Here is a 72089-nt window from a genome sequence, read left to right on the forward strand (position 1 = left end):
AAAGATTACTCCTTCTATTTAGTTCTACTGATCTAATTCTATGGGGAGATGGAAAAGTTAGGAAATAAGATCTTGAGTGATCTTAATATCCCCTCTATCCATTTTGAAAGCCAGTTTTACAGAATCCCATAATTGAAGAACTAATTTGCTTTTTTATGGTTCTACAAAATTTGATGTAACTTTGTAGAATTTTTTTTAGACCCCTATCCTTCATCTAGTTGGCCACTTTAACTATGCACCTAGGTAGCTCATTATGATGAATCCCTATGAGGGCTTCATCCACAACTTATCCATAGTTTTGTACCCTAAGATATAATATTTATGCTTATATCTTCATGGTACTTCCTTAAACGGTTTAAATTTACTATTGTAGTATCATCCCTGTTTAAGGTGTGCACTTTAGCTGTTCTTCGAGCTAATATCTTAGACAAAATAAATAGATTATTCCATTTTCTCTTGAATTTATTTCTAAGAGTATCTATTTTACCTTGATACCAAAAACCTTATATCTTGGTCTAAGCTCATAAAAAGTTTTCAATTGTTTATTATGCCTAGCTTTTTTGGCATTTTAAATTGCATTCAGGGTCTAAATTGCTCTAAGCTTAAGCTTATCCAAGTTTTCTATTTTAGCAAGTCTTTGTTGAAGAGCTTCTTTTTCGTCTAAGCCATTTTTAATAGCAATATACAAAGAGGGAATTATAAATTCTATAGGCATTAAAACTTTATGGCCATAGGTAAGACAAAATGGTGCCATGTAGGTGGATACTTTATATGTAGTCATATAAGCCCATAAAGCATTTAAGATTTTCTCATCCCAATCTTTTTGATTGTCCTTTACAATCTTTTTCAATATATTTTAAGCACTTTGTTAGTAGATTCAACCTAACCATTCTCTTATGGGTAATATGGCATGAACTTTTTGTGTGTAAGGATGAATTCTTGTATAAAAATTTCTATTATTTCATTGATGAAATGGGTGCCTTGTGACGATCTCCTTAGGCAAACCGATGTTTTCATAGAGGAATTTAGTAATGTTAATGGCTGAGGCTTATTTCATAAGCATAACTTATGCCTATTTAGTCACATAATCAGTAGCAACTAAAATGTATTTGTTCCTCTTACTGCTTGTCACCTTCTTTATTGTTTTTTTTAAATTTTATATGGCTTGATCTTCAAAGCTACCAAGTAGCATTGCATGTCCCACAACCAGAGCAAAATCACCATCACAAGGGGGTCTATAACCAGCCTCAGCCTACTTTTGTCATATTATAGCAATAGATCATGGTGGTTCAATAGATCATAGTTCCCAGCAATCTCCTAATGTTTTTAATTGCTATAAAGTCTATTAGTGGGTTCTGTTAAAGCTAGAAAATATAGAGCAAGGACTTAAATCCATTGGCTATAAATAAATTATTGCCTTCTTGTATAATATTCCAGCTCTAGACAATTTGATATCTTAAAAATTGGAAATAAAAAAATAAAAAGAACTATATCAAGAACCTGAAGCTTCCATTTTCTGTTGCTACTGCTTCATACTTCCTTGGAGATTAGTTGCCTTCCTTGTGTAATTTCCTATGCTCTACTCTAACAACTAAGAAGACCTCCCTAGCAAGCACATGTTTCCTTCGGAAGCTTGTTTTTCTTACTGCCAGTCTTACCAAAAGGACAAGAAGAGGCTCATAGAAAAAAATAAAATAAATAAAAACTAGGAAGCCAGATGAGCGATGAGGCTGTGGTTGTGAAGTGGAGGTTCTGTGGAAGTGGAAGATTGCTTCAAGGCTGCAAAACTTAAGCCTCTAGTTGGAGACGCAAAGTTACTGTTGCTGCTGTGGCAATCAACACCTCTGAACCAAACCTAATCACAGCAATGGCAGCTGAGAAGCAGCACCATGGTGGAGTAATGGCTTCCATGGAGAGAGTGCCACCCAAGAGAGATCTTGCTAGGAGAGAAGGAGAGATGGTGCTGCTGACCTAGCCTAGAAGGGAGAGCTAGAGAATATAATTACAAACTGTATTACAAATTGCATAACACTAATGACAAACATAAATTTCACAAGTTCCTTTTATGTATTTGGAAATCACTACTGGATTCACACATAATGCTGACTATTATAAGTGTAGTTTCAATTCGAAAAAATAAATAAAAACTATTCTCTCTATCTTTAGTATAATGGTTAAACTTCAACTACAGCAAAGTTGTCTCATAACAAAGAGATTTCATAAAAGTCATATGAAATCAAGTTTGTTTAAAAATATAAATGGATCATCAGTATTTTACAAGTTATTTTATCTTTAGATTTTATGATTATAATTTTTAAGGTTTATCATTATCAAATAATCTCAATATTGAGAAATCATAAATATATATAACTCTAAATCATAATTTTATAACTACTAATAATATAATAATAAAGTAGATATCAAACTCTTGTATTTTAATATTTTAGAGAATATAATAATAATTATAGAAAAGCTTAGATTTAAATCTTGCTCTTACACACATTGTCTCTTAGAAGGAATTATAACAAAGAGACCCATAAAATCAAAAAATCTTTAAGAATGCAGAATTTCCAATAACTCTATATTCCATTACCACATCCATAACAATATTATATACTATTATATTGATTATATTTTAATTTAAATATATTTATCTTTATTGTTAGCATATTATATTCTTTATTTAAGCTATAACCAGTTTGTAAATCCACACATAATACATTTGTCATTGTTGAAAGCCACTATTCACTCAAGTAATCATCATCGAATGCCACATCTAAAGATAAAACCATTATAGAATACTATAATAAAAGCCTCTTTACCATTACACATCTAGAAAAGCCATCATGTTAAATGGCTTTTATTGTGAAAAACTACATAAATTCCAAAAGCCACAATCTTTGGCTCATTATGATTCTGGTGATGTGCATATGAAATTTGTAAGATGCTTAGGTTAGGGTTGAGAAGTTTGTCAATGAGCATTGTTAGTGCAGGGAATATCAACTGGGATATATCATTTTTGTGTGAGTGGTCTTTTTGTCAAGTGAGTGTTAAAACATCTTAGTGCCTTTAGAAAGTGGGAAGAGTGACAAACTTTCTCACTGATATGTTGATTTATATAAAGTGTTGGAGCACATTGATAATGCAACTTATTAGGTCAGTGTGAAGATTCATCCAATATTTTATGTAAGCAAGTTGAAAGGTGTGCTATCTTGGAGTGAAGAGCCCAGTGACTCTTTGATGCATAAGGCTCTGGATGACGGACTAGGAGTTTGAGTAAAGTTCCCTAAAAAAGGTGATCACCAATTCAACTCATCCTTGGGATAAGGACTTTATTCAAAGGGATGAATTGTTAAGTGCCAAATTTAACCACATCATTAATGTTCAACTAAAGGGTATATTAATGCTTGAACTTAGGGTTAAGGATACCTAACCTACCACATTAGGAGCGGTGGCATGGTGGAGCTTTTGAGGTAGCTTGGAGTGGTTGGGTGGTGAGGAACCAGAAAGAGATGTAATATAGTCCAGGCAAACCTAAACCTCTTTTTCTTTGTTATTTACTACTGGATTATGATATCTATGTTCTTATTCCACCATTGCCAGAACTCTCATTTGACTATGCTATTCTCAGACTTTCTCTTTTGTGTTGCATGGTTACTGTTCCAGGTTCATATAGGATGGAGATCAGCATCTTCTTGCTTGGATTGCTGAACTTCATATAAAATCAGGAAGACAAAGCCATGTCCTGCATGCAGCATGCAGAATCTTGACCTCCTGTGGAGAACACCTTGTTTAGTGTGGGATGCAAGCTGAGAGAGTAAAATCCAAGTAGAAAAGAGACATTGTAGTGACATCCCTGCATGGATTGGCAGACTGTAAGTAGCTTTGAAAGAATTAAGATGTAGACACCTGCTTCTTTCTTTTTTTCTAAAACACAACTGAGAACAAGTAGAAAGAGGTAGAGTTTAATTAGTTGCAAAGCTTGCAGCTGAACTAATAGTTTTGTGAAACACAAGTTCAGTTTGGAAGATGGCCTGATGAAGATTACAAGGTAACTCTGTTATGTATGGTTTGTATTTTCATAGCTATTATGTTCTAGAGAAATGGCAGAAATTTTAATATCGGCACACAAAGACAATGAAGAAGGGAATGATGGACACCACATCAATCAGCAGGTAATTCTATATTCTTTCTCATTCGACAGCGTTTTTTGCTTAGATCAGGACGAGCTATCTGGTCTAACTCATTCTCAAGGCAACCTCTAGAAACTTCATTGTTTCTACACAACCCTCGTCCTGATAGAGATGTTGCTGAAGATAATTCGTAATGAGTTAAGTTCAAGCATAAAGACTCTTGGATAATTCTCTGCATTCTTCATTTTTTCTTTGTGTGTGCCTACAGCTTAGCGTTTCAAACATGACCACACTAGCCATTTGGAAGCTGTTCTCTCCTTTACAGCTGTTGTGTTGTTTGTTGCCCGAGAAAGTCTCTTTTGCCATATTTTCTCACCAGTGGCTCGGTGATGACACCCACTATAATCGTACTTCCCAAGCATGGCAGAGATCATGGCTCTTTGTCTCTTTATGTTCTCAGGTGTTGGATTTCAAGTCATGAAAAGGACGGAGTTTGCATTGGGCCTGACTTCAGGATCTTTGTAAATTCGTTCATCACAGTTTTTCAGCTTTGCATTGTTCTCATAAGTTGGCACAGCTTGAACTCTTATGTCTTACAGGTTACAATGACTGATGATCAATGTCTTACATTATGTTCGAACATGATCATTTTTGGGCTGGTGACTGAGAACTTGATCATCACTCCAAATCTCGAGGATCACAGGGTCCTATGGTTCAAGAAACATTCGACAAGCAGGAAATGTATGAAGCTGTGGTTGGAGTAATATCTTCACGAGCTGTATCCTTTTTCTCTGGTTGCTGATGTTCTGTTGCAATGAAGATAAGCGTCTTACCTCAGGAGAGAAAGACTGCACAATTAGTGCTAATCAGGTATTGCTGGTTCTGTTTTTCTCGCAAAATTTAATTTTTTCCATCAGGTGTCCGAGGCTGGCGACTTTAAGCAATCATATTGGCGGCAAAGTTTTGGAGGTTGATTTAACAAAAAAGTGGCTGTGTACAGGTAATATCTTTAATATTCACGGATAATTAACCACTAATGGCTCACCATGCAGGAAGAGATTTTTCATGCTTGTCAAAATATAGTATGAAGGGTAAACTCATTGGATTTCCATTCCAGGTGCTTATGTCTTATGCTTTCAGTTATGGACAATCTGCCAGCTAGGGACGAGGTGAGAGGGTCAGTCAGGCTCACTGGCGGGGCCACCGGAGTAACCTGGCTCAGCGAAAAAGCTTCGTTCTTGCTGGCGACCATAGACGAAAGGCTGAGTGCACAGCTGTACTGATCGTGGCCAGTTTTGTCTCGTGAGTTCTACAGTTTTTCTTTTTCTTTTTCTTTTGCAGTGAGCCTTCTGTGGGTTTCTGGACCAAAATGGAGGTGAAGATGTTGGCTTAGCAACTGGTCATTGGGAATGGGTCATTTTTGTGGTGATCTAGAGCTCAAGAGTTTAATTCGATGGTTGGATGCTTCTTAGGTAAGAGTTTCAGGTAATCAAATCTTGGAGATAGATCTTCTGTGATATTTTATTAATTCTGCAGCGTCGAATGCTTGAAGCTCAACATGAGGTAAATTTGAGATTTACTTCAAAGATGAAGCGATCTTTAGCAAACTTCTAGATCGTCAGGCATTTATTACCGTTAGTGCCGTCTCCTTTAGCAAAATCTGAAGTTGGGTCATGTTGGCCTCCCATTGATGTCAAACTTGGGAGAGCTTTCTGCTTGCTATGTTGAGAAAGACCTCTCTTTTCAATCCAAAACACTTATCGATGTCTTCTCTTGAGTTCACTATAAAGCTCCAGGCCTTGCATTGTACTCTAGAAACTTCAAAAAGATGGATACCAGATTTTGCAAAGAGTTGACTGTGTAAGCATAGAGTGCATTCACGAACTTCATTCTTGGTGGTAAGCATGTACTTCCTGGGTGGAAATGGTGAAAGGTGGAGAGGACTCTCATCAGGCCTCACAAGTCTTCTCTCTCAAGCATAAAGTTGGAAAGTTCTTGGAAGTTCTTTGAGTCTGTCACTGATATTTTAAAGCCATTGTGACGCCTGATATCTTTAGCGCAATTGCGGTTCCCAGAGGTTTATCAGGCCTTCCGGGTCACGTCTCAAAGAGTCCAATCAAATATAATTCTCTCCAGCTCCAGTGAATGAATGAGACCAGAAAACAAAAACTCCGAGCTATGGTTGTATATGTGTACGAACGAATCACGAGTAATCTAGCCGTCTTCTCTGAATTTTTAGTGTTTTGGGCGATTGATGGTGTTTTCGATAGCCATGGCAGGGAAAAACGTAATTTACTTTCCCAGAACAGCTGGGAGCTCAGATAGTTTCATTTTGAACAACAATGACTCTTCACGGGGTGACTTGGCACTCTCTTTTAATTACAGGAATCGAGGTTGTCATTAGGGCTATCGCCGTCTTCGTATCTGCAGTTCAGGATTCGAATCACTAACAATTCCTAGGTTACAATCGGCGTGAACAGCAAGTCAAATGGCAACTTCTTTAAGACGACGAGCCACGGTGACTATGCCCGTTTTTGCGGGGTCTATGGGAGACTCAATTATACAATCATTTACCACGTAAATATTTCCAGATTCTTGTTTTTTACTTGAAAACCCTTTTCAGCTATGAAGATTATCTGGACAGCCAAATATCTGCAACCGACCTGTTTTACCTCGAGGACATAGATCTAGCAAGAAAGCTAATCGAGCTTGGGTAGGAAGATCTTTCTGCCCCTAAGATTCTCAATCATGTAATAATTTTAATCAGCTATCGAAGCAACGCAGAAATTATGACTAGAAATCAGTTTGTTGCTCAGAAGGAAGCCGCGGAGCAAGCACGGTTACTGGTACACATATGTATTTTTAGCTTTCCTTAATGATTTTAGATGCTGTCTTTGTGTAGGCCTTAAAAAAGGTTCCCAAGAAAATCTTTTCATCTGGGAAGGATCTCTCAGGCTTCCCGGTGCTTCAAGCTTTGGCAGAGAGAGAGATTCCAATTAGAAACGGAACATTATCGGTACCAAAAGATCCTTTTTCCTGTGTGTTTTGCTAGAATTGTGACTTTCAAACTACACAGACAATTGTCTACATTCGAGACTTCAATGCGAAGGGCCATGAAGTAAGTCAACATAAGTTTGTTTATTCTCGTTTCCAAGTGAAAATATTCTGGGCAAGAAGATTTCAGGATATGTTGATTACGGGGAAAGAATACGAACTGAAGATTTGGAGCCAGTGTTCGAACTCAAAAAGCGATTTCTTCCCGCACTATTTGACCTGTCATATTATAATTGGTATAAGATATTTTAGTATGAAACCGTACCTTACTAAAACTATTTTACAGGACTACGCTGCAAACATTTCAAAACTCGTCATTGAATTTTCAGGCAAGATGAGGATAAACTTCTATTACTAAGTTATGGTATTTATTGACCATAGGTCGTTGCAGAAGGCGATGCTGGTGTAATGTTTAAAAGCAAAAAGGACCGAAAGATGTTGAATGTAAGAAATTCCTTACATTTTACTTCTTTAGGATCACTGGGAGAATGTATTTGTGTAGGTCCATGCTGCTATGGATCCAGGGGATAACTCTACGAGGACTGAAGTATGTCCATCTCTGAATTTCATGTAGCTTGATAGTTCCTTGCAGATTCCAACACACGAGTATAAACAAGCTGTGCTTTTTGACCATGTTACGCGAAAGAAAGGCTTGTAGAAACGCCTACTTGTCTCAATTCAAAATGTTGAGACATTTTGATGATGTATCATCGTATGATGATACATGCTTGTATCATGTATCATGTATCATCATACTTAAAAAATGGTTTCTTGGAGCCTGGCATATTAGTTGCCTCGATCTGGATCCAAAAATAACGAAACACTTCACCTCATGCAGGCAACGTCCACTAGTGACAACCTCAGTGGTTCTCACAGAAATTCTTCGTCTCAATTCAATCGTCTGATATGGTGCCTCGTACTGCATTTGATCAGGGCTTCTTAATCATGCTTGTACATGGGAGTGTCGCAATGTTGACCTTGCAAATAAATTAAAACATCTTGCTACTAACGGTTTACTTGTCAAATAGATTAAACAAGTATTATGTTTTGAAGTTTGGTACTTGTGCCATCGGAACCCTGGAAACAGTTGAAGATGTGCTTTGTTGACATTGAAATGGGCTAAGGTCACGCCGTTAGGACTAAGTGCTGATGTGACAAAGTGGTTCATGCTTAGAGGACAGAGAAGATGAGCAGTGGGTGCTGAGTGTGAGTGTTCTTGAGCCTCAGGGTGACAATCACTCTTGCTTCTTAATGAGAGCTTGTCCCAGTTATGGTGTGAGGTGACACAGGAGCCACTGCTTCTAGCATTGTGCTGAAAGCATTGATGTCATGAGCATGACTACTCTTATCATGCTCCCAACAGGTCACTGATTTCTTTCTCTAACATGGTCCATCAATGAAGGACAGGCATTGCTAGCATCAGTGTCTCAAATGTGATGCAATAAATTGGGGCAAAGGTTTGCTTTTTGAGGCATAATAGCCTGCTTCTCTGTTTGAACATCCCATGCGTGAGATGAAGCTTACTGTGGCTGAAGCAGGCTAGCAATTTCTTCTAGGAAAATGGCAAGTACTAAGGCAAATGAAGCTTAGGATATAATGAGGAGTCAGGCATGTACTCTTGGTATGAGAGCTATACAATTCTTGAGCAGTGTTTTAGACCAAGGTCTTGAGATTTAGTTCCTAACACAGAGTTCCCAGCTTAGAGACGCTGCACATGTGACCATCACCGTCATTTTCTGTGTGGTGACAGTGATAAAATGACGGTGGCACTGTACATGTAATCATCATCCACGTCAGATTATTCTAGAATATTCTAAAATCAAGTTACTGTTGAGTTAGTGCTGATTTGTCATTGATTAATGCCACATCATTAGGGTTCATGTGGATGAACAGAGCAATGGCTATGGTTTCTGTGGTTGCTGCGGCTGCTGCTGCAGTTGATCAGTTGGTTGTTGGTTATAGAAGATCTAAAAGGCATCTCAGAGAAGATCTTGAGGATGAGAGGTTTGAAGCTGCTCTTTAACAACAATCAGTGCTGGTGTATCATCAATGTGCTTGGTAGTAGTTGGGAGTTGGTTGCAACTGAACTTCTTTCAGGAGGGTGATTTCTATATCAGACCAAGGTCTCTTCATTGGTTTCCTCATTGGGTGGACAAGGTTGGAATGCAAAATCCAACAAGGTGGAGAGAGTTCTTCAGAGTTTTTGAGGAGCAGTTCATGACAATCTGCAAACTTGTTGCTCCGTCAATGCAGAAAAACATTCCATCTAGATATGTTCCTGTTGGTAAGCAAGTTGTCATTGCTTTATGGAGATTAGCTTCAGGTGATTCTTTTGCTAGTTTGGCAGAGCATTTTGGTGTTTCTAAAACAACTGTCTGGAAGTATTGTCAGAAGTTCTCCAACACAACATTCCAGCATCTAGGACAATTTCTTGCGTGGCCAGCAAATTTGTCAGCAGTAAAAACAGGTTTCAAGAGTCTTTGTGGCTTCCCAAATTGCTGTGGTGCAATTGACTGCACGCATTTCGAAGTTGAGCTTCCTGGAAATGCTTTTGCAAGTGATTATTACAACAAGGACAAGGATTACTCAATTGTCATGCAAGCAATCGTGGATAGTGAAGCAAGGTTCCTGGAAATTTGAGCCTGGGAGTTGCAACGACAACCGTTTTGAGGAAGAGTTCATTCTATAGAAGAGCTCAATCAGGTGAGATTGTTAACAGACCAGTAGTCTCAAGAGGCCAATACCAGTTTCGGGAGTACATCATCGGAGACTATGAGCTTCCGTGGTTGGTTATACCGTTTCTAGGTGCAAATGGAACTGAATTGAGGGAAGCATTCAACTTTTACTTGTTGTCTTCGAGGATGGTATGTGAGAGAAGTTTCAAATTGCTTAAAGGTTGTTGGAGAATGTTTAGGAAGCTGGTTGAAGTTGAGACCATCACTCAGCTAACAGTTGCCATAAAAACAGCTTGCATTCTGCATAACTTCATTATTGGTACAGGTGACATAGGGGAAATAGACATTGAGCCTGAGCCAGTGACTAATTGACCACAAGGCTGGCAACCGGAGCCTCATGTTGCTGCTACAGAGCTTAGAAACATTCTCACTACTTATGAAAAAGACTTAAACAAATCCACTTGAAGCTCACGAATTTGTTTATTTTAGTGTGCTCTATTTAACACACAAACTCAAGTTTTATTTTTCAGGGTTTTGACTGCGACACCCACATTTCCAGCCTGTGCAGCTTCATGCCGCTCGAGGCACTGCATGACGAGCTGCGCAGTCACCTTGCAACACTCAAGAACGAGCTCATCGAGCTCATCAACAAGGATTACAAAGATTTCATGAGCCTCAGCACGCAGCTTGTGGATGTGGATGGTGCCGTGCTCTGGATGTGCACGCCATTGCAAGAGCTGCGAGGTAAGCTTGTCACCATGCGCAATGGTGTCGATGGAGTGCTGCTCGTGCTCCAGGACGCACTCAAGCAGAGATCCAAGGCCTTTGCATCGCAGGAGATTCTCAAGTTGCTGCTCGACACCTCTCATGTGGTTTCCAAGGTAAGATCGAGTGGAGTGAGTCCTTTTATTTCAATTCCTAGCTTGCTTGCAGATCGAGAAGCTCTTGCTGGAGCTCAAGGAAAATAGAATTTCCAATGGAAATCTAGTGAGTGGCAGTGAAGGATCTCTGGATCTGGTCGACAACAACAGTGGTGATGACCTGTGGAGTCGATTGTTGGAGCGAATTATGAGTGAGATGAATCATCTAAAGTTCTATGTTGCCCGCATCCAGGTGAAGTGACAAGAAGGTTCTCTACCATTGTCTACGTGCTTATGTGGCTATTGACAACACTGCTGGAGCTGAAGAGGCTTTTCATATCATAATTGTGGCACCTTTTGTCTCCAGGCTTTTTCCTGGGAATTCTTCCAAAGACTTGGTGGGTGGAGGAGCCGCGGACAAGCTGGAGGAAGAATATAAACAGGTCGAGGTGCATATTACTCAAGATTGTAAGTTCATGCTGGATATCGTAGCTTCTGGTAAGCTTTCCAAATGCCTTTTTCTTTTTTCGCTCTTTTTTGCTTCTTTTCTTTTTAGAAAACTCTGGACTTGATGTGTTTGATGTTCTTGGAAACTCCATTCTTAAAGAAGTGCACTCAGCAATAGTGGCAGGCAAGCCTGGCGCACTTTCACCTGGGAAACCAGCAGAGTTTTTGGCAAATTACAAGTCAAGCCTGAAGTTTCTATCGGTAGTAGAAGGTATGTAGCTTGGGTATTGCTAAGAAAGACCAACTCAAGCATATCAATTTCAGGATACTGTCAGTCACAATCGGCGGTTCTTGCTCTTTGTCTCAAGCAAGTGATGCTGAATTCGTGAAGCTTTGGAACTTGCCAGCTTATTTTACCCTGCAGTGGTAGGCTGGGTGGTAGAAGGCCTGGACGTTGTCCGGAAGATTGTGAGTACCAGGGTGGTCAAAGATAACACAAGCAATCTTTACTTCTGGTATGTATTTTCTTCTCTTTGTTCCTTGGGAAAAATCTCATCTCGGACCCCATAGCACTGCCAAGCTTATAGGCGATACCTGAGCAGTGGTCACTGAGAGGGGATTCAATCAAACATAGGCAAAGATTGTCATTTTGCAGTGGGTACTTACTCTTGTAAAGTTCTTTCTTTCCTTTCAATCTAGCTCTGATCCATATTGCCAGACGACTGATACAAACAGCTTTACGCAAACGCTCATGTCCTTCCAACAAGAATGCTCTTTCTAAATCGATGGAATTGATCCAAGGATACTGGCAGCAGCAACACAAGGTGGGAATGCTGAGCCTAGAATTGTCGATCAGGTAAATCATCACATCTTCATCAGTTCATCATCTCTTTCGTTGCTTCGGAGATAGTAATCAGCAACGCTGTAAACTACAAAAGTGAAGTTCCTGAATAAGAAAATGAATTGACTTACCAAAGAATCAGCAATTGCAAACAAGGCTTGAGCTACTTGATTCACACTCTTCACCATCTGGCTATCCACAGCCAGAGTACACTCCATGAATTCTTCCTTCTTCAGATTATGACGACAAATTTCCTTCTGGCTATCTTCCATTGTATCAATGAGCCTCACATTGTTGTCGTGCAACGCTCCTGCAAGTTGTTTTGCAAGTTGTGTGCGGGACTTCTTCCTTAGCCAGCCTGAACTGTCATTGCCAGAAATGATTATGAACAAAAACTACAAAACATACTTTCAGGCTTTGATTCTCCATATGGAGGTGATGGTGATTGTTGTCGTGAAGCTCCTGGTGTTGGTAATGGTGATCATTGGGATGTAGGTGGTGAAGACATTGATTTCTGAGTCTGTCTCTGTGAATTCACATTCGACGGTCCTGAAGCCACTCGTCCATCAGTGTGTAGAGTTGATCATTGAACTTTGGTAAATGCTTTACGACGTTGCTCTGTCATGTTCTAGTAACTGCTTCTGCCAGTAGGAACATGATATTCATATGATTTGATTTTGTTGAACTCTTTGTAGATATACTCCCAACAAGATTGACATTGCCCAAGCAAACAGTTGACACCATGTGTCAAATAGTAGCTCCAAACTTATTGAACAACTGGACCAAAACTTACTTGGAGACTTGCTGCCAACGAACGCTTGCAGTCTTATGCCTCTTTTGAATGCTGCCTCACTTCTGTAAGAAGAAATCATGCCTCTTTGCTTCAATCAAAACCAACAATTCATTCAAAGACCAATGCCCCCGATTTCCAGCTGGTTTTAGAGGCTTCGGTGGAGTGGAAGCAGTAAAATTCCCCTTGCTGAATTAAGAACCATCATACACAACCTCTTGCTAACATTGAGTGGAGAACATAATCTCCAAGTCATTCAGTTGCTACTCTCCCATTCTGCTCAAGATCCTAAAACCAAGAATTGACACATCAGCAATAGTGGCAGGAGGAAATAACTATCACATCAGCATTTTAACATGCTATTGCAGGTTTGACGGTGGTCAACTGGCTCCAGTTTTGAAAAACATTCAAATTGATTTCACCTTCACAATGCCACCGTTAAAAAAGTGACAATGACAGTGACATGTACTAGGGCAATGTCACTTCAAATTGCTGATGTGACTGTCACAATTTAACTGTGATGGTCACATGTGCAGCATCTATTAGGGCAGGGTTTGATGTGTCCACTACACCCCTAAAATTTTAAGGTTACATATGACAACCACATCATTAATATAGTTTTTGCCAACACAATTAAATCTTTTGTCTTTTATAAATATTGATTGCCAGTTTAGATATGAAATAGTTTTCTTAGTTTATTCTACCAGGTCCACCTGGAAACTTCTCCCTTTCCAGAAAAAAAACCTCCCGCCCTCATAAATTTTATGGTTACATGTAAACCCCCCTTAAAATTGCCACGTCACAAATATAATTATTGCTAAGTCAGTTAAATTATTTTTGTCTTTTATAAGTATTGATTGCTATTTTATACATAGCATCATTTTATTAGTTTGTTCTACTAGGGGTTCTAGGCAGCAGGAGAATTTTTAGGGGGATACCTCCCTTCCCCCAATTTCAATGGCGGGGGGTTAAAAGTTGCCCCCCCTGAAAAACTTCCTCTAAGGGATGCATGGAACCCTGCTTTTGAGATTATTCTGAGGCCTCAGAATATTCCCTCATCCTTGTGTAGAGTTCCCAACTATTTGTTTGGCACTTGAGCTCTTCTATGTGTCTTGAGTGTGAGCATATGAGAGGGAGTGTGGATCTATCATTAGGGCTTTAGAATGCCCCAAAATTTGGTGAATCTAGCAATTTCAGTCTAGTCTAGCCTTCTTATGAGGATTTGTGCATTTCATAAGAGATGAAGTTGATTTTACCTCATTAGAAAGAGGAAGCCATGGCCTTCTGATTGGCAATGGAAATGCAACTCTTCTTTATTTGGGTTAGCAATTTGAAGGCCTTGGCTTCCTCAATAACAGGCCAATTGAAATTGCCTTTCTTTCCATTTCTTTGTCTAGTTTTCATGAGTGTCATGGCTCTTCATGTTGGTCTTCTTCTCTTTATCTAAGTCTAAACTTTCCAATATGTCTATTTATGTCCAATTTTGTAGCCAGAGTTAAGAGATATTTGTTAAAACATATTTGCCAAAGGTATTTGTGAAGGTTTAATCCATTTCTTTTGGTTTTTTCACTTCATCTCCACATTCTTCATCTGATTTGTATGTGTATATATTTTTTGAGATACCCACAAAAGTTTTAGTACTTTCTTTAGCTAGATTCTCATTTCTTTGTGAGGAATTAGCATTTGTGGGACATACAGTTATCTTTGTTGGAGATTTCTTCTTTGGGACACTCTTTTTTTTGGAGGCATTGATAAAGATGGTGAAGAGGGAAAATTAAAAATTCTGAGAATTATCTAGAAAACTTAAATCTTATAGTTTGTTCAATGGTTAAAGAGCACTCATAGCTGCATGACCTGAATAAAGAAATATAGAAATAAAGGTGAGAAAAATAGAGAAAAAATGAGAAAAAAATGATAAATAAAAAGAAAAAATAAGAAAGAGCTCCCAATACCAGAATGGCTTAAGGAGCATATTCTATCTCATTCCTAAAAGGGCACTATTGCCTCTATTAACAAAAGTGTGCACAAATCACCTCTATTGCCTTCATTATTATGATAGAAAGAAATCTCAGCACTAGTTGGTGAATGACCCAATCCTGGAGCTGAGAATGACAAGAAGAAGGTTCTGCTCAATATTGAGACAGCAAGAAAATGGTTACTTCTCAAAATCACCACTTTGTAACATGTTTGCTTTTGGCAGCCCAAAACTCATATGTAACACATCCACTATCTTGAGTAGTGGGTGAAGAAGAGGAGTCACCATGAAGATTTAATTGAAAAAGCATTGGTAGAAAAAGTTTTGTAAGAGAAAACTTGTCTACTACATCAAATGCCCACAAGCCAAGTGCATAAGATCCATGGTTTTCAACTTGCTTCAAAGGTGGTTAAAAATCCTCTTCAAGCCTAATATCTCCTTACTGTGGAAGTGGAAACATAGCTGGATCAACCATGGCAACCATCATCATGCTTCTTTGCCAATAACTTGTAAATGTCTAAGCTCTTGACTGGACTCTAAGAAAAAAAAAATTTGCATACCTCACACAAAACAAGAGATAGAATTCTGATTGTCAAAAGTTCTAGATCAATCAAATCTAGGATTCATGAAAGATAAAAAGCCAAAAGCCTGATCCAATTCAACAATAATAGGAATTGAAAAGAAATAAAAATATCTAGATCAAATAAAAGACTAAAGTGGAAATACTTAGCTTGAAATTGATATAGATCCTTTTATTTTTGTTCTAGAAATTAATACTCCAAATGATGCCTTCGCTAAAAAGTGAGCCATGCCACTGTGGTCACCATCTGTTGCAAGGGAATCCTGAAAAATGCCACTGAAAAATGTGTCATATTATCAATCTCAATAATGAACCTAATGGATTAATCTCTAAGTACATCTGGGAATATTCCCAGAATCATACCCACAATCTAACACCACATCCTTGGGTATAGCTTCAAATCTAGCTACCAGACCAGCTCTAAGCTTTCAAAGTGGGATCTTCCAGCCATCCTCCACACTCTCTCAGGTCCTGGAGGACATTCTCACTCAAATTTCTGGCACTTTATCTAGATCATGCTCAGTGAGCTTAATTGGCAAGATTTTAAGAAGCATTCCTGGTTTTAACACTCAAAAAACTCATGATCTCATTCTTTGTAGTAACATTCAGATAAGACACTCTTCCTCAAAGGCATAAGCAATGCTCAGCTCTCATTTTCAAAGCAACATCATCTCTCTTGTTGGCATACTCCAGTGGCTTGGAAGTGGCTGGCAACATGGTTGTCATTCTCAAACGATTTACTAATTATACTGTGATTCTGGCTTGCATTTGTAAGAGTGTTAAGATCTTCACCGATGGCATGGGTTTGACATTTGACTTCCTTATAAGGGACTACCACCATCATCTCAGAGTCTATCTTGGGATGGATATTTGAGTTGTATAATGCAGTATGACTGACATCTTCTATATGGATTGGACTACTCCATATTGGACTTTTCTAGCATCACCATACATATTCCAAAGTTCCTTGGCCTAAAAAAGAACTGGAGAATCAGCCATGATATCTTTGCAACCACAGAGTCAAGAATCAAGGTAGAAATTTTTCTAGCCACTTTTCTGACTCTAGCACCACATAAGGAGTCACTTAGGACCCTTACTAAGGATATCTCACAACATTCACACAGGGTTTAGGGCCTTTTATGAACATTATAGTTTCATAGGGCTTTATAAAAGCCTCTACCCCAGCTGTACCTACACCTAACTATGCTGCTGTGAGTCTGTGGTGGTGTTGATGCTAGAGATGCTGTTAGAGCTCTATTGGACATTCCTTCTTCAAACACTCTATTGGTGTGTCTATCCTTTATGTGTCTGCTTTGGGTCTAAGCCGAAACTCTATATAGTTGGTGGAGTATCCATATACTCATATTAGGCCTCTAGTATGTTGAAATAACACTAGACTTTGTTTGTCTCTATTATTAAAGTTGAGATTAAATATTTTATAGATTCACTAAGGAAGTTTGATTTTCCATCTATGGTGATTCAGATAGTTGGTGGTCAATTGAACCTCATTGGGATATTTTGTTTCATAATCTTGATGATTATGATATTGATGATTTGGCTATACCTTTGTATTGTTAGTATTTGCACATTTGCCAGTTAGCAATTGTATTAGTGTTTAAACAAGTTGAGTGATGAGTTAAGTTAGTTTTGTTTTAGAATAGATTGTTTAGTAAAGATTTGGCTTTGGCTTTTCTTTGAAAATGATTTAGTCATGGATTATGTTAACTTTGAAAAACTAAGAGTTAGTGATCAATATTAGAGTTGTTGGATCCTTGTTAGATATAAGTTGATTTTATATTGATTATTGATGAATCCTTTTGTGCTTGTTATAAAGTGAGTTGTATCTTATAGTGGAAGATAAATTCATATAGGATCAGATTGATGATCACTTATTAAGTTTGGCTTTATCATATTTGGTTTTTAGATTGATGCAAGTATGCTTCTTATTAACTTTTGCATCACAAAATTTTGGCTAATAGATGTGTTAGAAGGATATTGTGCATAATATATTCCTAATGCATATAGTTACCATAATTTCTTCTTTAACATTGAAGTTAGTCAATATGAGACTTATAATCATTATTATATAGGATTTGGTTATAAACTTTATTAAGTTTTTTGGTTTTTGAGTTCTCATACTCATTATTCCATTTGTTTGGAATTGCCAGAGAAGGTATTTTAGTTGACTAGCTTTAGTGTATGAGTTGGTTTCCACATCAACTATTAGTGATGATTAATTATCATCAAGAATATTTAATTATCTTTGTTAGAGGTCTTGCTTGATCATTGTTGATTATTATTCTTTAGGATGATGAATTATTTTTTAACAGTGATTATGCACCTCTATTGATAGAATGATTGATGATCTTTTGTGATGGTTAGTTTTTTTTGTGGCTTTTTATTTTTTGCATTATCATATATTCTTTGTTATTCTTCTTAGATTGGTTTATTGGGTTTAAAATATCAGTAAGATATTTGTGACACTTGCTTGAACAACTTTAGTTTCTTAGTGTTATTGATTTATTTGATTGACTAATGTTATAATTAATATGAATGAATATTTCTTGGCTTTTATAGCATTCATCCTGATATATTGGTTGTTACTAAATTTAGTTATGATAGATTGGGATATTATTTCCTTTGAGTGATATATTTATGACCATTGAGTGATAATACTATATATCCTTTGAGCTAGTTTTTGTAGGTTCCTTAGAATGCTATCTATGATTTTTGATAGCTAAATTATATCATTAATTTTTTTATAATATCCTTATCATTAAATTTTGCTAGGTGGTTAATATTATATTTTTAAACTAATAATCTTAGTGATTCCTGTACTATACTAGTTTATTGGATGATAAATTTGGCATTCTAATCTAATTTATTCACTGATACTTTGATATCCCTACAATATCTTTATCTATACCTTTGATATTATCCATCACATTAATCTTGAAATTTAGGCCAGTATTGGCAAACTAGCTTTGGCACTTTATATGTATAATAAAATCTTTTGTCATAGGATAGCTACTGTAAATTGGTCAATAACCTACCTCTTTCTCAATGTTCCTAATTTTTGTTAAAAAGGGCATAATTATATAAACAAGTCTAACTACTTGTTTACAATAGTGTATTTAAACATTATTGATGGCCTTTATCTCCTCTCTTTATTTCACATATAGGTAGAGGCATATCTTCTATAAGTTGAATGACATCTAGAGTAGCAAAGGGGTTGACTTTATTAAACATTTTCTTATTGGTGATAGCTAGATGGTGCATGAGTGTTAGTGCATTTTACATAGACAGAGAGATAGTCTTATAACTCATTTAAATTGGTGCACTTTTCAGAAAACTTTATTTGAAATTTCTTTCTTAGTGGTGGTCTAGACTAGAGTATGAATCAACGAAGACATTGACTTTCTTAAGGGGGGGAGCATATCATGAATGTGATTATGGGTACTAAAAGTTATTTGTTAGTAAGTCCTTTCAAATATTTTTTTTTTACTTCTAATAAGAGGTCAGTATTGCTAAATCCTTTATCACTTTCTTTTGTACTTTATCACAAATGTGACTTTGGGTATCAAAAGATACTTGTCAGCCAGTCTTTATGAACACTCTCTCGTTACTACCACAATAGTAAAAGGTTAGTATTATTAGTTCCTTTTATCAGCCCCTTTTGTCCAAGTGTTAGTAAACTAGATTTAGCATTTGTACTTGGCTGGATGAGTATAAGGAAGGAATTTCCAAGTGTCTATTTAGCCAAGCATATTTGGCTCAATTTATTAGTTTTCTTTTACTAGTAAGAACTCCTACAATATTGAGACTAGTTCTTCAATATTGTTATATGGTAGCTTACTGTATTTGTTAGACACCTTTGCTATTATGCTCCACATGTTGGTTCTATTTTGGATTCATATGCTATTTATAGTAAGTGTCTAGATCCACTCAAGAGGCATATCTATAAAATGTAGAGAGTGTCTTGAACCCTATGATGTTGTTCCTGCACCTTAATTCACAATTTAATGTCATTTTATATTTACTAAGTTTCATGCTTGTCCCAGAGACTAACTTCTAATACTAAGGGTGAAAGTTTAAAGCATGCGTTCCTCAAGGGGGGGGGGGTGAATGTATAGTAGGGATAGTGGTTGGAATGCATAGCTAACCACCTGAGACATTAGTTTGGCTTCTGCTAGGCTATATTGCTCCTTATTTTGCATATGACTTGGGTTTAAACCCAAGTTCTATACAGCTCTAGTTGATAGGGTACCCTCCTCTTCAAGCCACTAATATATCAAAATTGTCCTAGATACTATTTTGTATATCGATGTTAGATACAGGGAGCTAGTGCTCAGGATTGAGAGTGTACCAAACCTTCATTTTATAGTGCAATGGTTTTAAAGTTCAACTCCAAATTTAAGTGTGCTATATACTAGTAGAGTTAATTAAGAATGTTAAAACAAGAAATCATAGTATGACCCATAATATCCTTCTTAACACATCCAGAAACAAAACTTTATCAGGTAAGCGTTAATGGAGAGCATATTCATATCAATTCAAAACACAATATAAAGTTATGTTCAATATATGATTACTAAATTGATCCTCCAAAAATCCATCTTCTATAGTAAGACATAACTCACTTCATAATAAGCATATGAAGAATCATCACTAATATATATAATCCCAACTCAAATCCAACAAGAAACTAACAACACCAATATCAATCATTAACACTTCTTCTTACAAAGTTAGTATAGTGATTAAATTACTTTTCAAGGAAAAGCTAAAGCTCAATCTTTACTAAATAATTTGATTTAACACGTAGCTAGGCTCACTTGCCACTTAGTTCATTTTAATGCCAATCTAAATGCTAACTAGCAAATGTATGAATGTTATTGACACAAAGGTATGGCCAAACTATCAATACCATCTTCATTGAGACTAGTGAAATAAAATGTTAGTCTCCAATGAGGCTTAATCACTGACCATTTAAGTCACCACAAATGGATAATCTAACTTCCCCAACATGCCAAAGAAGAAACATCTCCTATCACTCCAATCTCAACTCCAACAATATCGATATCAAGACATCACTTTAACATCATTAGCACTAAAACAAAATTAAAAAAAAGTTATAGCAAATAACCACCCAAAACTCTTTAGCATCAAAGTTAACCAAGGTTAAAGATACTTTATTTAATATTCAAACCAATCCTTCATGAATACTTAGCTATAGATAATATATCATTAAAGACTGAATCACTATATTCAAGACTCAATACAATCTAATACCACAAACTAAACATAGCCAGATAATACTAAAAGAGGTAGAATTGATATACTAACATGGAAAAACTATATAAGCCAAACAACATAATCATTTGCAATACCATCCAGTAAACAAGCCTATCACTACCAATCATCATCAAGCTAAGTGAAGTATCAACAATCCTTGACAAAGTCTACAAGCAATTAGTAGTTGCAAAACAACCAACAATCACTTTACAACTTGCCTTTATAAAATTTAACACTAAAATCATATAATTGAGTTATATACTTATCCAATGGAAAGGTATAAGGAACTAACTCCCCAAAATGTCATAGGCTAAAGGATCTCTGAAACCAAGATTAGAATGATATAGAGTTTATTGGATGAGATCGAGTCTGTGATCAAGTCTAACACCGACTCCAAGATTGAGTTCGAAATTGAGTCTGAGATCAAGTTCGAGACTAACTCCGAGACCAAGTTCGGGACTGAGTGTAAGACCAAGTTTGAAACTAAGTCTGAGACCAAGTCCAAGGTCGGGTTTGAGATCGAGTATAAGATTGAGTCTAAGACCAAGTCCAAAGTTGAGTTTGAGATCGAGTTTGAGATCAAATCCGAAATTAAGTCCGAATACTAATACAAGTTATGGGGTGAAAGCCCAAAGCGATTGTTTCCTGGGGGGTGGGGGGCACTTGTAAAGGGTTCCAAAAATATAATACGGATAGTGAGGTCCAAGAACCAATCTTGAAGGAACTTTTCAATGGTGCTTGCAAACCAATTTGAGGTTGGGACTAGGGGTAAGGGGCCTTGGGTGGGAGTGAGCATGGACTTGGTGGTGTAAGAAAGGCCACCCAAGGAAGTGCTCAAGAGTAGCTCCCACTCCCGAAAGGGAAATTGCTTATAGTGGTTCCGGCTCATGTGGAATTGTGCCCGACTTATTGGTCCTCGCTCTTTCCTAGGGGCTTGGGCCTTCCCTTCAGGATGGAAGTAAGGGAGTAGGGGTACCCATACTGGGTTGTTAAGCCACAGTCTTTCCCCTCAGGGCCTCGGAATAAGAGATGCACCCAAGGCTTAGGATTTAAAAGGTCTTATGAGCAAATTTTGTTGTCCCAAGGGATGTTAAGAATTTGGAGGCTTTCTTGGCTGCTTGTGCATATGGGGAGTGTAGCTAAATTTTAAATTCAATCGAACCTAGGAAGGAAGATTATGAGAAAATTTGGGAATTTATAGATGGATGGCTAATACTCTGTTGCTTGTGTAGTGAGTAAGTAAAACCAAGTAGGATCAAGTAGTAGCTGATGCAATAGGCAAGAACCTTAGCAAGGGAACTCAACTAAGGTTAAGGCAAGTGGTGGTTAGATGAACGAGGTAAGTTGGCAAATAGGAAAAATAAAATTTATGGCTTACAAAAGGTAACACTCTAGATAGAACATAAAGAATCATAGACAAGTGTTGATAAAATGACTACTTAAATCCAATTGTACAATAATAAGCCTACCAACATGTCTAACCAATAGTTATGGGCATTGTGAAAGAACTTATGGACTAGTTATGAATGATTAACACTCAGCTAAAATTAAAGTGAAGACTATGAGATGGATTTATATATGTACATAACCTCTTAATAGATAAGGATACAGTATGGCTACTAACATTTCAACCACAAACAATAAAGCTAGATATCACCATCCTCAACTAAAGTGCAAAGTCACCAAGACTAAGTCATGATTTTTTTGCCCAAATTGTCAGTCAACTTAGTCAATTTTGGTCAATGGGATGGTCTATGGGGTAGTCAATGTGATGACCAGCTCACCAATGTCCTTTTGTGAAGGGGTCAAAGAATGCTAAGGTGAATGTGGTGAATCCATCATGGATATGGCTTAAATATCTGTTTGTAAGCAACTAAAATTTTCATTTTACTTTAATCACTTAATCACACCTTTGATCATTTAGAGGAGTCTTATTCACCACCTCTATAAGTCTCATTTCTAACTTGGGGACATACTAGCCCCAAGAATGGCACCTACACCTCTCAGCCTTTGCACTTGGTTTAAGTGCTTCATGTGTTTGATCCTATAATAAACACCCCAAAGGTATTACCAACATATCAGCCCATGATATTAAGGCCATATGGTAGTCCTAAACCACTTGTGTGCCATAGTCCCATCTCTCAAAGACTAGACCATCTATCAATGAGTGGTCATTTCAGACCACACCTTAACATCCTTAGGATGCCTGAAGATAGGGGGAGCACCCTTCCCTAATATCCTTACTTCAATCTCCACCAAGTCCCTCTTCATCTATGGCCGTGCTTGCCAACACCACTATTGGGTCAAGGCCTGAAGGCCTAACCACTAAGTCCCATTAACCTTTGGGACTTCCTCACTATGTGACCACATCCTTGGTCACACTATACAAGAGGATTGCTCCTCTTCCTTTCTAAAGTCTGGGATTTTGGGACAATATTTCAAAACATTGTGGTCTTACGCAAATCTCATGGGTACTCTCCCCACTTTCCACCCTTGGATGCCCTAGCCATGTGGCTAGAGTGAGGTTTCAATGAGCCATGCCAAGTATCCAAGTAGGTAGTGCCACCCACACTTGGATTGAGAGCATTGACTATTTAATCTCCTAGGGGAGCTAAAGGTAGTTTTTGAACACTTCACCAAGTTACCCCACTTGCCCATCTATGTTCACTTTAACCTTGGACTCCTCAGTGGTTATATCATCAACCACGTGGGTATACCCTTCCTTGGTCACACTAGCCTTTCCTGGCTAAACTAGCTCCACTAGAGTCCTTTGTAAGTGACTAATTTTTCCATTTTACTTTAGTCACTTAACCGCACCTCTGACCACTTGAAGGAGTCTCACTCACAACCTCCGTAAGTCCTATTTTGGACTTGGGCTTACTAGCCCTGAGAATGGCATCCCCGCCACTCAACCTCACTTGGTCTAAGTGCTCCACATGCCTGATCCCATGACCAACACCCCAAGGTACCACTGACATATCAGCCCGTTACGCTAAGGCCATGCCCTTTTACCTTGGTCACACCGGTGGTCTAACACCACCTGCATCATAGTCCCATCTCTCAGGGATTGGGCCATTTGTCTATGAGTGATCATTCCAAATCCACTCCTTAGCATCCTTAGGAAAGCTCTATTTCGTTAAAGTGGGATTTATTCAGTAAAATGGGACTAGGTACAAATTTTCAAGTATTTGAAAATGACGTGAAATTATATGTTTTTTGTCCAGGGGCTAGACATATCTGGGGCATGGTGACTAGCGCGGTGACTTTATGTCCAGACTGTGTCCATCTGGTTGTATAATAAATCTCATTGTCAAGGTGAACAAGCCGAATCTGAAGCTAAAGAAGAGCGATGGCATGCGCGCACACACTATTTGTTTGTTCATTGAGCGTGTGGTGAGCTTTCCAAGATGAACGTCATTCCTATTAGCCAGACATATAACTTAATGGTGAGAACATTTAGATATTATTCAATGTTATCTTTTTCTAACGAATCTAATTGTGAAGGTGTAGCAAGAGGCATTGCTAGTCTGGAGAAGTCATTTAACTCATTTGACCCTTAGTGTATTTTCATGAAACTAAATAACATTCATATTATTAAGGAATTTCTCTAGTACCTTTTTTTTATGACATAGAGGCTTGCATTTCTTTCAAAGGTGATTTAGTAAAAGACCTGAGGGCACATGCCATTCTATTTCTCAGACCGGTATTAAGATATACTAGTGCAAAGGGAAAAAGGTATTTGGTGATCAAGTAAATGGCATGAGGGCACACGCCATTATAAGCCTAAGCGCTAGTGGACACCTCCTTTTTGGTACTCTCAGCGGTACTATCATCCTTCTCCGGGTCAGTTGTTTTGCTTTGGATTGTTATCTCTGACGTTACTGGGGCGTTCTCGATAGTTGTTAATGTTGCCGTTTGTTCAGAAAAATGATCACCTGGAGTATAGTACGGGGAGTTTGGAAGATTTATATATTCTACATCTTCACCTATCTCCTTCTCCATCTCCTTTTCTGCCTCACTTACAGATTTTGTGCTTGCCATGAGAACGCTCTTCACCCTAAAATATGGAGTTCGTTGTGTTATAAAAGGAAACCAACACACACGCTGCAAGGGAATGATGGTACATAAAGCACGTAAGCCCACAATATGGGTTTATGTGCCATTAATATGGGCCACACGCCATATTATTAGATTTATGCACGTGTGATTGGTAAATGCATATGTCACATCATCTTTGTTTTACCTCACACACTATATTAGGCCTAATGAACCATATCACATGTGCGCACATGCTATATATATGGAGAAGTATTATGCAAGGATAGAAATTCAATGCATGATTGTGGAGAGCAATGGCATGAAGCCACATGCTAAATAACATTTTAGAGAAAGAATTAAAATAAAAACATGCAAATAGTACTAAGTGGACCAAGACTTAGAAGTGCACAATTGAATGAGGTATTTCTAATAAATACTTCACTCACCTCATATAGGAATGGCTACCACTCTCAAATGGCGTATCGCCTCATGCCATCACCTCGCAATTTGTTATAGCAATCCGATGAATTCATATTCGGCTTGTTCACCTTGAACTTTAAGTAAGATTTGCTAGAACAACTAAGAATTTATACTTGTTATTTGTATCATCTCACCTAGGAATGGCGTAAGGCCACATGCCATCACGCCTCCTCTGATTCAGATTCGGATTGTTCACCTTGAAATAAAATACATTAGAAACTTAGTAAAGGAATATTCATGAATCTCACCTTGAACCCAGGTTATGAATGCTCTTGCTGCATCTCTTGCATGGTCTAGCAAGGTGATGGTGGCACTCTGCTTCCGCATCCAACCATACACAACATTATCCACCGATATGCTCATGCTGGGATCCCTTGGATTCAGCACCCATCTCTTTTCTAGGCAATCCTTCGTATATCCGGAACTTGGCTTGAACCACTCCACAGTTACATTGAAGGAGTTAGTTTCCGCGTCCTCCTCTGCATCAGTGATGCAGCGCCCCACCCATATCATTTGTTTTTTATTACTGGGTCTGACAAGCACGACCATTCCTTTGCAGACCTATACTGGATTGAATGCTGAATCCGGCTTCTTGTTCCTTGGCCCACAATAGTGATCCTCAACATCGTTATCTGTCACTGCATTTCTAGAGGACATTGTTCCGCTACTATCTGGTGCTCTGGGTTCTGGCCAAAAGGACTCTTCCAATTCTTCATATACAACCGGCCCATTTTGGATAGCAGATATAATCTTCTCTCAGTATTTGAGCAAAGGCTTGCACCTCTGAAAATAGGATTCTCCACCAAACACCAACCCCCTATTCCAGAAGGCAATATGCTGTCTAATCCCGGCCACTATACTTTCCTGGTCTTTGAGTCCATCCGGGTGCATCGGCCGTGGGGAACCCTGAGGAATCATAGGTTCCCCAGTTATGGGATCTCTCTTGAAGAGTTCAATGCCGTCCACTGGCAGCCACACTGTGTCCCATTCTCTCATCTTGTACCTCATCACTGGAGCACTGTCACACATACTGAAATGAAACTGAAGAGGCTTGGAGTGGCCAATCAGCGTTTCAGATCCGTCCCTGATGTAGCCTCTTACAAACCCCTTAAAGTCTGGAACCTCTGTCAGAAGTGCAGCTTCAATAGTGCCTTTGATGCAATTTTGGAATTCATCGTAGAGTTGTGGGAGGGTGAGGACATTGGATCGCCGGAGGGACTCTGCCAGGTGACTGAACATGGCATCAACGTCTTCATGAGTGTGCCCAACCATGAGAAAGCCAAGTGTAACCGTTTCAAATATGCCTTTGGCAACAAGCATCGCCAAGTACGCGAAGACGTACATGTTTTTGTTCTCACTGCCAGCATTGTCTGTTTGGAGCAGAAGATGGGGTGGAAGGCCACATCGGCCGCAAGAACTTCCTTGAGATTCTGCTTCGTTTGGATGAGGCTGTGCATTCACCGGGCGACCAGCCTCATCGGAATGGCATGAGGCCTCACATGATAACCCTACAATCTGATGGCCAACATATTCACTGGGATGGCATGGGGCCCCACGCGATACTGCAAGCCTTTGCTCCTCCTCCAGCTGAACCCTGTATGGGGTTCGATCGACAAGGGCCTTATGCAAGGGTTGGCCGTTCAGCTCAGTCTGCGCACTTTGCAGAGACCTTAAGTGTTTTGCTAGGGACGCAATCATCATGTTTGCACCCCCGCCACCCCATAGAGGTACAAAGAAGTTCCCATAGTTCTGGGCACCATGCCCATGAGCGATTATGCCAAACAGAGACACAGGCAGCTGCATGGATGAAGAGATTGCCTTGGGGGCAGGATTGAGTCGAGGTAAGCACGTCTTTTTCTGGTCCATTTTGTCGTGGATGATGCAGAGGTAAGAGTCAGGTCTCTCCATGGAGAGAATCCTGTTATGATAATATGCAGTCCTGCAGCTTCTCTGCTCGATGTTGTGGTCGAGCCGCCTTCTAACCAACGTCTCTCGCTCTTGAGCGCTGCAAGAATTCTTCGACAAAGCCATTTTGATAGCAGTGCACTCGTCACACTTTGAAAAGCTGGAGTACTTTCCTATACTCACATCCCTGAACCTGTTGCTCCACAATCTACTAAATCTAGATTGGCTCAACTTCCTGTAGCCATTACTCTGGAGTTCCCGATTCACATCTTCCAATATGGCCCCCTTGGTATACATGGAAGGGAGAACTCATTGGGTGTCTCGTGTTCCATCTTCCAAGATGCGGGTTTTATGTGGTTGCTGCTCACTACATGTCTTGACAAACCTCTTGAAGATTGCCTCTCCATATACAACATGACCCCTGGTTTTGTGCGTACCGTCGTTCCCATGGACTGCCTGTTGAACCCTTTGTTCCTCGAACTCAGTTTTGATTCTGTAGAATGTGGTTCGAGGGACTCCATAAATGATTCTCCATGCCTTCATGCAGACCAAACCCCTCTGGAAGACCATGCCCCCCACCTGATGTTCTGAAGCATCAACAGATAACCGTAATGCCTCATACACAAAATTGCGAGCTGCCTTCCAGGACAATGTCTTGTATCTTGCTCTCTCCTCTTCAATAGCATCCCAATCAGCATGTTGACAGCACCTCCTCTTGCAACAAGCAACTGTTGAGACCATTCGAACCTCCATCGCCATTTTCTACCTTTTCGGTTCGTTGCTCAGATCCTTTTGGCTGCGCTTTAGGAAGGTGTACTTTCTTTTCCCATGAAGAGATGTTCTGTCATCAGTTGTAGTGGTATTTGATTGTGAATCCTTCACATTCTCAAACACTAAGTGCCTCAATTTCCACCGCACAATGCTTCCAATAGTCAGACTGTTTTCTTTTGTGTCAACAACCTCTAAAATCGCAACTCCAATATCATCCCAGCCCAATTCTTGATTAGCAACCACATCTCTTGGATCGACAACTGTGGCTAAGCCCTCAGCTACCACCTCCCCCTCGGGGTTGTTTAGAAACACCTTCGCCTGAATCCATGTAGCATGGTTCTTAAGATCCACGGAGGGAACATGTGTCGCACTTGCGCTGTCCCCAACATCTGCTTTCTTCTAAAGATTTTTCAAGGCAACAACAACATTTACCCCGACAACCATCTCTCCTCGTTCAATAGCGATCACATTCCCATCGAAGACAGTCTCTACTGATACAGCAGCATTGCCTTCCCCAAGCCTTTGACAGTGTATAACAAAGTTCCGATCCATAGACACAAGGGTCCCTTTTGCAACTCTCTTCCCACCATTCAAAATGTAAACCTTTTCCCCAACCCTGAAGGCCATTCTGAAAGTGCAGAAAAGAAGTTAAGACCATACAAAAAATGATTGGAGAATGGCCTAAATTATAACATACCAAACAACCTCAATAGCATGAGGCCACATGCCATTATTCAAACATGCTATTGACACCCACGTGAAATTTCGCATTCACAAAATTGGCATGAGGCCTCATGCCATCTTGATATACACACAGCTGGAGGCAAGTAAAAACATACATGACAATACGCTAGCCATGAAATTGCAAGGGCCCAAGATGGCATGAGGCCTCATGCCATTTCTAAATGTGGTCCTAAGCCATTCCATGGTGAACATACCAGGAAGCACAAGTGCCGAATATCAAGAGGAAGCGGTAGCCACACCAAAGACAGTGCCGCTCGCAACACCGCAACTACTCGTAGCGCCGCTCGCAACACCGCAACTGCTCGTAGTGCCGCTCGCACAAACTGCCACTCGCATAAACTGCCGCTCGCAATGGTGCTCGCAATGCCGCAACCGCTCGTAGACGCATAAATCACAGCCCACAACGCCGCTTACACAAGCAGCGCTCACTGCGCTCAGCGGAACCAAGAACACGGCGCACAAAAATGATAGACCTAGGAATGAGTTCGAGAATTCAAAAATAACACACGCTTGAACGTCACATCAAATCCTCTGACAAACCAGATCTTATGATTCCTCTGACAAATTTCAAACTGAGTAGTGTCTAGACTTTGCTGTCAGAGGTTGAACTTTGTCACATCATGTCCTTGCCTCGATCCAGCTGTGCCATGTCAGTGATTCGAACTTTGCCATGCCATGTCAGCGATCCGCGCCAAGATTATTCGCCGTGTAAAGGAATAATTATGCTGTGTGTGTACGTCCATTTATGGCAATATAAGGCCACACGCCATTTAAAGAATAATGCTAGTCGAGCATTTTTTGGTGCATTTTTGGGTTCAAAATTGCATGAGCCCACACGCTATAAAGTTTACCTATACCAAAAATAGAAACAGCTTTATTTACTTGGGAATTTAAGTGGTTGAGGCATTTTTAAACTTACAAACACATGCCCTACTTACATTCCTTTGGTTGCTTAAAATTCAAAAATATTATAAACCTTTCTTTTTGCATTTTCAATGTTTTCAATTATGGTTTTTGATTTTCGCAGGACCAGCCTAGTAATCTATTTGCATCCCGTCATGTTTATAGCTAGCTTTCGTTTGTCCTCTTCGCTAGCCTGAGATACATCTGCTCGGCATCTGCCTCTTACAGCATTTGCCCAGAAAGGGCATCTTTCTTCACGCAGCATTTGCCACATGCTTAGGGTTTAGGGTTTAGGGTTTAGCAATTCAGTAGCTTGATAAACATGCAAATACAGAACTTGATGCAAAATCCTTTGATATGTCACAATGCCCCTAGGACCATAAACACATTTCAATAGAGAGGGTCCTTTCATTTCATAACTCCTTACGTAGATCTTGGTGAAACTAGAGTTAGTGAAGTTAGTTTCTTGTGATCCCGTATCTGATTGTGATGTCCATTTGCAGTGTCGATGGAAAGATCAATGCACACCAAACTGTAAAATCTTGGAGCAAAATAACGGTCGGATCTATGGCAAATGCCCCTGAAACATTGTAAGGCTCGTGTGGTCTCATGTGGTGTTTGATCGAGATGCTTCTTTGCAGGGTCATCAAGAAAGACATTGTATACCATTCTGTAAAATTTAGTTGCGATCTAACGGTTGGATCTCCAGAAAACTCAAAAAAATCTCGCGCGTGTCAGAATATTCTAGGAATATACTCCTATGTGCCCCTGAAAATGGCATGTGGCCCCACGCCATTCAAGAGATAACGCCAGATGACGCCGAGAATTTTTTGTAGCATTTTTTGGGTTCAAAATTGCATGAGCCCACACGCTATAAAGTTTATCTTTGCCAAATAGAGAAAAGTTTATCTGTGTCATGTGAGGTAGTTACAGTCCTTTGTGCTCGGCATCTGCCTCTTGCAGCATTTGCACTGAAAGGGAATTTTTCTCCATTCAGCATTTGGCCCTGAAAATGGCATGCGCCCACACGCCATTCAAGGAATAACGCCACAGGACGTCTGGATTTTTGGGTTTAAAATGTTTAGTGTTTTTTGGGTTTTTTCAAAATATTTTGGGTCCAACGTTTTTTGGGTTTCTTTGGTTCAAAATTGCATGAGCCCACACGCTATAATATTGATTTGAGAGAAAAATAGAAACAGATAGAATTTCTTTATTTAGCTGAACATCTGCCATTTTTGGAAATACAAGATGCTTTGGAATATCCAATCATGCATGGTATAAATATAGCGAGGGTATTAAATGATATCCCAATCATGATCTTTCTTTTGGATTTCGCGTGCATGCAGTCCGAGGAATGATGACGTTGCGGATTTCTTTTGGATTTTGCGTGCTTGCATGCGTGCGGCAATCCAGAAATTAATGGTGGCGCCCAAGTCCGAGGAATGATGACGTGGCGGGATTACCAACCGTTGTGACATTTCGTGCGTGTGAGGTTAGGTTTTGCATTATGCTTCGTACTCGCGCTCGCACACTCGCGCTCCCGCTCGCATCGCGCTCCCACTCGCGATCATGCTCACTTCTCTACAGGTTTCTCGTGTGCATCGGCGTCCACTCGCGCTTGCATCACACTCGCGCTCGCATCGCGCTCGTGTGCATCGGCGTCCACTCGCGCTTGCATCACACTCGCGCTCGCATCGCGCTCGTGTGCATCGGCGTCCACTTCAAGACACACCCAGTTTGTAACTTCGCTGCCAACTCCGCCGCCCACTCCGCCACCCACACGCAGCCCACTTGGCGTCCCGGGAGATTTCAGCGCCACTCTCCAACTGTAAGTGGCAGAGTAGCCTTGCTGCTACGATCCGCTGCACACACAGTGCACATTCACCAGCGAGTCCGGCCTCGATTGTCACGCCTCCATTCAGCTTGAAATGGTAAGTCTTTTAGGCCAAGTAGAAAATGGCATGAGGCCACATGCTATTCAGTAGCAACATTGGCATGCACCGATTGGGCTCTCGAGTGCAGTCCGGTTACAGATGGCGTGTAGCCTCACGCCATCTTAGGATGCAGCCTCAAGACATCTGATGCAGTGGTGAATGGCGTGTGGCCTCACGTTATTTCCAGCTGCTAGCTTTTCATCTGTCAGCTCTAATTGTTGTGCATTTCTGAACAGGCGAGGAATTGCATTCTTCTTCCAGCCACTGTCAATGTGGATGTAGAGAAGGGGGAGGAGCTCACCAGTTGGACTTTCGGGATGGAAGGCGAGGATCTGATGCTGTACAACACAGATGGTGGGAGAAAAGAATGCATGGGGATCCTCATCCAAGTGACAGACACTCCATGTAGTTCCATGCAAGAATATGGACTGGCACTTGTGGTAGAGACAGCGTCCGCCTTCAAGATCCACCTTGCACATCCTAGTGGCTTCCCGGAGGGGGGCAGCGGCTATGAGGAATTCCTAGAGGGAGCTAGGGAGAGGTTGTCCAGGAGGCCCACAATTTCAAAGACGCTGCGGGTCTATGAAGATCACATGGAATCCACGGACCTCACCTACGGCGATGTTCAAAAACTATATTCCAACATTGAGCCGTTGAGAGTGCCTCCAGTTCGCGAAGTGAAGGGGAAGGGGGTCGATCTGGAAACTACCCCGAAGCAAAAAAGGGTGGTCAAGCTCAAGCCGACGTCCGACTCTGCTGCTTCAAAAAAGAAGCTACTCAGTGATGCCATTGCCTCGGGTTCGAACACTACACCCACCAAAAAGAAGAGCCGCAAAGAGCAGAAAGAGCAAGAAGAGGCAGCAAAAATCGTCGCAGATAATAGTACTTGTTACTATTCCAACAAAGTATATACAATCGACGTGAGGCGTATCGACATCCAAAGCAAATACAACCACAGGCTAGTATCTGATGAGTGGGTGGAGAAACTGAAGCAGAAGATGCTGGCAAGTCCAGTAACACCCGACATCGCAGACGTGATCCCCTACTACCGAACAATGAAGGGCGAGACGAGGTTTCCAGACTTGATCAATAGGAAGGTGTTGGACGATCAGAACATCCGGTTCTATGCCGTCTCCGGGCAGCATTCTAGCTTGGCGATGCAACAGATAGTTGTGGATATTATGGTGGGCGAGGAGGTGAAGAAAGTCTTCAAGACAAGAGTTGTCCGCCTGATAAAAGGCAACTCGCTCCTCCGATCTATCATATACATCTCCCACGCGCAGAATGTTAAGCAAGAAATGTGCTACAAATCGGGTCTGCACGAGACATTGGCACGAACACGGAAGCTCTGGGTTCAACTGAAGAAGCCACAAAAACCAGGACAAGGACGTGCACTAGCAACTAGCGCCTGGCAGGTAAGCCTTGTTGCATGTGGCATAGCATGTGGCCTCACGCCATTTCCATTGCAGGAATTCTCGAGTCTTCTCTCGAAAACACTGGGGGTCAATGACACACTCAGCATCCATAACATTCTACTCGCGACAAAAGTTGTTTTTGACAAATGGGTAGATGTGCTGAGGAGGTACCATGACGGGGAGTTGCTAAACTCAATGGGTGTGGAGGACGGCCGGAAGCCCAATGATTTGAAGCTCAATGCCTTGTGTTTCTCGCGGTCTCTAGACGACGACGACCTTCTGACAGTGGCTAATGCTCTTCTACGTGGTGAGGTAGTCTTCAACAAGACCAGAATGACTCCCGGCCATATTGTGACATACGAGGACTTGCGCATGACTCTGAGAGCTCGTGCGCTATTGAAGGATTGGATCTTCGAGCAAGTGGCCGTGGAGAGGGTGAGCATCGACACCACGCAAGAGATGATGGAAGAGCTGGAGTTGTCAAATGAAGACATCGACGAGTACGTGAAGGGGGCCCCCAAGTTTATCGATCTGCTGCGGGATGCCACGAAAAGTAAAGCTGAGAAGTTGGATCAGTATCCAAATTTCATTAAGAGGGATGTCGACCACCGGCTTCAGAAACAGCTCGACCCCGCAGCAGAGGCCTATCGAGAACCTTACCGGGTATACGTGAATTCGGATGAGGATCAAAGGTGGAGGAGCATCGTTTCCCGCGGAGATGAGCAGGTCAAGAACATCTTTTGTGTGATGGACTTCACAAACGAGGAGATCACTCATGCAGACGAAGTCAGCTCCATCATTGACTTAATGGTGGGACTTGCGGAGGTGGAATCTTCAGTCCACTATATGATCTACGACTCCGAATCCTATCACAAGTTCTGGAAGGCCTTGAACGAGGTGAAGGCTCGGTTGAAAGGCAAGGAGATGCGGGAGATCCATGGGATAATGGCTAAGAAGAAGATACCGACGAATGTCCGCATCTTCACACTCGCCCTTGTTATTGGTCCTGCAGCAGAGTGGGACTGGAGTGACTTCCCAGCTTCGTTCAACAAGGCCGATCGAATTGATCTGAGGGAGGTCAATTTACCTGTGCCTGAGGAACTGAAGACGGCTATGGAGCTTTCGAATCCAAAGAAAGCTCCAGGTGCAGCATGGGAAATGCTCAGCTGGGTCTTCAACGCAATAGCGGGTGACTCCAAGGGCAAATGCGTTGTCGAGTACAACTGTGGCGGACTATTCTTTTGAGCCGCACTACTCAAGGGTGTCCCGTGTGTTGCGGTGACAAACTCCATTGAAGAGGTGACTTCAATGGAGCATATAATTACAGTTGCCAAAGAAAAACAGTATCTTCTCTGCGAACCTGGTGAGTACGCACTTTAAGTTTAAATGTTATCTCACAAGCTCTGTATGCAGGAGCGTGGCCACCCCCAGATGCTGAAACGGCGTTAACAACTACTGATGTTAGGCCGAGCTCACAACCTGCACAAGGTAAGGTCACGTGAGGCCTCACGCCATTTTGATTATAGATCATTGTGAATATTCAGACACGAGGACTGAAAAGCGCACTGGTGGCGCGTCGAAGAAGGACAAATAGACAAGCAATAGGACAAAAGGAGGTACAAATTATATTTGCAATGGCGTGTGGTCTCATGCCATTCCTTGTAGGAGACACTTCTTCAAAGGCAAAACAGGCAAGCACCAGCCAAGCTCAAACTGACAGTGGTCATAAAAAGTGAAAGCACGTTGGACAGTCGTCAGGATCAGAGGCGTTTGATTCGAAAAGGAAGAAGGGCAACGAAAAGATGATAGGTAATGCCTCGCGATTATGGCGTGTGTGCTCATGCCATTCATTGCAGATCAAGGGCTGAGTGAAAGGAGCCAGTCACCACCTCCTGACTCAGATTCCTATGGCGAACTCCCCTTCCCCAATCTCAATGGAGAGGTACAATGGATGAGGGATGCTTTTCAAGTCAGGGCCACGTTTTTCTCATCTTGTCGTCTTCGAAGGGTGCAAGAACGTGCAGAAACCATGTTAAGACAGTCGGGTGAGGATACGGTCCTAGGTCAAGCACTAAAACAGGCTATGGATGTCTTGTATTTTGAGATGGAGACTCGGCCAGATGATTTTCCCAAGATGGTCCTCGAAGAACAAGCCATCCAGCCTGAGCAGCCTATGGAAGAAATGCAGGAGGGGGATGAGGAGCCAGAGAAAGATAATGAGCAGGAAGAGCAGAAGGACGAAGAGGAGGACAAAGAAGAGGAGGACGAAGAAGAGGAGGACGAAGAGGACTTGGATGGTCCTCACAATGGTGACGATCACAATAACGACGATGACGATGATGACGACAATGGCCAACCTGAGGTGGCCAAAGAGCAGCGGAGGAAGGTCATACAAGACAAACCATCAGGTAAATAATAGTACATCCATTCCTAACCTTTTACCATTTCTAACATTGTCCATGTAGGTCGTAGAAGAAATGGTAAGTAGAGATTATTCAGTTGAATTAAGATACAAACTCTAGCCTTTAGTGTCGAGGAAGGATAGTGCCAAGCAAGGGTCGAAACGTATGTCCAATCCTTCAGAATCAGCAGTGCGCCCAAGTGATATCGGTCCTAGTTCCTCAATAGCAGTTGATGGTAAATACAGTATAGTCGATTCAATGTGCTAATGAGTTTGTTTTTAGTAGCCAGTAGGGAGGATACCATCTCAATCGAAGGGAGATATTTGGACATGCATATGGATCCGCCAGTGGACTCTACTTGCCTGCAAGAGTCATTAGAGCTGGTGGAGGCTACTATCCATATCAACGCCAAGCAAGCTGACCACGCTCCACTTGATGCTGCCCATACCACTGAGTCAATCTTGTCCACGTATCCAACTGACGGTGACCAGGCGCCATTGGACCCGCATGAGGCCGCCCCAGCCGCTGAGCCGGTCGTATCCTCATTTCCAACGTGTGCCCAATCGTCTGACTACGCGCCATTGGAACCTCCCTACACCGCCCCTGCTGCCTGTTCGGTCATGTCCACTTTGCCAACGGAGGCACCAGCTGAAATGGCGTGTGATCACACGGCATCGGAACCACCCCATGCCACTGTTGAGCCAGTTGTACCAGAGTCTACAGCTGAAATGGCATGTGCCCACACGCCATCGGATGCGATTGACCCCACATTGCAGAGGAGAGTATTTCCGCCCTTCACGTTTCCTCGACCAAAACCCTCTCAACGACCATCGGGAGCACCATTCGCTAATATTGTAGATGGTAAAATTGACTTGTACCATTTTTTATGCTGACGCATTTCATTTCAGAGTCACGGCGAAGGTACTGTATCGTTTTTGATCTGAACGGTGTCCTTTTCTCCCATGAGCGTGGCTTGTCCTCGAATGTCACTGCACCCTCCAAAGCCTGCGGTCGCAAGTTGGTCAAAAGAGACAGATTCACATTAATCACACGGGAGAAACTGCGGGATCTAATAATACTATACTTTTGGAACCCCCCGCATCCCCCCCCCCCCCCCCCCCTGGGGGACGATCGCTTTGGGCTTTCACCCAACTGCCTGTATTAGTATTCGGACTCGGACTCAGGCTCGAACTCGGACTCGGACTCGGTCTCGGTCCCGGTTTCAGACTCGGACTCGGTCTCGGTCTCAATCTCGGCCTCGGTCTCGGTCTCGGTCTCGGTTCCATCTCGGACTCCATCTCGGACTCCATCTCGGACTCCATCTCGGGTCCATCTCGGGTCCATCTCAGACTCCATCTCGGGTCCATCTCAAACTCCATCTCAGACTCCATCTCAGACTCCATCTCGAACTCCATCTCAGGTCCATCTTGGACTCCATCTCAGACTCCATCTCGGGTCCATCTCGGACTCCACTTCGGGTCCATCTCGGACTCCATCTGGGACTCCACTTCGGGTCCATCTCGGACTCCATCTTGGACTCCACTTCGGGTCCATCTCGGACTCCGTCTCGGACTCCACTTTGGGTCCATCTCGGACACTTCCTCGTGTCATGTGTTGGTCCTTTTTGGGTCCCTTTTTGGAGCCTTGCTTATTGGTTGCCTTGTGCTCGCTCCTCGAGCACTTTGTTGGGGGTTCCACTCCCGCTCTCGACCTTCCAAGTCGGAGCTTTTAGTCCAAATGTGTTATGCTCGTTTGGCTTTCGCTTCTGCCACTACCATGTGGCGCCCTTTCCGACTCCACTTTGGGGCCTAGGGATTTTGTGTCTCACAACTCCACCACCCATAGACGAAGTTCGATGTCCTCATCAAACAGTAAACCCTTTTATAAAGTAACACCCACATGTATTACCGTTTCCATCCTTGGCCCCCGGCCAATATTTGTCATGGTTTGACACCAAAGGCTCACCATGCCTTGTCCATCCTCTAAGGAGCATAGTCTCTCTAACTTAGAGACTCATTCGGCCACTTAGGGTGGTTTGCTCCCTTTTATTGGTTCAATTCTTGTTAAACCCATTAAAGACATCGTCTCTAACTCAATTCCACTACTCATTCTCTAGTAGTCTCAGATTCTATCGACATAACCTTTGCACTTTGGAACGTTTACTTTTGACTTCTTGAAGTCAATTTCCTAGGTGTCTCCGACACCTTGCATTGCACATATCATGCAAGTCCACTTCCCTATCTTAGGAAGTCCTCTACTTGAGGGCACCATCATCCTCTTTTCTATTTTGTGCCACCCTTGGCACTATGTTCCAATTATCATCGTTTGTGCCAGGGCTGTCCACAGCCCTATCCTTTGGCTACTTTGCCGCTCCTCACTTGAAGCATTTACTTTGCCAAATTGGAGCACTTGGGAATCTAACCTTGGAAGTTCACTTCCTTTCGCGCAATCTGTTAGCATCAAACACATTAGTGTTCCTTGGCTAACCTTGCCATTTGGATTCCTCCCATTAAATTCCATGGCCCAAACTTCGCTACTAGTCTTTTGCTCCTATCCATTGATTGTTGCATCAAGCACCAAAGGATCACTACCTCCCTCCTTGAGGTATTCTTTTGGTTCCATGGCAAAGCTCCACTTCGCCAAGTCCAGAGGGTGCTCATCCCTAGTAGGTCTCTTTAGCAACTTCTGTTATGGGCCCCTTCCACGGCCTAACATTGTGACCCTCTCATAGGTCCTTTCTAGAGACTACTTTCTTGAACTCACAATACCATTGTATTGTCGTAGTTCATTTCCCTTAGGTGTCCTTCCCACTTGGTCACCCACTTCCCACTTGGTTTGCCAATAGGTACTAGGTCTCCCAGACCTTTAACTTGTTGACCATGACCCCGGGGGCATCCCCCACACTTGGCGGTGTGCCCAAGCCCAAGGGTCCATAGCAATTGAGACTGGGTGTCCCCATCTCATTCACCACGTCCTTGGTGCCACTCGCACCAAAGTGTTCAAGTTAGATATGCCGAGCCACACTAAGCAATCTAACCATGTATCACGACTCCGGAGCATCCCCCGCTTGGCGGTGTGCCCAAGCCAGTCTCCTCACTGAGAGTCCATGACCACCGAAATATGAGTGTCCTCATATTCCAAACCATCACCACGCCCTAATGATTTGGGACTCGAACCCAAGCACTAGAGGGTCAGGACTCAAACCCAACCTTCGTATATGCATCTACGGACGGCATCACCCAGGATGCCTGGCGTGACTCATCACGCCGGTGCACCAACTTATACTTAAAGCGTGCTATAGATCACAGCTTAAGAACCTAGTTCCTCCGCACTGCCAAGTCCTCTCACTTGACAAGTCTGTGATCCTGCATGGACTCCTCCATGCTTGGCCCCATAGCCCACCCTTTTTTAAGTTATCACCTTCAACTAAAGTATTTGTTCCCCCGACTTGCCAATCTCGTTTGGCAAGTCCTCCGGCCACTGTAACATGGTTCTTGCATAAGCGTGAAAGTCCTTGACCATCGACCTTCGTTCAAAGCCCTCTCTTTGAACACTCGGGAATTACTTCCCTAACCTTGATAGCCTTGCCTCATGGCAAGCTTCAAGACCATGCTTTTGCTGTGCCACTTTGATTTCGCGCGTTCCATGAACCATTTACACTTGGCCTTTCTAGGTACTAAGCTACCTAGAATCGTCTTTGGGAACCTTGAAGCAACTCTGTCCCTTAGCTTGCTAAGGCCTCCCTTTTCGCAAGCTTTATAGTTGCCATATAGTCTAACATGGACAATTCCATATTTTAGACTCTCCATGGCATCACGGTTGCTAGCAACAACATCCTCGAGCACCCTCTTGATTCTCCACTCTCAACTTGCATAACCACCGTTGGATATGCCCTTCGATTTCTATGATTCAGTTCCATCATAATACTACTTGCCTTTTGGTCCCATATGTTTCCTTTGGTTATTCTCCTCCAGACTAGGAGGATAGCTTTGCACATTTTACTATGCCTTAGCAAGTATTCTTAGGGATGAACTTACCCGATAGCCTAGGGAGTGGTTCCTCAATCTTGGGCATGCTCACGTTATAATCCAACACATGGGGATTAACATTATTGCTTATGGGCCTTTACATGCCCATCACTAGCCTTGCCAAAATTCCATTTTTGGCACTGTCCAATTCGGGTAGACAGTCTTCTCCTGTCTTCACAACCTTGGACATTTGGATAACACCTACTATCCATCATTTGCTAGGGACTTAGTCCCTTGGGCCTTATCTATTGCCCTTGCGACACGAAATACCACTTCTTGGTGTTCTAGAGTGTTTGGGTGTCCCAATAATGGCCTTCTGACAATGAGCATTCCTGTTTACGACATTAACTTACTACATTGCAACATAAGCAATTTATCCCCCGTAAGGGTATATCTAACTTCTTTATGCCATTAAGAAGTCTTAAGAAGCACATTAGCAACTTAAGGTTACAATTTGAGTTGGCAGGATTAATATTAGCCTATTGGTGGTTCCATGAGTTGTTCTATGTACTGTGGGTGAAAGTAAACCTTCCCTGGGTTTGCTAAGAGTGGTAAATATGCTGGTTCGTAGTTGTTTAGCATGGCACTAGTGGATCCTTCCTAGGCATGATAATAAATGGATCAATCAAGATTATAGGGATTAGTCTATTGGTTTAAGTAGTCATTATCATGTTCTCTCATAAACTTTTCTTGGATTGGACAGAAGGCAATGCTAATGCAAGCTGAAGGCTTGGTCAAAGTTAAGACCGAAAAGAAAGTTAACTAAGACGAAGGATTAAACACGTAAATTATTTTCTCTTCTTGGAGAGATGAATTGCAACAAGGTGTGACTTATTGCTCATGTTCACATCATATAATCAAGAGTTCCTACTTTGATGTATGTTGGAAATGATGGTCTTACCAGTGGTGAGTTGTGGGATGGATAGCGGTAAAGTGTTAAACCATTTTATCTAGGCTTACTATTGAAGACTTGGGTTACAATGCTTAATTCTTTTCTAGGGAATCTTGCTATTGCTCCTTGAGTAGCTTGGTGTTAGATTATTTTTGAGTTTGAGTGGTATGAACTTGTCCATATTGTCAATGGGGCTTTTCATATTTATCCTCTTGAAAACCATAGAGGTCCAGTTTTGACATGCTCGAAACTGGCAAAGAGCATATGGGGGGGGTTGTGATGAGGGGAGGATCCCTAGAACTAGAGTTCGGTTCGGTTCTGTGCAGGTCAGATCAAGGAACTAGAGTCCGGTTCTGTGCTGCCCAAATCCGTGCCACTCACTCCGCAAATGCATGCTCCCTATCCGCACTGGTGGTGAACTTCGCGCCTTATCCATGGTCCCCAGCCTCATCTCTCCCATGTGGTTGCATCTACCGATGTGAAGGACTTGAGTCGATCGTGAGATCAGTGAAGGTACACCACCCTTGCTTGATCTCCATCTGTATGACGCCTACAGTTTCCAAGAGATATAAGAAGCCCCTGGAGATGTACTGTCCTGGATCCCACAGTGCGGTGAACTGAGGAGGAGTGTGCCGTCTCCGGTAATGGTGATGCTGCTGCTGCCTGGAAGTCCTCTCCTCGCTGCTGTGTGACTGATCCCCTCCAACTGGGATTGCTGTTTCCAGCCTCCCATCAGGCCGTGCAAGTGTAGTGCTGCCACGCCAGTCCCACGGCCTCATACCAGTGTAGCCGTACCCTTGGCGCTATCCATCTGGAATCACGACCAAAGGCGAGCCGCTCCTTTCGGATCCGGGTTAACTTGTCCATATTGTGAAAAAACATTAGTGGTGTTGGGTGTTGTGAATCTTTATTATTAGGGTGTAGCATTTATATTGCATTTTGTCGAATCGAGTTTGCATTTGGTACTCGCGTAAAATTTGTAGTAGTGACATAGACATTTCTCGTGGTGTTGCTTGATTGATGATCAAGTCATTATGATTCTTATATTATATCTATGTGATAGTAATGTGTTTATGAAGTTGCTTAGTTAAACAATGATCAACCCCAAAGTGGTTGATAGTGAAGCTAGTCTACTTACACATAATAACATTGAAGTAGCTTTGACTAAATTCTCAATAATGATCCATTATGCTAAGTGTAAGTTGGTTCTTTGTCCTTGAAAGTTTGCCCATTAGGTGTTGGAAAGGGTTATAGCATTCACTTGCTATGGCTTGTTGGTTTATCTGTTAGCACTTATAGAGTAGATTGTTAGATGGAAAAGATGTGTAGTTGAAACATTGATATTACTAGCACTTGTGTTAATGGAAGTGACATTTTATTTTGAGTGATAAGGAATTTTCTTTAGAACTTGATTTTCCATATCATTTTTCTTATTAGTGTTTTGGTTACACGTTGGATCTTAAATGTGGTTGAAGAAGAGTGTTAGTGCAATGTGGATATCTGAAGATATGATCTTCATGATCAAGTCTTGGATATTTATTTTACATTTTATAAATGTCAATTTTAAATTTGGAATTATGGGCATGATGTTCGATGCTTAAATATGCTGTTGGGTCATGAGAATTTATGTTGAGGTGAACTTATATAAAGGTTTAGGTAGGAGGAAGTTGGTTGAGTCTTAAAAGTTTATATTCTTAAACTATGAGTTATTTTTTCTTTAGAATGGAAACTTTCCACAAATTTTCTTAGATTTTTCCAATGGCTAATCTATTGATCATTTTGCTCAAGAATCATTCCATTTTCATAAGCTAGTGCAAACTAGTGAAAGGGTTAGAGTTGACTTCAATTGGCTTAAACTTTAGTAAGTAGTTTGTATGATATGGCCCAAAAAAGATGTTAAATTTTGAGGCTAAAGCAATTGAGTTGAATAGAGTCTAAAGTTAGTGTAGAAAAGTGGTCATTGCACTTTTTTACAAAGATGACCCTTGTGTTTTTCTTCTGTAGCGTTATGTTTGGTGGCAGGTTGCACCTTGCATTTTATTATATTCTATGAGAGTAGTGAACTCTTACTAATCTTGACTTGGTTTTGGTAGCTTTGCACCTTGGCTAAGGATAATGATGTCCAACTTAGTTGTTTGAAGTTGAGATGTTATTACCTGTATTATAGTTTTGTCTATTAGGAGGTTGTGTACCAATATAAGGCCATCTTATAATCTTCACTTAATTTTTGGCTGAGTGTTAATCATGCATAGCTAGCCTCTTCAAAGCATGCTCAGAGCTATTAGTTAAACGTATTAGTGAGTTTATTGCAGTTGAGTTGGATTCAAGTAGTCATTTAGTTCGTGTTTGTCCATATTCCTATATCTCATATATGGGGTATTACATTTATGTTAAACAAATATATAACTTGATGACATGAGTTTAATATTTAGGTTTTGTGAAGGCAAGTTGAAAAGTGATTGTTGGTTGCTTTGCAACTAATGATTGCTTATAGACTTCGTCGAGGACTGTAACACTTGCTTCACTCAATGATGATTTAGTAGTGATGGGCTTGCTTTACCAGATGGTATTGCAGAGGATCATATCATGGCTTGCATAGTTTTTCCATGTTGGCATTTCAATTCCTTTGTCAATATCATTTAGTTACATTTAGTCTGTGGTGTTGCATTTCATAGAGTCTTGGATGTGGTTGTGAGACACAAAATCCCTAGGCCCCAAAGTGGAGCCGGAAGGGCGCCACATGGTAGTGGCCGAAGCGAGAGCCAAACGAGCGTAACACGTTTGGACCAAAAGCTTCCACTTGAAAAGTCAAGAGCGGGAGTGGAACTCCCAACTTCGTGCTCGAGGAACGAGCACGAAGCGAGCAAAAGGCGAGGCTCCAAAAAGGGAACCAAAAGGGCCAACACATGACACGTGGGAGTGTCCGAGATGGACTCGAGTTGGAGTCCGAAGTGGAGTCCGAGATGGACCCGAGTTGGAGTCCGAAGTGGAGTCCGAGATGGACCCGAGATGGAGTCCGAGATGGAGTCCGAAGTGGAGTCCGAGGTGGACCCGAGATGGACTCGAGTTGGAGTCCGAAGTGGAGTCCGAGATGGACCCGAGATGGAGTCCGAGATGGAGTCCGAGATGGAGTCCGAGGTGGACCCGAGATGGACCCGAAATGGAGTCCGAGATGGACCCGAGATAGAGTCCGAGATGGAGTCCGGGATGGACCCGAGATGGACCCAAGATGGAGTCCGAGATGGAGTCCGAGATGGAGTCCAAGATGGAGTCCGAGATGGAGTCCGAGATGGAGTCCGAAGTCGAGACCGAGACCGAGACCGAGACCGAGCTCGAGACCGAGCCCGAGCCCAAGTCCGAGTCCGAGTCCGAATCCGAATCCGAGTCCGAGTCCGAGTCCGAGTCCGAGTCCGGAGCCTGAGAGGGTGAAAGCCCAAAGCGTTCGTCTCCCAGACCCTGGGGGGTTTGGTGAGCTCCAAAAGTATAGTAGGGGGAGGACTGCAGTGGAGCCAGTTTGGCCAGGAAAGGCCAGTTTGGCCAGGAAAGGCCAGTTTGGCCCAGGAAGGCCGGACCCAGTGTTGGGTGATGAGCTGCCCACTGGGAAGTCTAAGACTAGAGTGAACACGGACCGACAAGCGGGGTAGCTTGGTGAAGTGTTCAAGAGCCGGCTTTAGTTCCCCCGGGAGATCGACTGGCCGATGCTCCCAGTCCAAGTGTGGGTGGCACTACCTACTTGGATACCTGGTGTGGCTCAACGGAACCTCGCTCTAAGCCCATGGCTAGAGCACCTAAAGACGAAAGGCGGGGAGAGTACCCATGAGGCTTGCGTAAGGCCACGGTGTTCCGAAATGGTGTCCCAAAGTCCCAGATTGTGGAAAGGAAGAGGGGTAGCCCTCCGGTGTGGTGACCAAGGACACAGTCACACAGTGAGGAAGTCCTAGAGGATAGTGGGACTTAGTGGTCGGGCCATGTAAGTTAAACCCATGTAGAAAACCCATGTAAGTCAAATGACACGATCCTCCGCAACACCATCTGGTAAAGTAAATCCATCACTGCTAAATTTTCATCAAGCGAAGCAAGTGTCCAAAGCCCTTGACAAAGTCTACAAGCAATCACTAGTTGCAAAGCAACCAACAATCACTTGTCTTGCCTTTCACAAGACCCAAACACTAACTCATGCCATTGAGTTACACACTTGTCCAACATGAACGTAATACCCCAAATATGAGATAAAGGTTCATGGACAAGCACAAACTAAATGACCACTCGAATCCAACTCAACCGCGATAAGCTCACCAATGCATTTAGCCACTAGCTCTGAGCATGCCTTGAAGAGGCTAGCTATGCATGACCAACACTTAACCGAAACTAAAGCGAAGACCATGAGATGGACTCATATCGGTACACAACCTCCTCATAGACAAAGCTACAGTATGGGTACCAACATCTCAAACTCAAACAACTAAGTTGAACATCACCATCCTTAGCCAAGGCGCAGGGCCACCAAGACCAAGTGAAGATCAGTGAGAGCTCACTACTCTCATAGAGTCTAACAAAATGCAAAGTGCAACCTGCCACCAAGCATAACGCTACAAAAGAAAGGCACAAGGGTCACCTTTCTAGAAAAGTGCAACGGCCACTTTTCTACACTAACTCTAGACTCTATCCAACTCAATTGCCTTAGCCCCAAAAGTCAGCATCCCTTTCAGGCCGCATTATACAAACTACATACTAAGGTTTAAGCCAACCGAAGTCAACTCCAACCCCTTCACTAGTTTGTACTGGCTTACGAAAACGGAATGGTTTTCGGACAAAGTGATAACAGATCAGCTATTGGAAAAGTCTAAGAAAATTTGTGGAAAATTTCCATCCTAGAAAAAGAATGACTCTCAGTCCAGGAATACAAACTTTCAAGACTCAACCAACTTCCTCCTACTAACAACTTCACATAGGTTCACCTCAACACAAATTCTCATGACCCATAGTATGCTTAAGCCTCGAACATCTTTTTGCCCATTCTTTCGACATCCAACACTGATATCCGTAAAAATGCAAATGGAATATCCAAGGCTTGATCACGAAGACCACATCTTCGGATATCCACATTGCACTAACACTGTTCTTCAATCACCTTCAAGATCCAATGTGAAGCTAAAACACTAACAAGAAAAAATGACATGGAAAATCAAGCTCTAAGGAAAATTCCTCATTACCCGAAGTAACAATGCCACTTCCACTAACACAAGTGCTAGTGATGTCAATGCCCCAACTACACACCTTCTCCATCCAACAATCTACTCCAAGTGCTAACGGATCAACTAATGAGCTATAGCAAATGCTACAACCTTTTCCAACACCACAATGGGCAAACTCAAAAACTAAGGAACCAACTTAAGCTTAGCATAATGGACCACCATTAAGAATCCAGTCAAAGCTACTACAATGCTACTTCGTGCAAGTAGAGTTAGCTTCACCATCAACAACTTTGGGGTTGATCATCGTTTAACCAAGCAACTTCGTAAACACATTGCTCATTATCACATGGATATGATATAAGTATCACAATAACTTGATCATCAATTGAGCAACACCACGAACAATGCCAATGTCATTACTTCAAGGGTTTACATGAATATCAAGTGCCAACTCAACTTGACAGAATGCAACATAAATGCCACACTCTACCGATAGAGATTTACAACACCCAACACCACTAACTTTTGTTCACAACACAGACAAGTTCATGCCACTCACTATCCGATCAAACTCAAAACTTAACCCAATACCAAGCTACTCAAGGAGCAATAGCTAGGTTCCCCGGAAAAGAATTGAGCATTGCAACCCAAGTCTTTCAATAGCAAGCCTAGACAAAATGGTATAGCGCTTCACTGCTATCCATCCCATAACTCACCATTTGTAAGACCATCATCTCCAACATGCATCAAGATAGGGACTCTTGATTGCATGATGTGAACACGAGCAATGAGTCACCCCTCGTTGCAAACCATCTCTCCAAAAGAGAAGATGATTTACGTGTTTGATCCTTCGTCCCCGACGACTCTCTTTTCGGTCTCATCTTTGACTACACTTCAAGCTTGCGTTCGCACTGCCTTCAGTCCAATCCAAGAAAAGTTTATAAGAGAGCACGGCAATGATTATTTGAACCAATAGACTAATCCCTACAGTCTTGATTGATCCACTTGTAATCATGCCTAGGAAGGATCTACTAGTGCCGTGCTAAATAGCTACGGACCAGCTTATTTGCCACTCGTAGCAAACTCAGGGAAGGTTTGCTCTTACCCACGGTACATGGAACAACTCATGGAACCACTAGAACAACTCATGGAACCACTGAGAGGCTAACATTAATCCTGCCAACTCAAAATGTAACCTTAAGTTGCTAATGTGCCTTACTCACGAGCCCAAGCGTAAACTCGTGTAACCGGAACAACTCAATCCCTTTTGTGAGCCCAAGCTCAAGCTCACAGAATATGGTACAAAAGGTAACCAAAACCATACCCAAGGAACGAATGTGAACCCTTTGCACCAAACGTGTACCCACTCGGATCATCGTCTTCATCTCTGCGTATGCAACGAGACTAGTTGCCCAATCTCATTGAATAGTACTCGCTGAGACTCATACCTCTGATACCAAATGTAGCGCACGTGGTTTAACCCTTTATCCTATGGTGATTTACCATAGGATAACACCACGAAGCGGAACCTAAACCCTCTTTGTGCCACGTGACAGATGCCACGTGTCACATGCCACGTGTCCATGCCACGTGTCCATAGGAACCCGAAGTTCAGGGCCTTGGGCCACTGAACGAAGGAACGGTGCCAAACTCCCAAGCACGAAGCCAAGGAGTGATGGAACCGAACCACGGAACAACTCCCGAGCATAAAGCCCAAGGAGCGAAGGGACAGGAGCCCGGCGCGACTTGGAACAGTTCTGGAGCAACCAGCATCCCAAAGCCAGGACCAGCACACAAAACGGAGCCAAACAGAGTCTGGCGCTATTTCGGCATACCGGTGGCCTAACGTGAGGACATGGGTACTCCACCAACTAGCATGGAATGGAACTTGGGCTTAGACCCAAGCCGGACGCAGAACAAGGACAGGCACGCAAGCGGGAGCTAGACTATGCCTCAGGTTGGTCGGCCATGCCCGACCTACCCACTATCCCTACTATACATTTGGAACCCCCCACAGCCCCCCCCCTTTGAGGGACACACGCTTTGGGCTTTCACCCCAAGCCTCCCTTAGTACCAGGAGTTAGTCTCTGGGACAAGTCCGAAACTTACTAAATATGGAATGTCCTTAGATTGCGAATTTGGACACAGGACGAACACCATTGTGTTCAGGCCGATCTCTACATTCCGTAGATATGTCAAATGAGCTAACCTAGACACTTTCCATAAATAGCATTTGGGACCGAAATGAGACCAACACAAAGGGTATGATAGCGAGGGTGTTTGGCAGACACGGTAAGCTATCATCTAGCGAATATTGAGGGACTAGTCTCAATATCGTGGGGGTTCCCAACACTAGCAAGTGCAAGTCAACGAATGAGTTTCTCTAACCAGGTCAAGTATGCTTGACAAATAGCACGTAGGAATTCCGTCCTTATGCCCATCTGGTCAAGTGCACACGTGAAGACCAGTTTCTCAACTAGCTTAGGCGGAGACTAATAACGGGCCCAGCAATACCGACCTCCTGCCATCGTGGCAGTAAGGTAAGAGTGTCTGTAAGGACTGGTCGACAGGTAACTTTCGATACCCGAAGTCACATGCGTGACACTTATATTATTGGGATTTGTACAATTGCTAGTTAGCAATTGTGTTGATGTTAAAATGAATTGAATGGGAAGTTGAGTTAGTTATATTCTGGACAAGAATGTTTAATAGGGGTTGAGTTTTAGCTTTTCCTTGAAAAATTATTCAGTCATAGACTATGCTAATGTAAGTGACTAATTTTTCCATTCTACTTTAGTCACTTAACCACACCTTCGACCACTTAGAGGAGTCTCACTCACAACCTCTATAAGTCCTATTCCAGACTTAGGCTTACTAACCCCAAGAATGGCATCCCTACCACTTAAACTTTACATTTGGCCCAAGTGCTCCATGTGTCCGATCCCATGACCGACACCCTAAGGTACCACTGACATATCAGCCCATTACACTAAGGCCATGCCCCTTCACTTTGGTCACAGCGATAGTCTAACGCCACTTGCATCACAGTCCCGTCTCTCAAAGATTGGGCCATCCATCCATGAGTGATCATCCCAGATTCACTCCTTAGCATCCTTAGGATGCCTGTAGGCATGGGGAATAGCCTTCCCCAATATCCCTTTTTGTTCACAGCTGTGTTTGCCAACATTGCCACTAAATCAAGGCCCATAGGCCCGACCACTAAGTCCCATGGTCCTTTGGGACTTCCTCCTCCCATGACCGTATCCTTGGTCTCTACACCAAAGGACTGCTCCTCTTCCTTTTCACAATCTGGGACTTTGGGACAACATTTCGGAACACCATGGCCCTGCACGAGCCTCATGGGTACTCTCCCCGCCTTCCACCTTTGGGTGCTCTAGCCATGGGCTTAGAGCGAGGTTCCGTTGAGCTACACTAGGTATCCAAGTAGGTAGTGCCACCCACATTTAGACTGGGAGCATCGACCATTCGATCTCCTGGGGGAACTAAAGCCGACTTTTGAACACTTCACCAAGCTACCCTGCTTGTCGGTCCTTATTCACTCTAGCCTTAGACTTCCTAATGGTCATCCCATCACCCAACAGCTGGGTATGGCCTTCCTAGGCCAAACTAGCCTTTCCTGGCCAAACTGGCTCCACGGGGCTCCAACCCCCACACTCTCCCTACTATACTTTTGGAACCCCCCGCAGCCCCCCCCCCCCCCTCCTCGGGGGACGATCGCTTTGGGCTTTCACCCAACAGCCTGTATTAGTATGTATTAGTATTCGGACTCGGACTTGGACTCAGTCTCGGTCTTGGACTCGGACTCGGTCCTAGTCTTAGTCTCAGTCTTAGTCTCAATCTCGGTTCCATCTCGAACTCCATCTCAGACTTCATCCTGGGTCCATCTCGGACTCCATCTCGAGTCCATCTTGGACTCCATCTCAGGTCCATCTTAGACTCCCTCTTTGGTCTATCTCGAACTCCTCCAGATGTCATGTCTTGGAACTCTTGTGTCCCTTTTCTAGAGACTCACTTATTGCTCACTTCGTACTTGTTCCTCTTTGAGGTATTCTTTTGGTTCCATGGCAAAAGTTCCACTTTATTAAGTCTAGAGGGTGCTCACCCCTAGTAAGTCTTTTTAGCATTCTTTGGTAAGGGCTCTATCCATAGCCCAACTTGCGACCCTTTCATGGGTCTTTCCTAGAGACAACTTTCTTTTGACTCACTATGCCATCATATTGACACAATTCATTTCCCTTTTGGTATCTTTCCTACTTGTTCACTTTGACCAAGTTATGCCATTACCAATAGTTCAAATCATCATTTTGAACTAGGAATTTTATTCCTTAACCAAACAAGGACGTTGTCCTTATTTAGCCACAAGATCACCTAGTGATCTCACCTTGGTCACCTTGACAGGTTTGTCAATAGGTACTAGGTCTTCCAGACCTTTAAATTGTTTGACCATGACCTTGGGGGCATCCCCCACACTTGGTGGTGCACCCAAGTTAGCCCTTCTGGCCAAGGGTCTATAGCAACTGAGACTGAGTGTCCCCATATCCTTCACCACGTGCTTGGTGGCACACTAAAGTGTTCAAGTTAGGTATGCCAAGCCACACTAAGCAATCTAACCGTGTATCACGACTCCGGGGCATCGCCGCTTGGCAGTGTGCCCAAGCCAGTCTCCTTACTGAGAGTCCATGACCACTAAAAAATGAGTGTCCTTATATTCCAAACCATCACCGTGCTGTAGTGAGTTGGGACTCAAACCCAAGCACTAGTGGGACCGACTCCACCGGCCCGCACCATTGTGATGGCTTTGACGCTGGGTTTTTGCGTGAGTGGGCAACATTCGTAGCTCGGTTCGCAATGGGACTTGAACCATTGGAAAGATTGCGTGAATCCACCCGTTTCCATAGAAATGGATCCAAATTTCATTGCTCCACCGTCCCACACCATTGAGATGGGTTTTGTGCCGTTCCCGTTGCCATATCTCGTGGGCCATGCACCCCCTTTCGCTCTTGAGCACATGGGAGCAACCGGGGCGGTGCGTGCAACTGGCCATGTTGCCAAGTAAATTTTTCCATGTCCTGAATGCCTGCTTTTGCGGTTTTTCCCATGGGAGAAGATGCATCCCACGTGGCAATCCGTGTGCCCACTTGCGCTCTAGCAGCAATGGGGCCAGCCGGCGTGATGCCCCGATCGCAGCTGTGCCAACGGATTGCGGGCCCCATGCGTGGGCTGCTGTCGGGAGCGCATCTCACTCTTGAGGAAAACACTGCACTAGCGCTTGGGCCTACACTGAAATGCGACCCCAGGAGTGCCGTTGCAAAGCCCGTGTCAAGGGCCTCGATCTGAATTGGCTGGCCCCCCCATGCCGTGCTGGCACCATGTGTGCCTTGTCGAAAACGGCATCCGGCAGAGGAGTCTCCCAGATAGAGCAGTCCCAGGGGTTGGATAGTGAGAAGTATGAGGCACAAGCGATAGAGGATCTCACAGAGGAAATACAGAGAGGAACAAAGGAGACGATGGCCCGGGTAGAAGAAACTCTTAAGTTCCTCAAGGGGATGGAAGTGGCCAACATGCCCAAGATAAGGGAGCCACGAGCAGTAGTCGGAGGTGCCCCAGTCAGCTCAGTTCGATCAGTGTGTAAATACAAGATTAACCAAGTTGGAGTAGACAAAGGTTCAGGCTCGAGCGGGGCCAGGGAGGACTCGCAATCCACTAAAGACACTTGTTGGGCGGAAACATAGAAGGACAAGGTCAAGGGAAGGTTGAGCCCCAAATGGACAAGGAGCCTAGGGAGGCTGGCAAAGAAGGTATGGGCAAAGGAGGAGGATGTGAGAAGTCCCTTAAGGCTGGGTGTATTGGAGCAGAATGCGGGGCTAAGCCTCGTAATTCCAGTGGAGAAAGAACCAGTGGAACAACACCAGCTGCTGGGAAATGCAACTCTAAGGACTCACTTGGGAGCCCTAGATGTAGGGGAAATGGCAACACCGAATCGGGAGATGAAAGGTGGCGAAGGCTCTTGGACAACAACACCACGTAAGCAAGGGAGAGTCACGCACGAGCGAAGTGAGACAAGCCGAGCAAGGGCAAAAGCAGGAAAAGAGGACAAGCAGGGGAGTGTGGTGTCCCCCACCACATAGCTTAGGGTGGAATGAGGGCCCTATCCAACACCACATACCCTGAGACGGGAGACAAGGGACAACCTTGAAATGTAGAAGAGCTCGAACAAGCAGGAAGGGAGAGAAAACACCCTAGGTGACAACGTCCTGCCACTAGATTAGGCGAACATTAGAGACAGGAGCATTGTGGTATCACTCAGCCACAAGTTTGCCCACAGATATCTCTCAGACCTCAGAAACAGACTGAAGGAGCCGGAGATGTAGTCAACCGCAAAATTGGTGGGATGTCAACCAAAGACCAAGTCTCATACGAGGACAGTCGATGTACAGGGGTGCATGCCATGCTTGTCCAACGTAGGAGAGCTGCGTTGGTGTCCGAGGGACTTCAAGCTGAAGCTTAGTAGGTACTCCACAGAGGATCTCATCCTCCACCAGGACATCCTCATGGCAGAAATCTGGCACCAAGAGACGAATGTACTCGGGGAGGACCTAGTGCTGGGCCCAGCATATGGGGAAGCCTTCCACCTAGTCGTGGACGAGATGGAGAACATGAAGAATCTGGACAAGGCAAAACTGCTAATCCCGGAAGCAAGGGTGGCCACCCGAGACGGACAAGGGAAAGATACCCAAGAAGAGCAACAAAAGTGTAGAGACATAGATAAGCCTCTCGCAGAGCTGCTTGAGTACCAGGAGAGGGAAATGCAACAAATGAGAGAAGAGGCCCAAAATGAGTGCAAGAAGAACAAAAAAGAAAAGAAAAAGGAACGCAAGGTGGCGAGGAGAAAGTTGAAGGTGTGGAGCAAGGAGCAAGAAAGGACAGAGTGGACAGAAGCAGTGGAAGAGATCCTACAACTAGAGGATTCACCAGCTCATAAGAAGAAGCAAGTTTCCAGGAAGGGTGGCAAGGTGATCAAGAAGAAAACAGGAGACCTGTCTGAAAGGGAGGAAGTTGAGTGCCCCAAACTATAGTCAGAAAGGAAAGGAGAAAACATAGGGAGAGATGACCAGTCTAAGGACCCTGAGAGATCCAAGGACCAAGACACTGATGCAAGACAGAACAAGAAGGAGGGTATGCATGGAAGTGGAGACGGCCTAGAGACAAAGATTAAATGTGCAGGTCCCCAGCAATGGAAGGGTAATGTAGAACAGCATAACTAAATCAGTGCAGCTGCAGGATCACTAGCAGCAAGTAGTGACGGCCAAGGAAGCAGAGCTGAAACTAAAAGCAACTATCGCAGTCTTCCGAGGCAGCTTCCCAACAAGGCGCCTAGCCATTGACTAGCTCAACGCATCGCTGGAGAAAGGGATCATGGTCTAGAAGCTACTCCTTCATGGTAAAGGGTGCTACACAGTTGTGTTTGAGGATGAGGAGGCGAGAAGACAAGCGGAGGAGCTACATGGAGTGATTGACAGCCATTGGGCTGTGTCTTTCCACCCCTGGGTCCCAAGGTTCACAGCAGAAGAACAAGCACAACTGAAAGGAGGGAGATTTCCACTCAATATTGCACTCTGGGACGTCCTGATGGAGATGAGAACGCAAGAAGTGGTGAAAGAGTTGGTGGAAAGCAGCATTGGGAATATTGCTTCAGGGCTGGAAACCGTGGAAGCTGGAGGAGTGTTAGGGCCGATCAGACTTAAAGTTTTTGTAGACTCTCCGGCAGAGACCCCAATGGAGCTGGCTGTCTTAGGACAATACATCAGGGTCCAAACAGAAGTCATAGAAAGAAGATGCAGGATCTGCCATTAGCTGGGCCACCAAGAGGCGGCATGCACAGCGAGGATGGGGAAACTGGCCTTGGAACGACCGTTTGAACTTCCAGTGGAGGAAGAAAAGGTGCTGCTACAACGAGAACCAACTTGCGCCCCACACTTCAGGTTCTCGATGGCCCCACCTGTAGCAGGATCTGGCTCCAAGCGCAAGCTCTTTGAAGGTCCCCCAGGTGAAACCAGCGTGGAAGGCTTCCAGACAGTACTCCCTAAAATAGTGAACTTGGCGATTTGATGGATTCCCCCAAAGAGAGAGCTAGCAATGATAGAGGCAGGAGACTGGCTGGTCCAGCGAGGGAATGTGACATTCCCAGAAATAGTAGCTCCCGGGGACTATGGAGCGAGCAATAACAAAATGGATAGGATTTGCAAAATACATGGTGCGGGGATTCTCTTGGGCTAGACACCGAGGGAAGCCAACAGCAGTGTGGACCATATCCACAGAGTGGAGGGTGCAGCCAAGCACCAACAGGTTCTCCTGAAAGTATGTTGCACCATGACGACCCTGACATTCTTGACTTGGAACTGCACGGACAACAGGACTGTTCCACGGACAACAGGCTCCACAAAAAAATCCAACTCAAGTCGCATGTAAGGGAGTTGGGACTGGAAGGCGGGATAGACTTCCTATGTATCCAGGAACACAAGATGGATGCCGAACCGGACTACAACTTTGGCATGAGAGGGAAAACATGGTGGAACACAGCGGTAACAGCTCGGTCCAGGCCAGGGGGTGGCACAGCCATCGTGGTCTCCACCAGATGGTCAGCGCAAGCAAGGGATCATGAAGTGTTGGTGCCGGGGAGGGTGCAGCTCCTGGTGCAAAGCCTGCACTTTTGACGAGTGGGGATCCTAAACATCTACGCCCATGCTCGGACCCTCTTCTAGTAAGAACTTTGAGTGAAAGCAAGAGGTCGGGCAGAGCATTGGCTGGTCCTAGGGGATTTCGACATGGTGGAAAATGCAAAAGATAGGAGGGGAGGCCAAGAGACCATCCATGGCTGGGAACAATTGCAATGGCTGGCATTGGCAGGGCAGTTGGACCTCGTGGACCTTCAGCACGTGGAAGGATTTGCCCCCCATGCACACCCTTATACCCGTCGGGAGTCAACAAGCTGTCAGTCACGACTGAACAAGGTTTACACTTTCCCTAGAGTGAGACAAGACGGTGGGAGTCTTAAGACATGGCCATGTTTCCCCTCATTTTTGGACCATGACCCAATCCGGTGCACAATCAAGCTCCAGAAAGACAAAGGTAAAGCAGTGTAGTGAGCCATCTCGACCTATATCCTGGAGGATGCAAAGGCAGCGGCACAAGTTAGCCGGATTTTGGAGGGAAGTGAATTGGTGCTCACCACAGTACCGCTGAGAGAGAGACAGCGGGCGATAAAGGGTGAAGTAATGAAGGAGCTGCGATTAGCAAGGAAGAAGGTGGCGGCAGCCCAGAGGATGGTGCTGACGGCCAAGGACGCAAGAAGGTGGCAAGCGGCCCTGGAATAGAGGGAGGCAGAGCTATAGGAGAGAGAATTCACGGCCTGGAGCTCCAGGGTTCGTACTCAGGAGGACTCATGGGCTGTAAACAAGCGGCTGCTGAACAAGGCATTCTATAGAGGCATTCGCCCAGTCTCAAACTCACCACCCATTCTTGGTCTTAAGGCAAAGGACGGAAAGTTGGTAGAGGACCAACAAGGCATGCAGGAATTGGCGCAAAAGTTCTACGAACGGTTGTACACAGCACAACTAGGGACTACAGTCAGAGCCCGGGCAGCGAAGAAGGTACTAAAGGCACTGCTGCACAAAGTCCCACAGGAATGGAACAAACAACTTGCAGTAGATCTCACGAGGGAGGACCTTTGCAAGGACTTGGACAGACTGAGTGACGACAAAATGCCCGGGATAGATGGACTGCCCTTGAGATTCTTTCAGAACAACTGGGAGGTGATTGGCCTACTGATGATGGATGCCTGGACGAAGGCACAGCAAGCAGGGCAGCTCCCAGCGGAGATACTGGAGGGCTAGATTGCACTACTCCTAAAGAGAAGGGACCTACAAGAGCTGCATAACTGAAGACCAATAGCAATACTCACCATGGCGTATAAAACTATGCCAAGGCGATGGCACTTAAACTGCAACCGGTGATGCCCATCATTATTCGGGAACAACAAACAGGTTTTGTGCCAGGGAGGCAGATCGCACCTATCTCCTGGCCCAAAGGTGGGCAAAGTCCTTAAGATAGAATGCGGTGGTGTGGTTACTGGATTTCAAGAAGGCTTATGACTGGGTGGACTGGGACTTCCTGGAGGACTGTATGAGACGGATAGGAATCCTAGTGCCCATGGTAGCACGCATTGCTCTCCTATACCGGGGAGCCTTAAGCAGGGTGGTCATCAATGGTGAAACAGGTCCACGGTTTCGGTTAGAGAGGATGGTGCAACAAGGCTGCCTATTGGTTCCGTACCTCTTTCTCATTGTTGCAGAGGCTTTAGGAGCATTCCTGGCGGAAGGTGAAGAAATCAGGGGCGTGGAGCTACCCAAGGAAAGGCAGCAACTCCCTGGAACACAAGCGGTGGGAAGGGACCTGCTAGATAGTGTGTTTGCGGATGATATAATACTCTTTCTGCTAGGTACCAAGGCTAACCTGGATGCTGCAAGGACCAGGCTAGAGACCTTCAACACAGCAGCAGGAGCAACCATCAACTGGAACAAGTCAGTAGGAATCAACTGGGGTGGATCTGACATCGAGGAGTGGGGACGCAATTTCAACTTTCAGTGGCTAACACCAGAAGAGGACACACGATACTTGGGAATTCAGGTAGGAGGTGAGTTCAAAGCTTCTATGCAGAACTCAGCGCTGCTGCAGAGGACCAGAATGACAATTCAGAAATGGGCGCCACGGAAACTAGGATTGCCGGCAAGGGTGGTGGTGGCAAAAAGCATCGTGCTGCCATGTACATGGTACCACCTTTTAGCATGCCTGGTTCTAGAGACAACAATCAAACATATAAGGTCCATGGTGCCACGTATGTGTGGAAGGGAGTGCTGGTCAGTGGCCGGACAATGGCCAAGGTGGCATGGCAGTCAACGGCGAGACCACGAGTTTTAGGCGGCTTAGGGATAATCGACCCAAGCGACATGAGCAAGGCATTGAGGTACAAAGTCATACTAATGGGCCTTCAACCGGGGGCCCAAGCCTAGAAGCTTCTTTTCAGGCAGAGCATGCTGCCCATCAGATTGAAGCATGGATTCACAAGAGTTTGGGGCGAGGTGGGGACTTCGTGGCAATTCAAAGGGAGGAATCGCCGGATGGCAAACAGGTGTCACTTGGAAAATGGACTCGGGCTTTCACAATGCCGACCCCATTATGGAATGAGGGGGAGACTGAGGTGTGGTTTATGACAGACCCAGACCAAAACCTCGGCTGGCCTTTTCAAATAGTGCAAGGTGACACACTCCTCAAGGCAGAGGGTATTCAGCAGATGCTGCAGGTCATGGATGATGAACTAAAAGGACGAATCCAGGTTCTACGACAAACAGCAACTTGGACAGAAGTGGTAGAGTCACCATGCTGGCTAGAAGGAGATGGACGATAGAAGACTTGGACTGGGACCCAGCAGCGTGGAGACACGGGGCGAACGGCTTCTTCACTTATGAGGTTAAGGACGCACGGATAGGACTGATGGTGAACAGGGAATTTGAGAGAGAAGAAATCCCATGACTGTGGCAAAAGTGGATCGTGCTAGGAGTGGAGGCTGACCAGGTGATTGACAACATTGTGGCGTTCTAGAAACTACCGATCCAGGAAAAATCAAAGGTAACCTCTTGGCTCGTAGCGATGAATGGGCTGCCAGTAGGCTAGTGGTTTCAAGCGGAGAATGCTCGTAGGTGTTCGGAATGTGGGGAACTGGAGACAGTCACACACCTCCTCTAGGAATGTGATATGGCCAAGGAGACGTGGAGGCAGGTAGCAAACGCGACGAGGGAACTAGGGAGCAAGTAGGATTTTGAAATTTGAGAAGGGGATGTCACCCAATGGTTCCCAGAGGCAAGGGAGCCATGCACAGGACCAGCTTGGCGAAAGATTGGGTGTTGGGGACACTCAGGATGGGGCACTCGAGTTAGGAGGGATTCGGTAGGAGCTGAAATCGGGACCACAATGTGGGAGGCCCTTGGATAGACGAGATGGGAGGTATGGCAGGCTTTCAGGGTACAGGCACTCTGGGAGCCTCGGAACCACAACCACTTCAAAGGGCAGAGTGCTTGGATTTCAGCGATCATGGCGAATTGGTGGAGGCTCACACTGGCTGCTATCCGCTTGAGGGATACGCTGCTCTAGAAGCACAGAAAAAACAGGGAGGCACTCACAGCTTGGAGATGACTATGGACTCCGTGCTATGGAATAGAACGAGGGGGAGGTCAAGTGGAAATGGAGACCACCGGATCTTGAGTTTGGACTTCCCAGGAGGTCACCTAGCCCAGTACTATTCAAACCCAAGGACGCTTAACTCCAACTATCCCAAGACCCTTAACCGATGGGAAAAGGGGGTGCACTCTTATTCATGGGCCCTTTCCCTCTATATTTGAACCCCATGGATCGTCTCTCAAGTCGTTCCCTTTGGTTGCTTACAATCCATAGTAACAAAGGAGGCTCAATATGGCGATTTGGCACTGAATGCACTGCGGAGGCGACAACCACAGCAGCCACAATTGGAGGGCTGTAGTCACTATTAGGTGGAGAATTGCATGATAGCGTAGTTAAGTGAATAGCGCTAAGGGCAACTTGTTTTTTGTATTAGTCCCAAAGGGATTTGGAGAAATGTACATACATGTTGCATCGAACCCAAGCACTAGAGGGTTGGGACTCAAACCCAACCTCCGTATATGCATCTACGGACGGCATCACCCAGGATGCCTGGCATGACTCCCCACGCCGGTGCACCAACTTATACTTAAAGCGCTTTATCGATCACATCTTAGGAACCTAGTTCTTCCGCACTTCCAAGCCCTCTCACTTGACAAGTCCGTGATCATGCATAGACTCCTCCATGCTTGGCCCCATGGGCCACCCCTTTTGAAGTTAGCACCTTCAGTTAGGGGATTTGTTCCCTTGACTTGCCAATCTCGCTTAGCAAGTCATCTGACCAACATAACATGGTTTCATGCATAAGAGTGAAAATCCTTGACCATCGACTTTCGTTCAAAACCATCCCTTTAAACACTTTGGAACTACTTCCCTAACCTTGATAGCATTGCTTTATAGGAAGCTTCAAGACCACATTTCTGCTGTGCCACTCTAATTTCATGCGTTCTATAAACCATCTACACTTGGCTTTCTAGGTACTAAGTTACCTAGAATTGTCTTTGGGTACTTTGAAGGAATTTTGTCCCTTATTTTGTTAAGGCCTCTCTTTTTGCAAGCTTTCTAATTGCCATATGGTCTAACATGGACAATTCCATGCTTTAGACTCTTCATGATATCACGGTTGTTATTAACAACATGCTTTAGCACCCACTTGATTCTCCACTCCCCACTTGCCTAACCACTCTTCGTAATAAGTACAAAGCGAGCAATAAGTGAGTCTCTAGAAAAGGGACACAAGAGGACCAACACATGACACGTGGATGAGTCCGAGATGGAGTTTGAGTTGGACCCGATATGGAGTCAGAGATGGAGTCTGAGATGGACTCGAGATGGAGTTCGAGATGGAACCGAGATTGAGACCGAGACCTAGACTAAGACCGAAACCAAGTCCAAGTCCGAGGCCGAGACCGAGACCAAATCCAAGTCCAAGTCCGAATACTAATACAAGCTGTTGGGTGAAAGCCCAAAGCGATCGTCCCCCGGGGGGGGGGGGGGGGGGGGATGCTGCTGGGGGTTCCAAAAGTATAGTAGGGAGAGTGTGGGGGCTAGAGCCCATTGGAGCCAATTTGGCCAGGAAAGGTTAGTTTGGCCTAGGAAGGCCATACCCAGCTATTGGGTGATGGGATGACCATTGAGAAGTTAAGGGCTAGAGTGAATATAGACCGACAAGCGGGGTATCTTGGTGAAGTGTTCAAGAGCCAGCTCTAGTTTCCCCGGGAGATCGAATGGTCGATTCTCCCAATCCAAGTATGGGTGGCAATACTTACTTGGATACCTGGTGTGGCTCAACGAAACCTCGCTCTAAGCCCATGGCTAGAGCACCCAAAGGTGGAAGGCAGGGAACCATGAGGCTTGCGAAGGGCCACGGTGTTCCGAAATGTTGTCCCAAAGTCCTAGATTGTGAAAAGGAAGAGGAGCAGTCCTTTGGTGTAGAGACCAAGGATACGGTCATGGGAGGAGGAAGTCCCAGAGGACTGTGGTGTAAGCTCCTGAGTTTGGACTTCCCGGGAGGTCACCCAGCCCAGTACTATTCAAACCCAAGGACGCTTAACCCCAAATATCCCAAGACCCTTAACCGATTGGAAAAGGAGGTGCACTCTTATTCATGGGCCCTTTCCCTTTATATTTGAACCCCATAAATCGTCTCTCAAGTCGTTCTCTTTGGTTGCTTACACGTGGGACTTAGTGGTCAGGCCTGTGTGCCTTGATCCAGTGGCAGTGTTGGCGAACACAACCGTGGACAGAAAGGGACTTGGTGGGGACCAAAAAAGGGATATTGGAGAAGGTTATTCCCCATGCCTGCGGGCATTCTAAGGGTGTTAAAGAATGGATCTGGGATGATCACTCATGGATGGATGGCCTAATCTTTTAGAGACAAGATTGTGATGCAGGTGGCATTAGACCACCGGTGTAACCAAGGTGAAGGGGCATGGCCTTAGTGTAGCGAGCTAATATGTCAGTGGTACCTTGAGGTGTCAGTCATGGGATCGGACATGTGGAACACTTGGGCCAAGTGTAAAGTTTGAGTGGCAGGGATGCCATTCTCGGGGCTAGCAAGCTTAAGTCCGGAATAGGACTTATGGAGGTTGTGAGTGAGACTCCTCCAAGTGGTTGGAGGTGTGGTTAAGTGACTAAACTAGAATGAAAAAATTAATTACTTACAATTTGGTATTAGAGCTATTTCTTAGTCCGACTCTTATTGGTGCCCAAGTATATCACCACTTGTATTGGAATTGGAAGGTCCTACGTATGGACCTATCCTCGGGAGTAGCATGTTGAGAGGATATGGCTCCCCACTCAAGTTCATGCGTGAACTTGTGCGCAATGTGGTGGATGGAAAAGGGCCAATAAGGAAACGACTTTGGGATCTTGGGAACAGTATAAGGTTTTTCTCAGAGAGTTGAGGATGTGATCCAGATGAGCATTTGACTTAGCAAACTGACTAATGTAGTTATGGTAAACAACTATAGTTGGGATTACGGGAAAGATAAAGACTCCAAAGCAATAAAGGAGTCACAAAATTATCCTCATATAGTTGAGGTTGGTGCTCATGAATGTGAGACCACAATTAATGACTGTGAGAGGTCAAATATAGAAGAGGACACAAGTCCTTGAAATGGTAGCTGGGGCTACCTTCAATAAATGCTGGAACAACCCAAGGAGTTGGGGGTGTACTTAGAGGATGAGTTGGTATTCTCATCACATAGATAAGTAATCTTAAGGGGCAAAGGTTACCCCTAGAGAACAAAATCATGTGTTAGAGTAACACTTGCAAAGATGGTCCTTGTGAGTAGAACATGAATACAAGAAGTATTCCAGCGAGCTAACACCTCAAAATAGGACCTTATAAATTAGATTATAAAGTCCAAAAATGCTAGATGACTCAAGTAGAGTCAAAGAATAGTCCTAAGGGATTTGTAAAAGCATTTGGACTAAGGTGTGTTCTACCCCACAAAGAAGGGGGAGGATCATAAGATCCAAGTATGAGAACAGTGGGTATCTCATTGATGGCAAAATGTGCCATACTAAAGTCGTGGGAAAAGTGTTCCTAGAAGAAAACAACTTTGACACAAAGTTGTATGTAAACTCTATAATGCAGTGCTAATGGATAATTGGCATAAGAAAGGACCGTATTGGTTTTGGCAAGGACCTAGACGTAAAAGTGTTATAAAGGTAGGCTCGTGGAGCCAATGGTGTGGAGACACCAAATGTGCCAAGGTGTGATGCCTTGAGGTCAGATTGCCAGGTTCATGAAAACCCCTTCCTAAAGAAATCCTAATGGAAATAGGAATGGCATAGCCTAAGCTGGAAGGCATACAGTTGGAGTGTGGTGACCTAAGTAATGATGGAGGTGTGGAAGCACCAGCAATGAGTTGTAGGACTTGACAACTATGAGGCAACTAAACAAAAGGTGTAAAATAATTGGTTAAATTAATAGAAGGTAACTATTTAAGACTTCAAGGATAAGGAAGTTAGATATATCTTTATGGGGGATAAATTGCTTATGTTGCGATATAGTAAGTCAATATCATAAAGGGAATGCTCATTGTTAAATAAGGCCATCATTGGGACACCCAAACACTCTAGAACACCAAGAGGTGGTGTTGGTGTCGTGAATAGACAAAGCCCAAGGGACTAAGTCCTTAGCAAATAATGGATAGGAGGTACTATCTAAACGTCCAAGGTTGTGGAGATAAGAGAAGTTTGTCTACCCAAATTGGACAAAGCCTAAAATGGGATCTTGGCAAGGCTAGTGATGGGCATATAAAGGCCCATAAGTAGCAACATTAATCCCAGTATGTGGGATTATAAGGTGAGCACACCCGGATCGAGGAACCACTCCCTAGGCTATTAGGTAGGTTCATCTCTATGAATACTTGCTAAGGCATAGTAGAAAGTGTAAATCTATCCTCCTATTCTAGAGGAGAATAATCGAAGGAAATGTGTGAAGCCCAAAGCTAGTAAGGGGATAGAACCGAAACATAGGAATTGAAAGGCATAACGCTTGAGCACTTCATTGGGAGTTCCACTCCCGCTCTCGACCTTTCAAGTCAGAGCTTTTAGTCCAAACATGTTATGCTTGTTTGGCTTTCACTTCGGACACCACCATGTGGTGCCCTTTCGACTCCACTTTGGGGCTTAGGGATTTGTGTCTCACAGCTAACTTTACGAAAGGAAGAGTTAGTGATTGATATTGAAGTTATTGAATCCTTATTGGATTTGAGTTAAAATATATGGATTATTAATGATTCTTTTATACTTTTTATAAAGTGAATTACGTCTTACTATAGATGGATTCATGATGGATCGTTTGGTGATCATTTGTTGAACATAGCTTTGTTATGCTTGGTTTTTGGATTGATGCAGACATGCTTTTCATTAACTTTGGTATTATGAAGTTTGGCTTATGGATGTGTTGAGAACGATATTATGGGTTGTACTATGAGTTTTTCTTTAGCATTAAAATTAGTTTATGTGAAACTTGTGATCATTGTTTTGAGAGACTTGGATATAGACTTCTTTAAGCTTTTAGTTCTTTGAATTTTATGCTCATTGTTCCATTTGTTAGAAGTTGTTAGGAAAGGTATTTTCGGCTCATTAACTTCGATGTTGAAGTCAGTATTTGCATCTAGCAATCATTAGTGATGATTGACTATCATCTAAGATAATTGATTATTCTTGTCCAAAGTTTTACTTGATTATTATTGATATAGAATGATTTATCGTTCTTTGGGATGTTGGATTCCTTCTTCAATGATAATTATGCATCTCTATTTATAGGATAATTGATGATCTTTCATGATAGTTAGTTAATCTCTTTGATGGCATATGACTTTTCATAATACCACATGTTCTTTGTGGTTTACTTTGGATTGGTCTCTAGTTTGAGATATTGGTAGAATGTTACTGACGCTTGCTTGAGCAATTCTAGTTCCTCGGTATTGTTGATTGGGATCTATACAGATTAACTATTGCAATAGTTGACATGAATGAGTATTTATTGGTCTTGCTACATTTATTTTGTTCTATTGATTGTTGTTATGGTTAATTTTGATAAATTTAATATTATTTCCTTCGGGTGATACATTCACAAGCATTTTTCTTGCCAGTCAATGATATTTTATATTATTTTAGCTATCTTTTGTAAGTTGTTTGGCATATTATCTACAATCTTTGGTAGTTAAGCTTTATCATTGAGTTTTCTTGATGATACAATTGCTATTGAATTTTGTTGGGTGGTGAATTCTATATTTTTCAACTATAGTGATTTTGGTGGTTCCTATACTCTAATACTAGTTTATCACCAAGGGGAACATATAGCAAAGGGAAATTCAAGAAGAGTTTCTCTAAGAATGAGTCTTCGAGGTTCCGAAAAAGCAAATCCGGTGGCTAGCGAGCAAGTACGTGGGGGAGTCAAGCAAAAAGAGACAAACCCATGGATAAGAAGGTCAAGTTTTTTAACAGCGTGGGAAACAACGTATGCTACAACTGCGGTGAAGTGGGACACTTTTCGAGGGAATGTCCTTACCCGAAGAAGGCCAGAGCCAATATGGCCATTAAGTCATGTGAAGTCCAAATTGAGGTATGTGATCCAGTCCCTAGCTCAAAGTTACTCATTACACGAGCAACTTTGGTAGAGAGTCATTTGTGACATCTACTAGCCCTCTGAGGGAAGCTCGGAGGTAGCTTTGTTAAGATCCTTATTGACACGGGTGCTTCAGATAATTTTGTGGCTGCAGACATAGTTCGGCAAGCCGGACTACTGGTGCAGCGGCTGAGCGAACCAAGGACTATAGAGTTTGTTCAAGGTAGCCAAAGCACCGATGAGGTACTTCGACAAGCGAGATTCGAAGTAGGGACTTGGAAAGTAGACATGGATTTCACCGTGTTGGACATGGCGGGATTTGACGTGATCTTCAGGATGGATTGGTTCAATTGGTTCATGGTAGCCCTGTGTAAGCGACTAATTTTTCCATTTTACTTTAGTCACTTAATTGCACCTCCGACCACTTGGAGGAGTCTCACTCACAACCTCCGTAAGTCCTATTTTGGACTTGGGCTTACTAGCCCCGAGAATAGCATCCCCGCCACTCAACCTATGCACTTGGTCCAAGTGCTCTACGTGCCCGATCCCATGACTGACACCCCAAGGTACCACTAACATATCAGCCTGTTACGCTATGGCCATGTCCATTCACCTTCGTCACAACGATGGTCTGACACCACCTGCATCCCAGTCCTATCACTCAAAGACTGGGCCATCCATCCACGAGTGATCATCCCAGATCCACTCCTTAGCATCCTTAGGATGCCCACAGACATGGGGATTAGCCTTCCCAATATCTCCGTTCCAGTCCCCACCAAGTCCCTTTTCATCCTTGGCCGTGCTCGCCAACACTGCCACTGGATCAAGGCCCATGGGCCCGACCACTAAGTCCCACTGTCCTCTAGGACTTCCTCCCTATGTGACCGTGTCTTTGGTCACCACACCAGAGGACTACTCCTCTTCCTTTCCATAGTCTGGGACTTTGGGACGACATTTCGGAACACCGTGGCCCTACACGGGCCTCGTGGGTACTCTCCCTGCCTTTCGCCTTTAGGTGCTCTAGCCATGGGCTTAGAGCGAGGTTGCATTGAGCCACACTAGGTATCCAAGTAGGTAGTGCCACCCACACTTGGACTGGGAGCATCGGCCAGACGATCTCCCGGGGGAACTAGAGCCGGCTCTTGAACACTTCACCAAGCTACCCCGCTTGTCAGTCCATGTTCACTCTAGTCTTGGACTTCCCAGTGGTCAGCTCATCACCCAACACTGGGTGCAGCCTCTCTGGGCCAAACTGGCCTTTCCTGGCCAAACTGGCTCCACTGCAGTCCTCCCCCTTACTATACTTTTGGAGCTCACCAAACCCCCCAGGGTCTGGGAGACGAACGCTTTGGGCTTTCACCCTCTCAGACTTGAACTCGGACTCGGACTCGGACTCGGACTCGGACTCGGACTCGGACTCGGACTCGGACTCGGACTCGGACTCGGACTCGGACTCGGACTCGGACTCGGACTCGGACTCGGACTCGGACTCGGACTCGGACTCGGACTCGGACTCGGACTCGGTCTCGGTCCCGATCTCGGTCTCGCTCTTGGTCTCGGTCTCGGTCTCAGTCTCGGTCTCGACCTCGGACTCCATCTCGGATTCCGTCTCGGGTCCATCTCAGACTCCGTCTCGGTCCACCTCAGACTTCGTCTCGGACTCCATCTCGGACTCCATCTTGGTCCATCTCGGACTCCGTCTCGGTCCACCTCGGACTTCGTCTCGGACTCCATCTCGAACTCCGTCTTAGTCCATCTCGGACTCCATCTTGGACTCCGTCTCGGTCCACCTCGGACTCCATCTCGGACTCCTCCACGTGTCATGTGTTGGTCCTTTTGGGTCCCTTTTTGGAGCCTCGCTTATTGCTTGCTTCATGCTTGTTCCTTGAGCACTCCGTTGGGAGTTCCACTCCCGCTCTCAACCTCTCAAGTCGGAGTCTTTTAGTCCAAACGTGTTACGCTCGTTTGGCTTTTGCTTTGGCCACTACCACGTGGCACCCTTTCGGCTCCACTTTGGGGCTTAGGGATTTGTGTCTCACAACTCCACCACCCATAGACAAAGTTCGATGTCCTCATCAAACGGTAAACACTTTTACAAAGTAACACCCGCATGTATTACCATTTCCATCCTTGGCACTCAGCCAATATTTGTCTATGGTTTGACACCAAAGGCTCACCATGCCTTGTTTATCCTCTAAGGAGCATAGTCTCTCTAACATAGAGACTCATTCGACCATCTGGGGTGGTTTGCTCCCTTTTATTGGTTCAGTTCTTGCTAAACCCGTTAGAGACTCTCTGGAGAACTACAAAATCACCTCTACAATGATCTTGTGAATAAGTGGAGAACTACAAAATCACCTCTACAATGATCTTGTGAATCCTCTCTAATCTAAACTAAATCCAAACATAAAAAGGAAAGAAATACTTAGCCATGTGCTATTGCAAAGATGTTGATGTTGAGATTGATGCACATCTCACAGCCTTGATCCCCAGAAGGCAGTGAGTAAGATAGGCATGGAAGAGAAGAGTAGATATTGAGCAAGTGGAGTGTATGTTATTATGGCCAAGCATATAAAAAGATAGAAAGGGGATAGGTCTGGCGTGCTATCACCAGCCTATATAACCACTACATGCCCAATCATCCAAGTCAAGAATTTAGACCGGGAGAAATCCTGATCTCAATTCCTAACTCAGAAAATGCCTTTGTGCGAAAATCATGATGCAAAATGCATGTACCTCTCTACTCTCCGACGACTAGAGTTGAGCGGCTCCTGCAGCTCAAGCTTCCATTGTGGTGGTAGTAGCAGTTGTGGTGTTAGCCTCTGGTTCTTCCTCGTAGTCCTCAAGCTCATCGCGGGTGTAGTTCTTTATGGCAGTCTCGAGCACTGTAGTTGGGCCTTGAGCTCCATGTTCTCTTTGGTGAGGCGGGCATTCTCAAGTTGGTACTGTTGCGCTAATTCAAAAGATTCTCGGTAGGTGTTTGGTGTTGGGAGTCCGTGAGCTTGTATAGTGCGAAGGATTCCCTTTACCTGATCGAGTTCCAGAGCCATGCTCGCCATTTTCTCCTCGTGTGGGCGTGCAAAAACATTGCGGAAGAAGCTCTCCATTCCGTCCCGTGTGTACACCGCCATGTTGGAGTTATGGTACTGCTCCAGGAAGTTTGTAGGCATGGGACGGATCACTTTCGGCTGCTGCTGGTCCTGATGATGATGCTCCTGCTGCTCCGAATTGTAGTGGTGGCGCTTGTTGTTCACGCGCTCGTGATGAAATTGGCGTTGCATTGTTGAACGAGGCGGCTGCATGTTGTCGGCAGTGGTGTCTGAAGCAAATGTCTGTTGCAGCTCATCTGGCTGCTATAGCTCGGTTGGCTGCTGCGGCAAAAGATGGCTGCTCCTCAGCACGCTGGTGTGGTGAAGATGGCTGCTCAGCATTCTGTGGCAACGAATGTTGGTGCTGCTCGACGAATTGTTTCCTTTGATCTTGCGTGGTACATGATGTGGGAACTGTTGTAGTTGTTAAATAATTAAAGATTTCTTGAAGTGTATCGTGGGTGGTAATCTTAAAAAGATGTGAATCAGGTAAGTCATCATTGGGGTCTTGTATATTTTCTCCAGTTGTAATTCTACTGAAATGATCAGCTTGTTCATGGTATTTGCTTGGTTTGTGAACTATTTCAAAATTGAATTCTTGTAATAACAAAAACCATCTTGCTATTCGTCAGCTAAGGATGGGTTTGTTGAGTAGATGAATCAATGCTTGATGATCAACGAATATTTTGACTTTGTTGGAAAGTAAATAATGTCGGAATTTGGTTAAGGCATATATCATGCCTAAGGCTTCTTTTTCTGTGGTTGTATAATTCATTTCAGGTGGAGAAAGTCGTCGACTTGCATAATATATTGGGTGATCACGATGATCATCTTTTCATTGGCACAGAATTGCTCCTAGCGCATAGTCAGAAGCATCAACTTGTACGAGAAATTCTTGAGTCCAGTTTGGTTGGACCAAAATTGGTGCTTGTGTAAGTTTTTCTTTAAGTATCAAGAATGCTTGCTAACATTCTTGAGTCCAGTGATAGAATTTGTCTTTCTTAAGTAACTTAGTTAATGGTGTAGCAACTTGGGCATAGTCTTTGATAAATCTTCTATGGTAACCCATCTTGCCCAGAAAACTGCGCAAGCTTTTAAGATCATGAGGTGGTTGCATTTTCATAATGACGTCGTTTTTAGCTTTATTGATTTGAATGCCTTGAGTGGAAACAATGTGGCCAAGTAGTATGCCAGATTTAACAAAGAAAGTACATTTTTCAGGATTTAGAGCAACTTGGTTTTGTCTGCATTTGATAAAACATTTCTCGAGGTATTCAAGGTGTTTGTCTTTAGGTCCAAAGACACTAAAATCATCCATAAAGACTCGCATGAAATCTGTGAGATAATCTTGGAAGGTATCGGTAATGATCCGTTGAAATGTAAATGGGGCATTGGTTAATCCAAATGGCATTCGCATGTATGTGTATGCTCCCCATGGACTTATGAAAGCTGTTTTATGTTGATCCTCGACAGCTATATGTACTTGATTGTAGCCTGAAAAACCGTCAAGAAATGAGTACATCTCATGTCCGGCAACGGCATCAAGTATTTCATCTGAAAATGGGATGGGAAAGGCATCTTTCGTTGTGGCATCATTTAACTTCTTGTAGTTTACACAGATACGTAATTTCCCATTTTTCTTGGGTACAATGACTAAAGGTGATAACCATTGGGCATTTTGTATTGGATATATGAATCCTGCTTCAAGGAGCTTGTTAATTTCAGCTTTTACTTTCTCAGCGAATGTTGGATTCATCCGGTAAGCAGTTTGTTTAATAGGTCGAACTCTTGGAAGTAATTCGATTCGATGTGTACATAATTCAGGTGGTATACCCTTGAGGTCTTTATATGACTACGCAAAGACATCTTTATACTTAGTAAGGAGCATAATAGCCTCAAGTTTAAATGGTTTGTCAAGTTGTGTAGTTATTAAGATGTTTTGTGGGTTTGAGGGAACCCCTAGATTTAATTCTTCAATATCTTCATTGATATTTACACGAAGTTTGAATTCTTGATTTTCAATGGTAAGTGCGGATTCGTCTTGTATATCTAGGTGATATTCCGTAGTTTGTAGTTGTTCGGGTTGTATTGCTGGTTTTGCTTTTTGTATGGTACTTTTTGTTGTATGTTTCTTCTTTAAATGAGGTTGTTTTGAATCTTCATAGTCTTGACACTTGGTTATAGGGAGTATCCTGTTGAGGTCAATTTCTTGAATTGCCTTAAGTTCAGGATATGCTTCAAATAATTTAGCTTCTTCAAGATCGTCTAAGCCTTCTTGTCAATTGTATTCTTGAACTTGTGTTGGTTGGAAACTTCTTAAGATTTTCTTGCTTGTCAATGTTGATATTTTAGTTTGTCCTTGTTGGGATTGGATACATATCTCATGTTCCATCCAATACTGTGCAGAAACAGCTTTGTTAAGCCAAGGTCTGCCTAACAAGATTTCGTAAGAAGATTCTTCAATCGGCATTTTTAACACAACAAAGTTAACTTTAAATTTATGTCCTTTGACTGTCATAGAGACATCACGAATGATGCCTGTTGGTCTGACAACTCTTTGATCAGCTATGCGTACATTGAATGGTGCAGCTTGTATATTGCCCAATCCTAAAGCTTTGCATAGTGCATATTCAATGATATTAGCCCCAGAACCTCCATCAAGGATAACTCTTTCAATATGATTTTTGCCGATGTGTACATTGATACAAGGTACATTATCATCATAATCACCAGGTTGGATTCTTTTAGCTTGTTCTTGTTGTGTTGGTTGAGATTGGTGTTTTTCTTGTGTGCAAGCTTCAAGGATCCTTCAATTACAGATCTTCAAGATTTGGTCTTTCATATATGGTGCTATTTGCAGTATTTGTTGTAGGGTTAAAGTAATTCCCTGCTGTAGTATGTGCTCAGCAATGGTTGTATGTTCATCTTGAGTAAAGCTTAATACTTGAGTTTGGTTGTCTTGATTGTATATTTGATCATTAATAATTTCGGGATCTTTGTTTTGAAGCTCTTGTTGTATGGTGTTAAGTATTTTCTTACTCTTTTTCCACTTGGTATTCTCAATTTCTATCGCGTGATCACTTTCATCTTGTTCTTCATAATTATCAGGTTGTTGACATTCATATTGTGTTCTAGTGATTGCCAAAACTTCTGGTTCTTCAATCATTAGTTGTTCTTCAACTTCTCCTTGAACTACTCGTGCTGCTGGTGGTCTTCCAGTAGGAGGTTGATTGACTCTTTGGTTTTGTGGATTGTATTATTGTCGAATTTGATTTTCTTGTGGTTGATTTTGTCTTGGTTGATAATGCTATTGCAAGGCTTGATTGTTGTAATTGTTATATTGCCTTTGTTAGCTTTGGTTGTAGTTGTTCCATTGTGGACGTTGATAATTGTTTTGGTGTCCATTGTATCGTTGTTGGTTGTAATTGCTTCTATAATCATTTTGTCCTTGATTATAGTCTTGATTTTGTGGGGGATTATATCCACGATTATATCCTTGATTATATTGTTGATTATCTTGATAATAATAGTTTCTTGGTGGTCTCTGTTCTTGATTGTTGTTTCCTTGATAATTTTGTCGTGGTGTTCCTCGTTGAACATTTTCTACTCTTGAAACTTCGGTGGTATTCCTATATCGACAATTCTTGGCTATATGTCCTTCTCTATCATAAATTTGACATTTGGGTAATTGGAATTTACAGTCTGAAATAGAATGTCCTTCATTTTTGCATTTTGTACAAAAGACTCTTTGTTTAAGTTCCGTTGAGGCTATCTTCTTCAATACATGTCTAATGTCTTTTCCCTGTGTCTGTTTCATTTTGGTCCTAATTAGTATTTCTTCCTCTTCATCATCCGAGTCATCGTTAACATAAGAAGATTCACCTTTAGTGAACTGCTTAAACCGTTTCTCAAGTTTTAAGATTCCTTGAGATAGTGCATCAACACTTTCTTCATCTGGTGTATCAGCCAATGCAATCATGTTGCGATAGGCTTCTCGTAATCCTTGTACATAAGACAAACTCTTGCCTTTGTCGGTAATGAGATCTTTACATTTCTTTGCATGTAATTTGAATCGTCTAATATAGTTTTGAATTCCTTCCCTTGGTCGCTGTTTTATATTCTTAATGTGCTCATAATGCTCCTCTGGTGTTCCTCCAGCTGGGAATTGTTCCTTGAATTGTTCAAGTTTCTCGTCATGTGGTACAGAATCCTCTAGAGTATTATACCACTCAAGAGCTTTTCTTTTAAGTGTGTATGGGAAAAGTATGTCTTGATGCTGTTCTTGATTGTTCATTTTGACAATTTGGTTGAATTGTTTTACATGTAATTCTGAATCTTCTGTCTTACTTCCTGTGAAAATTGGATATGTAACCATGCTTCCAATTGTACTCATCGGATTAATGATTGCCATAGACCGTTGTAGACTTTGTTGGTTGAGTTGTTGTTCTGGCGAGTCCAGATTTGAGTAATCTGGTGCTATGTATTTTGCTTCTTCAAATGTCTCAAACTCTGGGGTGTCTTTGATATTCAATTCTTTATTATCTTTAACTGGGTTGCTCGACTTGGCAACTTGAATTTGTTTATCCTCTTTGTCGTACTTGTTTAAAATCATTTCTAAAATTTGTTGCTGTTGTTGTTCTAATTTCTCTTTTACTACCTCTTCCTTTTTCACTTCTCGATTCTTTTGTCGAAGATCTCTTTCTCGGATCTTGATTGGGTCTGGTTTCTGTTTGTACATTCAGTTTGCTAAGTCTTCTCAACTTGAATGTCGAGGAAAGTTTCTTGAATTTGTGTTTCGCCTAATTTGTCTTGAGTCAATTGTTGTTTTTCATAGATTGCAAAGTCAAGCTCTTACGTCTTGAGTCTATTACAAGTTTTGATCTTATAGTATAAATGCGAAGTCAAGCTCTTGTGTCTTGAGTCTTCAATCGAGATTTTCTTTCTCGATTCTTCTTGAGTTTCTTCTCGAGGTCACTTTCCTGAGTCTAGCTTAGGAAAGGTCTTGTATTTGAAAAATCAGATGGTGTAAGTATGCACTATTTTGTTTGTTGGAAGGAGGTCTGTTTTGTCATAAATTGATTGATGTAGCTATTCGCTGGTAAATTTTGGATACTGCTCGCCAACTTTGGGATCGAGCAGGTATGTAAATGATTGCAATTCTCTCTAGTAGTCCAATCTTGAATAGTTGTTTTAATCTCTTACAGTGTGTTGGTTGTTTTTGTATGCGAGCTCTCATTACGAGCTGTTGTGTTTCCCAGTCGTTGGTAAGATCTGAAGATGCTGAATATGGCAGTGGTTGTATT

The 72089-nt window shown here is 43.3% G+C and overlaps 2 protein-coding genes across 2 annotated transcripts; both read left to right on the plus strand.

Annotated features, from left to right (window-relative positions):
* The first annotated feature begins 4103 nt into the window (after positions 1 to 4103).
* Positions 4104 to 7845, plus strand: LOC9659703 (uncharacterized protein C4orf22 homolog). The gene is made up of 15 exons (XM_002969279.2): positions 4104 to 4175; positions 4402 to 4593; positions 4733 to 4845; positions 5051 to 5133; positions 5274 to 5409; positions 5568 to 5618; positions 6757 to 6846; positions 6901 to 6979; positions 7036 to 7149; positions 7210 to 7251; positions 7311 to 7423; positions 7474 to 7516; positions 7569 to 7631; positions 7690 to 7734; positions 7780 to 7845. Exons 1-15 carry the CDS (start codon positions 4104 to 4106, stop codon positions 7843 to 7845), a joined length of 1302 nt encoding a protein of 433 aa, XP_002969325.2.
* A 1239-nt stretch (positions 7846 to 9084) lies between these two features.
* Positions 9085 to 11558, plus strand: LOC9659704. The gene is made up of 9 exons (XM_002969280.2): positions 9085 to 9191; positions 9305 to 9811; positions 9907 to 9972; positions 10102 to 10222; positions 10393 to 10743; positions 10796 to 10879; positions 10992 to 11220; positions 11279 to 11440; positions 11494 to 11558. Exons 1-9 carry the CDS (start codon positions 9085 to 9087, stop codon positions 11556 to 11558), a joined length of 1692 nt encoding a protein of 563 aa, XP_002969326.2.
* The last annotated feature ends 60531 nt before the right edge of the window (positions 11559 to 72089 follow it).

Source organism: Selaginella moellendorffii, unplaced genomic scaffold (assembly GCF_000143415.4).
Source record: "Selaginella moellendorffii unplaced genomic scaffold, v1.0 SELMOscaffold_12, whole genome shotgun sequence".
NCBI lineage: Eukaryota > Viridiplantae > Streptophyta > Lycopodiopsida > Selaginellales > Selaginellaceae > Selaginella > Selaginella moellendorffii.

Bases quoted from the DNA above. Each gene is read 5' to 3' on its own strand.
- LOC9659703 (XM_002969279.2), top strand. From the start codon at position 4,104: ATGGCAGAAATTTTAATATCGGCACACAAAGACAATGAAGAAGGGAAT. The intron at 4,594-4,732 runs GTGTTGGATTTC...TATGTCTTACAG, and splicing joins TTGTCTCTTTATGTTCTCAG to GTTACAATGACTGATGATCA. The intron at 7,735-7,779 runs GTATGTCCATCT...AGTTCCTTGCAG, and splicing joins ATAACTCTACGAGGACTGAA to ATTCCAACACACGAGTATAA.
- LOC9659704 (XM_002969280.2), top strand. From the start codon at position 9,085: ATGGCTATGGTTTCTGTGGTTGCTGCGGCTGCTGCTGCAGTTGATCAG. The intron at 11,221-11,278 runs GTAAGCTTTCCA...TTTTCTTTTTAG, and splicing joins GCTGGATATCGTAGCTTCTG to AAAACTCTGGACTTGATGTG. The intron at 11,441-11,493 runs GTATGTAGCTTG...TATCAATTTCAG, and splicing joins GTTTCTATCGGTAGTAGAAG to GATACTGTCAGTCACAATCG.